A 72,089-nucleotide genomic window follows, 5' to 3' on the forward strand; every position below is an offset into this window, starting at 1 on the left:
AAGAATATGGAGATGTGCCAAGGTCAACATCCAGAAAGGAGAATGTAGACTCATCAAAGAATTGAGTCACTCCCAAACAATAAGGCAACATCATCCACAACAAGGAACGCTCACAAACCACACTACACCTCACAAGGGTGGTTCAATGCAATAGGGAACACAAAAACCCAAGCACGAACTCCAACAAGTACCTAGTAGATTATGAAGACAAGACAACTCTTCCATTATGAATAACATAAGGAGTTAAACTTCTCCAATGGCCATAAATACGATATGTCATGATTGAATTGGCCACTACTCAAAAAGATACTTGGAACATCAATCAGCAACTCCAGAAGCCATAGCTTTCACGTCCAGACTCAGATTGAATCCATTTGAAAGCATCAAAAAGATATAAAAAAAAACTACAACAAGATGGAGCTAAGAGAGACCAAGACCTACGATCTGAGCCACCACTCAAATCAAAACAACAAAGACAAAACCAACAGCCTTGGTCACCAAGACAAGCAATGGACAAAATGTCCAAATCCACACAAGAGAACACATGCCCAAAACAACATAAGACATGGAAAGAAAGGTAATCCACACATTGAAACCATCATTAATTTTCTTTCATAATTTCATTAATTAAACATAATATAAGCACTAATGCATAATGAACTGAAAGATTTCAAGCAAGGGTCCAAGAGTCACCATAAAACAAGTACATATCTTTCAATTTCTTTCAAAATAACATTCCATTTACTCATCTTTTAAACCATCCAATTACATTAACACTTAAAATCTATCAGACACACTAGCATATTCTCCATGATATTATCCCTTGTACGTACTACCAGAGGTTCGAGATGAACATGATAGAGTCACAACACACAACTGGGCAGTAGTAAAACACATCTAGAATGGTCATCATGAAACATAATCAAAAAGCCCAAATGGAAGAATTATCAATTCCAATAATAAGTACCAAAAAGCGCTCATTTCAACAATAAGTCAAATGTGACAACTGTCACAAAGAGAGCGATAGATAAAATTGATGACTACTCCAAGAGAGGAAAATACTAAAAACCAATGCTAGCCCAACAACATGAGGAAAGTACCTCCAGCCAAATAAAATAAGGCATCAAACAAATCACATTACAAGTGATGACTGAGTATAGTCACACAAGAGGGATAAATCACCACACAAGGCTAAGGAATACATCATCCTAGCAATGTTAGAGAACACACTCGCACACATCAAACAATATCCCATCAGTAATCTCATGCATATGCAGAAACACTAATTTCCATGCAATGCAACATTTAAATATTCATCAATTTAATACAAATTTCCATAAGCTTAAGAAACAATCAGATTGGGGACTAAAGTCATTAACCCAAGGATATAATGCAAACCTACTCTTTGCAATGATACACAATAAACACTCATTTTCAATGAAAGGAACCATTTCATCATTATAATCAACAAAATGAAGAATCACAAATAAGATTCATCTATTTACTTACAACAAGGAGAAAGCAAGGAACAATGCACCTAAATCCACAAGGAGAAACAAAAAGAGGCACTCAAAGCCAACACTTGGACACCAATCAGTGGTTCCATCCAAAAGGGGTCACACAAGCAGCCAACCAACCAAGGCACATTGATTCCGCTACCAAACCAAGAAGACTCACTTCCCTCTCCACACACTGCTCTAGTTATATCTACTGGACAAGAAAATCCATCAAGAGTAGATACCAAAGCAGCAAAGATCACAAGTTCTCACCAGGACACTCACACTCAACCAACGCAGCAACAACCACAAGGGCAACATAACATAGAGATCCCAATGTTTGAACATGGGCTCTGATACCAGATGTAATGCCCCGCCCAGAGATCCTTGGAAACAAGGATTCAAATCAAGCCAAGATATTTTTTTTTTACAAGTATGAATGCACATGACAACATCATATAGGGATCACAAAGATCGCAATGGAAGACTTCAACACAATCCCGACAACCAACGAATCTCCAAACGCCACTACCAAACTGACACACACAAACAAAGCCAACAACAACAATGCACATGATGAGGGCTCAAGAAATGACCACTCATCAACAAAACACCAAGCTGGGGTAAAATGCAGAATCTCAAAATTTAGATAAGCCTGAAATCTTGAAGCCCTGAAAATTGGCTAAGTCTGGATTTCTGAAGCCCTGAAATTTCCTAGAATCCATAACTTATCTCCGAGAGGTCTGAAACCTATCTCAAACGATTTGTCGCATATATTAAAATATATCTTAAGTATTAAGAAATTAAATATATGTCAACTTATACTTAAACAATATATTTTAAACCCCAAGAGACTTAAACAGAAACACGAAAACTCGATTTCAAGAGAAATCGACAGAATTCAAAATGCAACAACATAGGCTCGAAGAATGCCCAAAAGGGTATCCAAAACCACTCTCAAAAATTGGATCACGAAGAAAAGTGCCCACTGATAGAATGCGCAGGTTTTTCACAAAAACCGTGCGACACTTTTTACTAAGGGAGGGCGACACTTCTCCCTTACTGCTTGCGACACTTCTCAAGAAGGCGTGTGATACTAGAAAAGTATCGCGCGACATTTCTCATAAAGCCGTGCGTCACTCTTCCAGTGTCATATGACACTTCTCCAGTAATGCGTGCGATACTTTACAGTATCGTACGACATTCTTTCTATGGGCGTGCGATACTTTATCAGTGTCGCACAATGCTGAACAAATGTCGCCCATAGAAACATGAAAACACTCCCAGAAGCAAAAAGGACCAAAATAGAGCAGAGAACCTTCACACCAGGGAGTACCGGATCCACCAAGGCTTGAGGAATGAACACTCGAGTGCAAGAACAAAATAGAAAGAAGAACACCAAACCATCTAAACTACAGCAGCAAAGAACACACTGAAAATAAGCATTGCAGAGAACGAAAGCAACATCGCAATGTACAGAAATGCATCTCAGGAACAAAACAACCAAACTAAGTACGCGGTTCCTCCCAACCGTCAATAGCATCATAAGACCATCGTGGGTCCTAGCCATCCCCCGTGCGTAACATCCCAAGTCATCGACCAGATCGTTGGTACTGTTGTAATAGGGACATCACTACTAAAACATGCACAGAACAACATAAGAAAATCTAACATGCTAGTAGAAAAGCATAAGATAATCCTACAGTAGATAACATCACCTATCACATGCTAAACAACAGTAAGAAACAGATATACTATTAAAGCAAATCACATCATCTAATCATATGCTAAACATTATAATAAGGGAATGCGCCAAATAAAATAACATCATTTAAACATGATATACAAGCATCCCAATGAAAGCATAAATCACAAGAAAGCATACTCCAAAACTCGAAGTACCAAGTGAAGACATTCAACAACGGTCACACTAGGATAAAAGATCATCTCTGTACATCGATCCCTAGCAGTGGTAAAGGTAGCTACGCCTCCCAACCATGTGGCACCCTTAGGTCCACACCCACCATGCTGATGGAGATAATGATCCAACCACAAACACACATAAAGCACAACATCCAAGGCTAACACTCACGCTAGACAATATGATTGTTGAACCAAGAACCTAAGACAATGCAAGGAGTATAGGTCCTGGTCAGACACTCAAAAGGCTACTAAGTAGGGGCTGACATCATGGAGAGTCGCTTGGCATCGACAAGCCCAAGCTCGGATCTGTGTAGCTCAACTCCCTCAATGGAAGGCCAATACACAAAAGTACCATTTTATTATCTTAAGTTTTATTACTAGTCACACATTTTATTTAGTTATCACTTATTTAAAACTTCCTCTGCCAACCCTATGGGACTAAGGTCACCAGGCTGCGAGATAGAAGCCCCCTCCATATGCTACCCTACCCTACCCATGCTCATCCTACGACAAGTGCCCATGGGCATGCATACTCCCATCCCAACCCCATTGATCATAACTTTCGGCAAGTCCACAAAAGATTGGGCCTCGCAAGTCACCCAACCATACGCGTACGTACTCGTGTGTGGCACACCACCATCATGAAGATCATAACACAAGGACAGGAATGAGAACACAATGCAAAGAAAACACCCAACTGAAAGCAACACGGGAAGGACGGATTCTACATGATTCCCAAAGCCAATAAAACCGTACATCATAAAATCACTCAACCAGCCTCAATTCGAGAGTATGGATTCTACACGAATCTCAATGATGTAACAAGACCACAAGTCATGAACTTACTCAACCGGCCTCAATCTGAGAGTATGGATTCTAACGAATCCTAGCGTTCACAAAACAAAAGAAAAGGTCCAAAAGAAACCATAACAGGTGTAAAATCACTCAACCGAACATGTCGGGAGTACGGATGCAACACACATCCCAATGCAACATGCATCCCAATGCAACATAAAAGTGCAAAAGTGGTCTGACTAATATCCAAATGGATCATCAAGGTCCACGACCCACATTGTGCCAAGAAAACTTGAAAAAATGGGGCGGCACACAAAACGAGGTAACAATTTCAAAAATTTAGAAAACTTCAAACTTAAAACCCATTTGGCCTTTGGGTTCAAAAACTCTAAAAATCCAAAAATAAATGAAATTGAACACCGTATGCAAAAATGGCCAACATAACGGCGTAAAATCCCAAACCCTCATCTCAAAAAATAGAGAAATGTTCATACCCGCCCAACCGGGTAGAACTAGCATACAAAAATGGAGGGGAACACTAGTTCTCAGCCTCCAAACAAACGGCTACCAAAAACAAAAGCAGAAACAATAAAATAGGAAAGCCTTACCTCACAGCCAAAAGGGCAAAACGGGAATCTGAACCATAAAATAAATATCTCACAGAAGTAGCTGAAAATCGCGACAATCCAAGGTTTCTCCGAGCTGGATCCAACGAGCCCAACCTCGCGACGATCCCACGCCCGTAGCTCCCACAACGAACAAAATAGTAAATCCTCATGAAGAGGATTTTGGGTTTTACTCTCCAACTTTCCAATTCAAAAGTGAGAAGTCAGGAATTAAATTCCTTTTGGATACTTATTCACTTTTCGGGTGAATAATCGATTAGGGCATTTAACCAGCCAATCTAGTTAAACACCGAATCGACCCAAACGAAAATAGGCTATTCCTATAAATAGGAATTCATCTATGGCAAAGCTGCTAGAAATTAAAATAAATCAATTAAAAAGCCCAAAAATCGAAAAACACATAAATCTCCTTAAACAAATTTTGCGACAATGCGATCCTCTAAATGCACAGACACGCTTACTGGTCTAATCACATAATGCAAATGAGTTCGAATTTAATAATCACCGAAAGGTTTAAATTAAACATTTAATTAAAGATACCTCGACCATATAAGGATGACATTGGTAAAATATGAATGACTGAATCACTAACTCCATGTGCCACTGCCAGGGATATAAATCCTGCACACTAAACAACACGATCAAGTGCAATTGCATTTAATAACATAGCCGAAGCAATAAATGCATTAAATCACCTAATTTAACCATTTATTTAATTATATTAAAATAATCTATTTACATCACTCACGTTCGCAAAAGGCATAGCAACGCAGGAATGAAGTAAATAACCATAGCATTAAATCCATCACATAACAAAATCAGAGGTATGTCCAAATACCAGATAACCAAATAACGTCATAAAACACACTGTCATCTCAAAATGACATCATCATGCAATATGATTAACTGAACAACATAGTAGTCTAAAATCCATGATACTGGAAATCAAAGAGTAACATTTAACCCTCAGGTCATCTCAAATGTAAAACATCACATAAGAACAGATATCTCTCAGATCAAAATAAAAGAAGGTAAATGTCCGCAGCACATAACCAAATAATCCAACAAGAACAATCCATTCTAATTACTTAAGCATCTAATAATGATTGATTACTCTGCATTAAAAAGGCATTTAAAACACATAAGAAAACACAGTCATAAACATGACTAACCACTGCTACAGGACCCCAGTCCAGTGTAGCATGGTAAAAGTACATAGTGCAATCTCTGCACACATCTCAGGGTAATCACGAAACAACCTCATGATACCACATCGATCCTGCTAACCATTGGCACAAACCTCAGTGAACCAAAAATCACGTCATAATCTCATAGATCAGTCAAAAGAATAAACAAAGCAACTGATACAAATAATATAAATCCAAACACCTCGATGATGTAGACCACTCAGGGTCACAATCATGATCCATCACAACAAAAGATCAGTAAGGTTGCATCCATCAGGATGACTTACAGAAGTCAAATGGGAGAGGCACTACAAAAGACATCATCATGACATTGCAATCATAACCCTCGAGCCTCTGGTAGATGTCCTATAACTGATCAACACTAGTCAACCCAAAAAACCCAAAACAGATAGTGGTGAGAGCTAATCATAACCTATTTAATGCTCTATTTTAATCTATCTTACACACTTTCCTACATACTTCTCCATTCCATTTTTATCCCATTTCATTCCATTTTACTATTATAACGTTGCATATAGTTTAATATAATTAAGTAGTATTTCATATTGTTTTGGGATTAAAACATGAAAAATTCATTGTTGATTATGTTTTACTAATCTTTAATATTGCAGCATGCTGATTTGTAACATAGATCTTCCTGTCGCCTATAGATCTTCCTGTAGCTATTTCAGAAATACAAAATTCCATCCACTTTGAAATGTATTTCTTGCTATATCTTATTGCCATTCATTATTTCTTCAACAATTTAAAGCATTACTCCTTTCAAGAGTATTATGTTGAGAAAGAGCCTAACAGGAATAATTACCAACTAAAAATAAGGACAGCCAGTTTTACATCTCCTTTTGCGAACAGATATGGATGAATCTCAAAAATCTAAGATATGGGTATTGTCCGGAACGTGCCCAATTACAATCCCATGTGACAAAATCTTCAAAAAGTGCATGATGGAAAAGTTAGAGGTTATTTTCAAAACATGATTTTTCTATTACGGATTTGGATTTTGATTTTCAAAGTTTGTTTTTGCTACTATTACCAGCTCAACTTCTCCAGCTCAATTGAATTCTTATGTGGACAGAAAATGATCCAACCAAGCATAAAAGGTTATTGCTACAAAGAAGATGAGATAGCATTGTCTCACGTGAAAATCAAGATCACTAAACTCCAAACTATTTTTCCATATTGTTTCAAAACCATATTGGCTAAAGATGATATTGTTATAAACAATAACAAAATGCTACGTAATGTCAGAGCTTGGGCTAAAAGTTCATTTGGGGATTTGTTTAAAGGTAAAGGAGAAGTGGAGGAAAAGCTAAAAAAAATCCAAAGGGCTATTGCAGAAGGGAATAACTCGAAGGAGAATATTCAGGAAGAGGAAAAAATTAGGAGGTGGAAAGAGATCATGCAAAAGGATGAAATTTTCTGAAAACAAAGATCTAGAATCCAATGGCTAGAGGAAGGGGATAAAAATACCTCCTTCTTTCACAGATTTGCTTCTAACCACAAAAGAAGAAAAACTATCTCAAAACTAAGTGATGAAGGAGGAAGGGTATTGAAAGAGCAGGAGGAAATGGGGAAACTTGTGGTTGATCACTTCAGTAAGGCGCTTAAGGAAGATAACTTTGCTGGGAACCAGGTGATCAAGAGAAGTCTGATTAATTCAATCCCAAGGAGTATAAGAGAAGACGAAAATGATTGGATCCTTGGTAAGATCTCAGAAGAGGAAGTGAAAAAGGCAGTGTTCTCAATGAAAGTTTTTAAGGCCCTGGGCCCCAATGGCTTCCCATTTGCTTTCTTTCAGCATTTCTAGGAGGTGATCAAATCAGAAGTTATTTGGGCGATTAGGGATTTTTTCAGAATTGGAAAAATTCTATGGAGCATAAATAAGACCTTTATTGCACTAGTTCCTAAACATTCCAATCCTCTAAATTTGAATGATTTTAGACCTATAAGTCTATGTAATACTATTTACAAGTTCTTTACCAAGGTTTTAGTGAACAGATTAAAGCCTTTCTTGGAAAAAAATATTGGTGGTCCTCAGAAGGGGTTTATGCCAGGAAGACAGATCCTTGATGTGGCTATTTCAACCCATGAGGTTATCCATTCAATGGAAAAGAGCAAGCAACTTGGAATGGCATTCAAGTTAGAAATTTCCAAAGCTTATGATAAGGTCAAGTGGGACTTCCTTCAAGATGTACTAGAAAGAATTAGATTTAACAATAAGATTATAAACCTGATCATGTTGATGGTGAGCTCAGTGCAGTACTCTGTCCTACGAAATGGGTCCCCATGGGGTAACATAATGGCAGGAAAAGGCTTAAGATAGGGTGACCCCCTCTCACCTTACCTTTTTATCATGGTTGTTGAAGTCTTGGGAAGGTCATTCTGTAAATTAGTTGATTCAAGCTGCATTAAAGGTGTGAAACCAGCCACTAATGCAGAAGCTGAGGTTATTCAGCAATTTGTGGATGACACCTTCCTATTTGGAGAATCTTCAATCATGGAGGTTGAAGCCTAGAAAATGATTTTACATAATTATGAAGAAAGCTCAGGGCAACAGGTGAACTACCATAAAAGCAAGATTTATTTCTTTAACATTGATCCTTCACTTCAAAGAAGGATTAGGAAAATCTTGGATTGCCAATCCACTTGCCTCCCAAAAACTTATTTAGGCCTCCCCCTCACTACCAAGGAGGTGTCTAATGAATTTTGGAATTCGATAGTGGAGAGAATTCAAAAGAAGCTTGTAGGGTGGAAAGGGAAGATATTAAGCAATTCTGGAAAACTTCAACTGATTGCTACTGCCCTTCAGGGAATCCCTATTTATTTCTTATCCATATTTAAGATTAATCTTAATATGACAGAGAAAATTGAGAGAATTCAAAGGAATTTCTTGTGGTCAGGGACTGAAGAGAAAAATAAATTGAATCTGGTCAACTGGGAGGAGGTATGTAAATGAAAAGCTAAGGGGGGGCTTGGGATTAGAAGAATGAAAGACCTTAATAAAGCTCTCCTTACAAAAATTGGATAGAGACTGGTAGAAGGAAACACGGGGTGGGGAAAGATTATGAAAGCTAAATATTTGTCTAATACCTCCTTTCGGTGGAACTTGTATAATAATGACCTCCTGAGTGGTTCAAAGATCTGGCAGAACATTATTAGAAATAGAGGACTACTAAGAGAAAGATTGAGGTGGATTATGGGCAATGACTTCAATATAAGGTTTTGGGAAGATAGGTGGATGGAGGAGAAACCACTGGCTTTAAGTAAATATAGTGGTTTAAAGGAACTCCTTAAGGAGGACATAGGGGTTAGAGTGGGAGACTACATTGATCAGGGGAGGAGATGGAAGAAGCTGTTAAAGGAGGATTATCCGCGAGAGATAGGTATTCTCATAGAGGAACTGGAAGAACTAATAAAGGAACAGAGGATCCCAATGCTGCCATAGGAAGATGTATTAGCTTGGGATTTAACTTTGACTGGGAACTTCATTGTCAAATCTGCTTATACCCTAATGTTCAGTAAGGAACTATGCCCAACTACGTGGAGTAAGGTTTGGATCAGTAACCTTATACCTAAGATTAATTTCTTTTGGTGGACGATTCAACATGGAAAAATCCTAACAATAGATAATTTGAAAAAAAAGGGATTCTACATAACAAACTGTTGTTGCCTTTGTAAACAAAAGGAAGAAAGTATTTACCACTTTTTCATTGAATGTCAGTTTGCGGTTGACATTTGGACTAAGGTTTGGGAAAGATTGGGGGTGGTTTTGGTCATGAAAGATAACTTGGGATAGTTTATGGATAATTGGGATTGCCCATTCCATCATCCAAGACTAATCCTCTTATGGAAGTTTATCCCACCATATGTATGCTAGCACATATGGAAAGAAAGGAATAATAGGATATTCAGGGGAGAAAATAGGACAGTTGAAGTGATTTTTGGAGTGATGAACAAACTGTTGAAGGAAAATATAAGAGTAGCTAAATACAAGATGCCAAAGGAGGAACCCAGAAGACTTGAAGGCATTGTGGCTGAGAATTGGGGTTGTCAAGAGGACTTCTTCCTTTTTGATAGCTCTGCTAGGAGAAGGAGACAACATACAATATGGAGAACACCCACCATCATACAGTATAAACTGAATTTTGACGGAGCTGTGAAAGGAGGACAGGGAGTGGCTGGTGGTGTGCTGAGAGATAGGAATGGTGATGTTCTATTGGTTTATGCAAGCCAGGTGGGGATTGGTAGCAATAATGTGGTAGAAGCTATGGCATTATTATGGGGTCTACAACTCTCTAGGGAAAGAAACATTTTAGAGTTAACTATAGAAGGGGACTCCAAACTGGTGATCGATTGGGTAAAGAGGGAGGCAAAATTGGGATGGAAGATTAGAAATATCATCCTGGATATTAAAAATATATTAGAGGAAATGAGAATGGTCCACCTGTAGCATATCTATCGGGAGGGTAATCAAGTGGCAGACGCCGCGGTTGCCATGGGTTTAACTTTAGGGCAATCACATGCTGGGAAAATTTAGTTGATATCAACGAAAATCTAAGGATGTTGATATTCAAGGAAAAAGGTGGTAGAATTCAAAATGATGATCACTAAATTTAAAAGTAAGGCCAATTTTGGCGAGATGGAGAACTTTGTCGCTAAATTTAGCTTTAGCATTTTGGAAATAAGAGACAGATGTGGCCGTACAAATGACAAGTGGAGTAATTACGAATTAAAGAAATTGTCTTTTCGCAATTATGGTAACTCAGGGCAAGCTTCGAATTGCTTCCCAAATGGAAGTACGATAGATATTATGGATTGGGATGTTAGAAATCGACGGGGAGAGAAAATTAGGTTTTTTAATACCCACAAATCTCATAATAAGATGTTATGGGATTCTGGTGCTCATCTTACGTGGGTCTATAATTTTGATCCCTATTCCCCCAAAGGATTAAAGCAAGAGAGTAGCCATAGAGAATTGGAAAGCGATAAATTTTTGATGCATATTTCTAAGGAAGAGAGGCACGATAGTGGTGAAATTAATGTGGGAGGTGATCTAAATCGGTTGGAACCAACGAGACTTGAGAATTTCAAGGATAGGATGGCGACCTGGTATCTCCTAAAGGAAAGGGGTATTTTGCCATATATGATATGTGTTTGGTCTTGATGAATTATCTCACCTTGGAAGGCAGGTTTGGAGTGTGCTATTACTATCATTTTCCCTTGTTGAATCATTTTAGAAATAGGGATTTCATTTTCATTCCATTTTTTCTTGTACATTCGCTTGAGGATGTGATTAAGGATATTAAGGAAAAAAAAAGTAAAGGTCTAAACTTCACCATTATTCATCAGTGGTTAATTTTCTGTCTGTATCAGTTCCACTTAGCTCTATGTCCCCCTAGAGAGGTTGTTGTGGAAAACCCCCACCATAGTAGGATTTCCCCCTCGAGCTCCAATACGAGGACGAAAATCCATGCTCCTAGGCCATCTCCTAGTAAGGATACTAAGAAAAAGAAAAAACTTGACATAGCCATAGAACAAAAGGGGAACAAGAAATTAAAAGTTGATAAGGTGGTTGAGGTTGTAGGAGAGGATTTTGGTGAAGATATTGGGGGAAAAGCAAGAAGAAGATCTAGTAGGCTAGCTCAGTTCCAGGCTAGGGGTAAGCAGAAGTCAATTAGATACCCTGTTGAGGAAATTGAAGAAGATAGCTCTAACAATAACAGTGATAGAAGGGAGGAGGAAAGCATTTCCAACTCTAAAAAGGATGATGGTAATGAGGAAGGGGAAAAAAGTTTCAATTCTGGGAACATTTTGATAGATGACACTCAAACTCAAGTGTTAGACGACAAAGAAAGGAATACTGAGACAACCCATGTTTCAGTTAGCTTCTCACTTAAACCCATTACTTTTTGTGATGAGATGAGAAAAAAGGATAATTCTCCTATTACCATTTCTTCCCTTGTTAAGGAAAATTTGAAGATTTCTTCTAACCCACGGGTGCTATAGGATAAACCAAACGGATGGAAAATGAAGGAGGTTGCTGCTAAGAAGGTCGAGGAGCATAAAGAAGAGACGGTGACGGTGGAGGAGCATTACAAAAACTTGGAGGAAAGAGTCAAAGCTTTGGAGGAGGGGTTTTTCACCTTCTCCAAGTTTGGACTTAAAGTTACTCATGCTGCTGTGACTACCCTCCAATTGCTGGCATAGGTGAACAAGGAAGCTAGCTTGGACATGGAGGACAATAAATCACTCTTTAAGTTCCTTGCTGATGACTGGGCCCAAATTCTTCTTCATGCAAGAGGAAAAGGAAAAAAAGAAATCTAAGTCTTTTTTTAAATTTCTGTTTAGTTATGGGGTCCATGGATCCAAAGACTTTATATACTGTTATGACAGTTATAGTTTTGCTGGTTATCAGCTGTAATTATGATTTAGGCTTGGGTGCCTCGTTGGACTTTGGTTAGTTGTTTGGGTTCCTTTCTAGTTCTTGCTCTCTAGTTTTAGGTTCTTGTCTCTGACTGTTGGTTCTCTTGTTCTTTTTGTCCGGTTTTGTTACTGGTTGGTAATGTGCTGGTTACCAACCTTTTGACTGTTAAGGGCCGACCCCCTTGCTTTTGGTCACTTTTAATTTCAAAAACAAAATGCTACGTATTCTGCGCTTACCTGCATGAATCAGGTGGATAGAATACACACCATTTGCTCTATATTTGTATGCTGTTATGACTAAATTGTTTTCAAAACCATACCTTGAAACGGTGGAAGGTATACCATTCAATAATATTTCCAAATAAAAATGGCAGGAAAAAGGAACGTAACATGTGGATACCAACATTATTGCATTTTTGTTGTTGTAACAAAGTTTCCTATAAATCGACAGCCAACAAATAAGGAATTACGTGGGTCATTCTTGTGAACAGTTTGTTTGATATAAGAAAGAAAGAAACAGTCTATTTTTATGCAAGGATGATAGTATATAATGTAAGCTTTGGGAAGCAGATTTTAATATATATATCTTTCCATAGAAGAAACTGTTGTATAACCGAACCTTCATCCTGAAATATAAATTTTATATCTGCATGATCACGAAGTTGTAAAACCAAATCTTTTCTTCATCACCAAGAAGTTGAGGAGGAAGGGCCCACTACTCAGAATGCTGGTGATTTCTGTAATTAAGTTTGGTGTGTTTAATTTATGTATTATTTAGGAATTTGATGTTTTTAATATAGATGTTCATATTTGTATATGTTTAGTAATGTTCAGATTAGTTGATTTAGAGTTGAGTTTATTATTTCTATAAAGATTTATGTTATTGTTATCTCCTTCATAAATTATTGTTTTTCTTATTTTATGGATTAATGTTTATTTCTGTCTCTAATGTTCCTGTCGCCAAGAAGTGACAGTTCCTGTCACTGGAATTTATTTGGCTTTTCCATAGATTCAATTTCATGTTTTGTAGATGCATTCATAATTTCTCATATCACAAGTTGCACCCCTTGATAGCATACTGCTCGGACACCTTTTGCAAGCTTATGCTCTTAGATTGACACGTATACACCAGCCTAACTTCGTCATAAAATTGTTAATTTTTTTGTTATTATTTGCCTTAGTGTTGTTCTATCAGATAGCATAGAGAAAACACAATGCAAGAACATGTTTTGGTTTGCTAAAATTACATAGTTGAATAAAATATGGAGGTCTCAGTTTTTATTTGCAAATATATATTTCAAATGTATAAGGTTCTTTGTTTAATTTACAAGTCAATCCCTCTATCCCCTTGATTATGATATAGAACAATTCCTTAAGTAGTCAAAAGATAATTATTTACTTTGTTTTACTTAAATCAATGTTATTAATGATTAGATAAAACTTCCTTATCTCTAAGAAGTGTTCCCCCTTATTCAAATTATTAGGATAAGGCTTATCAACTTTCAATCAAATCAATTAAAACTTCGTTGTGTAACCTAATTATCAATTTAATTTAATTAATTCTAGCATTAATTATATTAATTAATAATTACATTACTATGTTAACAAGTCAATGGATAACAATCGATTAATAATCAATAATTTCTTAAACAAACTATTTTCTAATCCATTAATATTCAAATTAATAACTTGTTAATAAATGCTTAACAAGTTAAATTTAAAAAAAGTTAGTAATAAATCTACAATACTAGATTCATTATTTTTAATGAATTTAATATCTCTTTTCAATTTAATAATAATTGACAAATTATTATTAAATCGATAATTCATATTTAGCAATTATCAACATGAAAATAACATATAACATTTTTAAAGTAACAAATGTTAAAGTCAATTAATGGAGATATATATATATATATATATATATATATATATATATATATATATATATATATAAATAAAATTATTAAATCACATATTTAATATATTTAAAACCTATACATACATACACACACACACACACACACACACACACACACACACACACACACACACACACACACACACACACACACACACACACACACACACATATATAAAACTTTATATCATATAAAATAAAGTAATTATAACCTTGCAAGCGATTTTAAATCGCTGCGAGCAATGTCAGAAGAGTCGTGTGGCTGATAATGCGACTATCACCCTTTTATAATAAGGGACATACAACCAAAACAGCCATGCAATACAATAGACGTGTGGCAGTCTTAAGTACTCGCCCCCATCACAGGTCCTCTGCGCTTACGTGGAATAGGGCAAGTACGCTACCAGGGATTAAGGAAATGGGGGTGCAGTAATATTAAGGAACCCACCCCATTCACGGGTACTCTGCGATGTGCAGGTACTTGCGGTACCATGCATAAATGAAGTCGCCCAAGTATAGGGTCATGGGGGGGGGTACAATTCGTCCCACCTCCAGTACATATTGCAATTTTTTTTTAATAAAATAAAATACAGTCACCCGACCCTATTTTAATATAATCTTTTTTAATATTGATAATACAAACAATAGAATTCAGAGTTTATATATATATATATATATAGAGAGAGAGAGAGAGATATCAGACATAGTTTTGAAGGATTTGTGAAAATTATTCAAAAGAAGGAATATAGTATATCCTCTTTGAGCTATCTACTCTTTCTGAAAAGATTTACCCACATCATTTAACTCTAGCCCATTAATTTTCTTCGGATCTACACATGTAGGGTTTCTCATATGGAAAATTTAGACATCCATGACAAAATTGCACGCATCTAAGATATTCAACACATGAAATCCTCAGAAAGCATTTAGGGGACATGAAGAAGACAGGAACTGCAAGAAGTGAAATATCACATGCAAAAATCACAAGTGTCTACCTGGACACTGGTGCTAATTCACTTCTCTTCAGAATTCGCAGAGCAAGCTCTTTCCTTCTCCAACATTTTTGGGTCCTCCAAACACGCTCCTTAAGCTTCTAGGAGTGCCTGAACATAAAGAACTCTCAGGAAGCACCTAGAATGTCTCTAGAAACAACCAGAAGGTGTTGACAACTAAGCATGAGTCTTTTCCAACCTTCTAGATGGGTCACAAGGTTGTAGACACCATGTGCTTAATTGTGCGCTAACTTCTGTGTTGTTGACATATGTGAAATCAAGAGGTGCGTTTACTCCTAGGAAAGCTTATAACTTTTATTTTAATTCTTTTATTACTTTTATTATTATTATTTATTTATTATTATTATTATTATTAATTTTAATTTCTTTTATTTAATTCTTTTTTCTCAATTAATTTCCATTTAATTAATTAAAATCAAAATATTAAAAGATCATGATATTATATTAATTTTTCCCAAATAATTAAATTATTAATTAAATCTTTTAATTTTAGACTTAATTAATAGAAAATTCTCCATAGACCTCCAAGATAAAATATGAAAACCCATCATACAACAATCCATACAAAATCAGTCTAAAAGGCTAAAAATCATGAATTATGTCATTCGACACATTAGGAAGGTAAAATATCTCAGATACTTGTCCTACCTCACTAAGACAAATGGTTTAAGGGTTTAGGATTTGGACTTGAGGATTTATCTCCCCTCTCTTACAATTGAGATAGTGCGATAGGGTATGCTCATCCTGGCAATTCAGGGAAGTCAATACTCGGTACCTGCAACCTGCATAAAATCCATGCATGTACATACAATATATATATATGCTAAGCTAAATAGGCAATGGAAAGAAGTGGTGCATCATGTAGATCCCAACTAACAGGTGACTATGACTCCCTTCCTTAACCACATTAGAAACGCCATACATAAGAAACAAACATGCACACCATACACATGCAAGTATGGGGTTAGTATCCATAAGAAAATACATGTAATAATAAACCATCTAACTAATCATCATCAATAACTGAAATAATGTAATAAGCATTATGCATACATAAAATGTAGAGTCTAAGTAATCTCATCATACATCAATTGAATCCATAGCACAATATTTGATAGTCTTAAAATAATGCTACTAACCATCAACATAAAACTAGTCTAACATAGTTTGACAATGATAATAGAAATGCGACCTAGGGGCAGGCACTACATCCTCCCCCCTTAGAATTAGGCTTACTCCTGGAAGCCTACATGAATGATAATACTAAAGAACTCACTATGTGGGTCCCATTGAACCCTTTCCCTCCTGTAGGGGAATATGATTCCACTGGTGACACTACAACACACTTAGAGCAATATGATTCTAGTTTAATGATAAACCAAAACCCATATTGATCCAACATTCATTTTTTTAACAACTACTAAAATAGATCCCCTAATACATTCTAAACAAGAGCAACATAATGCTCAAAAAGATAATCAAAGGCATACTACCTTAAAACATAGATAAAAGATACATATTTTGAAACAGAATAAGTTTCAATTTTCAGTTTTGCCTATGTTTAGGTTTAAATAAAATTTTCAGTTTTGAAAGCTAAGTGTTGCTTATGCAAGTAACAGTTTAAGTTCTGATTTAGTTCACCTAGTTTCAAGTTTGAAGAGATACACATAATAGTTCAAAGTCCTAGTTTGTTCCAAAATACCCAGAGCTCCCAATGTAGAAACTCAGGCTCTGATACCAAATGTAATGCCCTGCCAAGGGATCCAAAGAATTAACCTAAAGTTTCACCAAATTTGGTAACATTTTTTTTTTTTTGAACATGAAAGTAACACCATTCATAACATAGTAGCGAAAGCAACATCAACATCCAATTGAAAGTAACCATGAACATACATACATAACTGGTTACATTATTAAGGATCCCTTAACCTTGAATTACATCTAAATCAACTATTAATGATTCTATCTAATACAACATTCACATGAAATAACAACAAAAAGTCCAACGTTCTTAAATTACATTTTTGATTGCTCAATCATCCATTGTACATGCCACAGGGTATGAAAGGCTTAAAAGAATATACATGATACATCATCATAAAAGATATATACATCCATCATAATAGAGAACCATAAATCACAAACATAGCTAACTAAGTGTACGGTTCCTCCCAACCGTTAATAGCATCATTAGACCATTGTGGGCCCTAGCCATCCCTTTGTGCATAACATTCCAAATCATCGAAGAGATCATCAATTATTAATATAGTAGGAATGTTACTCCTAAACCATACCACATCATATGTAGAAAAGAAATCTAACATGCAAAATAAAGCATAAGATAACGTTATCTAACATATGCAAATCATCAATGTAAGGATACATGTCCACCATCATAATCCATGAATAGAATGAAGATAGATGCCAACAAGGAATACATCAGCCACGATGTCTCAAATGAATCTCAAATAATAAGAGTGGAAAAGCACTACCACCCGATCGGGTGGAACCTAAATGGTCCACTCCCACCGCACTGAGGAGATAATCTCAAGTCCCAAACAAGTTATCAAACCACATAGCACAAATACTCTCTTAGTCCAGGAATCCTAAAAGTATACTAACTCAAAAGTTCCAACACAAATCAACATCTAATCCCAGAGGCACACCAAGACATGTAGAAAATCTACTATGCAAGCGGGAAAGTGTCATTGCATAGATCACGCTAGAGTTACCCTAGTAGTCCCTCAATAGACCCCCACCCCCTAGTGATTCCTGTGCGGCCACTAGTATCATCTCATACTGACGAGGCATACTACAAAATGCAAGGTCACAACCAAGCATTCTCTCTACTCCCATCCTAGTCTGTACTAGCACTCGAGGCATGGGCAAGAACAAACATTTATCTTTTTAGGTTCATTAAGTCAGTATTAGGCGTGAATGTTTTCGCTTATTTAAACAACTTACAATGAGTTACCCTGGCAACCTCTTAGAGCCCTAGCCCCCATTGCAAGCCACTTCTCAACACTACAAGTAGATAACCTACCATAAGCTCATGGAATCATAAATCATAAAATCACCACAGTCCTATACAAGCGACTGGAAAAATACCAAAAGATAATCCACAATAAGAGCATCAAGCCTCCATGAGCAAAAGAAAAGCATCCATAGATAATCATGACCACAATAGTTCTCTATTGGCAACTGAAGGTATCATTGATAATCACAATAATTATTGGTTCTTAACAAGCAACCAAAAAGTATCTCAAAGTAATACTGATCGAAGACTCCAAAATGGTTGAGTCAAAACATGTCACAACATGACATCATCAAGAAATAAATCAACACTCCAGTCCCATCATGGCGACTGGAAAGTAATCCAAGGATAACTGATTGATGACTCAAAAATGGTTAAGTCAAGTGTCTCAGATACATATAACTCAACTTCACTCAAGAAGACTGATGAGCAATAACAATCAGTAAATACAAACATCTCATAGAGCATACCATCACATTACCATGGTTGGGTTTATAAAGAATCGAGATCAAAAGACATCATCATGAAATCGTAATCATAACCCCCAAGCCTCTGGTAGACGTCCTATAATTGGTCAACACTAGTAACCGAAAAAACCCAAAATAGATAGCATAGAGAAAACACAATGCAAGTACATTTTTTGGTTTGCTAAAATTACATAGTTGAATAAAGTATGGAGGTCTCAGTTTTTGTTTGCAAATATATATTTCAAATGTATAAGGTTCTTCGTTTAATCTATAAGTCAACCCCTCTATCCCCTTGATTATGATATATTATAATTCCTTAAGTAGTCAAAAGATAATTATTTACTTATTAAATCATTTACTTTGTTTTACTTAAATCAATGTTATTAATGATTAGATAAAACTTCCTTATCTCTAAGAAGTGTTCCCCCTTATTCAAATTATTAGGATAAGGCTTATCAACTTTCAATCAAATCAATTAAAACTTCATTGTATAACCTAATTATCAATTAAATTTAATTAATTCTAGCATTAATTAAATTAATTAATAATTACATAACTATGTTAACAAGTCAATTGATAACAATCGATTAATAATCAATAATTTCTTAAATCAACTATTTTCTAATCCATTAATATTCAAATTAATAACTTGTTAATAAATACTTAACAAGTTAAATTTTTTTAAAAATATATTAATAAATCTACAATACTAGATTCATTATTTTTAATGAATTTAATATCTCTTTTCGATTTAACAATAATTGACAAATTATTATTAAATCGATAATTCATATTTAGCAATTATCAACATGAAAATAACATATAACATTTTTAAAGTAACAAATCTTAAAGTCAATTAATGGACATACATACATACATACATACATACATACATACATATATATATATATATATAATTATTAAATCACATATTTAATATATTTAAAACCTATATATACATATACATATACATATACATATACATATACATATACATATACATATACATATACATATACATATACATATACATATACATATACATATACATATACATATACATATACATATACATATATATATATATATATATATATAAATAAAACTTTATAACATATAAAATAAAGTAATTATAACCTTGCAAGCGATTTTCAATCACTGCGTGCAATGTCAGAAGATTCGTGCGGATGATAATGCGATTTTTGCCCTTTTATAAGAAGGGACATACACCCAGAACCACCATGCAGTACAATAGACATGCGGCAGTCTTAAGTACCCACCCCCATCGTAGGTTCTTCGTGCTTACGTGGAACAGGGCAAGTACGCTGTCGGGGATAAAGGAAATGGGGGTGCAGTAATATTAAGGAACCCACCCCATTCGTGGGTACTCTACGATGTGCAGGTACTTGCTGTACCATGCATAAATGAAGTCGCCCAAGTACGGGGTCATGGGGGGGTGCAATTCGTCCCACCTCCAGTACATATTGCAATTTTTTTTTTTAATAAATAAAATATAGTCGCCTGACCCTATTTTAATATAATATTTTTTAATATTGATAATACAAACAATAGAATTCAGAGTATATATATATATATTAGACATAGTTTTGAAGGATTTGTGAAAATTATTAAAAGAAGGAATATAGTATATCCTCCTTTAACTATCTACTCTTTCTGAAAAGATTTACTCGCATCATTTAACTCTAGCCCATTAATTTTTTCTGGATCTACACATGTAGGGTTTCTCATACCGAAAATTTAGACATCCATGACAAAATTGCATGCATATAAGATATTCAACACATGAAATCCTTAGAAAGCATTTAGGGGACACGAAGAAGATAGGAACTGCAAGAAGAAAAATATCACATGCAAAAATCACAAGTGTCTACCTGGACACTGATGCTAATTCACTTCTCCTCAGAATCTGCAGAGCAAGCTCCTTCCTTCTCCAATGTTCCTGGGTCCTCCAAACATGCTCCTTAAGCTTCTAGGAGTGCTTGAATATAAAGAACTCTCAAGAAGCACCTAAAATGTCTCTAGAAACAACCAAAAGGTGTTGACATGAGTCTTTTCCAACCTTCTAGATGGGTCACAAGGTTGTAGACACCATGTGCTTAATTGTGCACTAACTTCTGTGTTGTTGACATATGTGAAATCAAGAGGTGTGTTTACTCTTAGGCAAGCTTATAACTTTTATTTTAATTCTTTTATTACTTTTATTATTATTATTTATTTATTATTTTATTATTATTTTATTATGATTATTATTATTATTATTAATTTTAATTTCTTTTATTTAATTCTTTTTTCTCAATTAATTTCCATTTAATTAATTAAAATCAAAATATCAAAAGATCATGATATTATATTAATTTTTTTCAAATAATTAAATTATTAATTAAATCTTTTAATTTTAGACTTAATTAATAGAAAATTCACCATAGACCTCCAAGATAAAATATGAAAACCCATCATACAACAATCCATACAAAATCAGTCTAAAGGGTTAAAAATCACAAATTATGTCATCCAACACATTCAGAAGGTAAAATATCTTGGATACTTGTCCTACCTCACTAGGACAAATGGTTTAAGGGTCTAGGATTTGGACTTGAGAATTTATCTCTCGTCTCTTACCATTGAGATAGTGTGATAGGGTATGCTCATCCTGGTAATTCAGGGAAGTCAATACCCGGTACCTGCAACCTACATAAAATCCATGCATGTACATACTATATATATATATATGTATATGCTAAGCTAAATAGGCAATGGCAAGAAGTGGTGCATCGTGTAGATCCTGACTAGCAGGTGACTATGACTCCCTTCCTTAACCACATTAGAAATGCCATACATAAGAAACAAACACACACACCATACACATGCAAGTATGTGGTTAGTATCCATAAGAAAACACATGTAATAATAAACCATCTAACTAATCATCATCAATAACTAAAATAATGTAATAAGCATTATGCATACATGAAATATAGAGTTTAAGTAATCTCATCATACATCAACTGAATCTATAGCACAATATCTGATAGTCTTGAAACAATGCTACTAACCATCAACATAAAACTAGTCTAACATAGTTCGACAATGATAACAAAAATGCGACCTAGGGGCAGGCACTACAGTATCTTAGCATTGCTAGAGCATGTGGGAGATTGTTAGTATGATCATATGTTGTATTCATGGAAACATTTCTCATTGATGTCAACATATTGGTTATTTTGTGAAGACTGACAAAGTAGCAGACAATGTTTGAGATTGTATGGTTCGAGGATTAAAGATGAGGTCAAGTGTAGTTGAGGACATGTTCTACTAATTTTGTGATTCAGAGAACATATAGAAAGTCAAAGATTGGTGACATTTATTCAAGATTTACAAAAGACAGTATACAGACAAAGTTCCTGAGAAGTGGTTTTTGGTAATCATATTATATCTCCTAACAGAGATAGAATCTGGTTGAGCACGATTAGATAAAGGTAGAAGACATCACGATGATGATGTGAGTGAGTGTGCAAAGTCTAAGGTTGCTTGTGTGAAAACTTGTGAAGATTGTGAGCTGACAATGTTATGTAATTATAAAAAGATGTAATGTAACATCTACTATTTTATCTTAATGAGGTCCTATTGTAATTGTAAATTGGGAAAGCCTCAAGACTGACTCATTAAATTAATTTGAGGACTTTGTATAAAGGATTTTTTCCCTTATGATTAAAAGGTGTAATGTATTAATTTAAGAAAGTGAATTTTAAGTGTAAATTACATGTAAGTGATCTAAGTGATTTGTATAATGTGAGTTTGGAGCTCTAGTATTGAGATCTAAGAAGTATTTGGTGAAACAAAGGCACAATGAATGAGTAAAGTGATTATATTTGGCAAAGAGTGCTAGTGGAAAATTGATCATTTGGTATTATATTGAGAGGAATAATATAGAGGCTAGTTGGACAACGAGTTCAGTGGTCTTTCCCCTAAAGCTATTTGGATAGTGGGTCCTTCTTCCTTCCACAACTCCTAACGAGGTTGGAACAACTCCTAATGGGGTTGGAATCTCCTCATAGGGATTCATAGTCTCATAATAGGAACTGATATGTACTAAATGTATTTCATTGGCTCTTAACATATTCCATCCTCTTGCAATGAATTTATATATTAGTACATCATTTTGTGGGTACCATCCCCACCAGTGTTTTCCCTTTGATCAAGGGTTCCCTAGTTAACAAATTTGGTGTTATTGTGTATGGTTATTTTCTTGTGGTTATTGCACTTGCTAATTATATGTTTTAGATTTAATAAGGATAGCAAAAGTTGTTTTGATTGCATAACTGATTCATCCCCCTCTTAGTTATCTTGGTGGACTTTACTTTCTAACATAATTGGCCTTGGAAAGAGATAAATCCTAAGGATGAAACCTTGGTGTAGGTAAATCATCTTTTTACCACTACAATTGGCATATTCAATAACTTCCTTGACAAAGTTTTAAAGAGAATCCAATAAATATAACAAGAATAAAATTAGGTTATGGTTACGAAAGTGGTTCAACAGAGACATGTGGGAAAATTAATATACCTTGAACCTATATTTGAGTGTAAAATACTTTATTATCATTAAACATATGTGGTCCCATTACTTAGGTAATCTTTCATGATCAAAACCCCCCATGGTGTTTGATTGATGAGCTTCATTTTCATGGAAGAACCAATTTAGGCTCTTCAAGACTACAAAAGACCCATCTTCTTCCATTTTCTCTTTTTTGTGGAAATACCCTTTACCTTTTTATGACACCTTCCTTGACTTTGAAGTAGATTCTTCCCATCAAAAACCTATGATCAACCCAATAAGTTGCGAACTGGGTGATAAATTTTCATATTCATGACCAATCATATTAAAAATGTATTGAGCCACCCCCTTCTTTACAAATATGCTAAATAGTGGCATTATTTTTTAATTCCTCAATGGTTATTTGGATCAATCTTGACTATGTCACCTCTCATGGTGTCAATATCAAAAGTAGTTACTCTCTAGTATTCAAAAAGCCCCAAATTGTCTTTCATGTAAAAAATGAAAGGAAATGCCCAAAATAAATTTGAGTACTAGTGAAATTATGATTTTTTGTGCCCTCAAGAACATCATATCTTTCATGACCTCCTACACATATGGATGGACACTTCCCAAACTTGAATTACAATTTTCCTAGATTAACCTACAAAGATTAAAAGATATTTCAAAATCCTTTCTAACTTTCCAAATATAATGTCATCCCATTGTTAATTAAAAACTTATTTTCATCATAAATGACCCCTTTAATAATGTCACATTAGAGTTTGACATAGAAAATTCCAAGGTCTCAAAATTTCTACCCTTAAATTCATAGACATAATATTCAAATTTTCAAGCCCTTCACTTATGGTTGTTATTTTATCCTTTGCATAGTAATATAACTTCCCCTATTGCATCACATACTTATGCCAATTAATATCCCCAACAATATTGAATTTTGATTCCCATTTACACTATATTGGATAACTCGCCCCTCCTGTCTACAATATAAGTCTCTTCACATGGTGTGGGAGGAGACCAACCTTCCTCTAATATCTACCTCCCTCTAAAGATAGGCTAATACCAATCATGGAATCAACCACACTATTGCCTTCCTCGAAGATATGATTTATAGTAGAAGAGTGGAGACTTAGAAAAGTATCCAAATATATTCCATAAATCCTTCCATTGACCAACTTGATTTACTAGTGTGTCCATTTAGGTTTCCAAAGAAATTCAACAACCAACTCTCCATTGAAATCTTTGATCACCCACCAACTGAAAACATTAAGTTTGTACCACTAAAATTAAGCTTGTACCGCCCCATAGAAGAAGGCTTCCACTTTTTCTTTTCCTTGCTAATTTCTTAGAATTATAAAATTGAGCATAAACTCATTGGGAAGTTTGAATTTTTGGCAATTTAATTTCCCTAATGAGTAGGAGTGTAGCTAGGTTACTTATGAGTAATAACTGATAGATTATTTGTCTACAGTTTATTCATATGTTTAAAGACACCTTACACTATATTTTTAGCCTTCCTAAATATTTGGCTGTTCCTTTCTTTCCATAGACTCTAGCAGACATGCGAGAGTAATTGTCACCATAAGTTCCTAATAAGCAGGCTATGGGTAGGGTTCTTTCAACTAAGAATGAATTGTTGAATGCCAATGTTTTAAAGACTCATGGAAGATCAATCTTTTCCATTATAGTCTACCACATTTGACTAGAAATATGAAAATTGTATAGCATTAAATGAGATATCATTCAGATCTACAACTAAAATTTATTATAACAATTGAATCAGTAAACTAAAATAAGAAAATATTGATTATATAATTAAACTCGACTCCAAAGAAATATATTTAATAAAATAATATTATCAATAAAATAGTTTAGAACTCATCTACAATAAGTATAGTTATAATCTTCTATGTGATATCTATAATATCAATAAAATACATTTAAGTATCTTTATGAAACTACTTTTGTTTTTGTTAAAAAAAAGTGTGCTTTGATTATTACTTCTGAATTGTTAAATTCTAATAGTAATCTAAAACTTAATTAAATTATGAAGGTCTTAGATTAAAACATATCCTTGAACTAAATTATATAGGCTATTTGTATTGGCAAGACCTATTGAGGCATTTATTTCCTTATAGCAAAAAAAAGGAAAACCAACTAAAATCTAGCTAAAAACATTTTTTTAACAAAAGGTTGTAGAAAAAGTTACCTCATCTTTAGCAACCACCTCTATAAAGGAACTCTTACTAAAGTTTAGTTTAAACATGAATGTAGGGAAGGATGTCTAACACTAAAAAAAAATTATGGTTACTAAAATTGTTTAAGTCAGTCTATGAAACATAATTCTTTCCAAACTTTGGGAATGCTAGGCAACATATTTTGTAAACATGATATTGAATTTATACTTTGAAAAATAAAGGTAACATCAATGGTCGCTCAAAGTGATGGAACCAACTCTATTCAAAGTGGATTTGATGCACTAGCTAATGTGGGCCAATCTAAAACCCCTCAACAATCTTAGACCATTAAGATCAAATTTACACAGCTGAATTATTTCAAACAAACAATTCAATGAGAAATTAAAACATCATTGATTAAAACTTAAGATTTTGAAAGTTTAGCCTCAACACAAGACAATTTTTGTTAAAATATGTGTTCTTAATGTTATTTTAATAGCTCCTTATTGTACTTATCATAGGCAATGTGCTATTGCATTAACTTTGTTCGATTAAATTAGTTTTGGCCAATTATAAATAATTATTTTCTTAGATAATTGAAACATGTCTAAAGTTATATAATTTATTTACAACTTTAATATATTATACAAATTATATGATTGGGTGAATCAATATTGTGTTATAGGAGCCCTTTTTTAGAGGGTTCTCCATATTGCATTTTTTTGGCCAATTTCCACTATAAACAATCAAAATAGCTTTATTACGAACATTTAACAACTTTGAAAATGCTACATTTCTAAATTTAAATTTTAAAACATTAACTATCTCACAATCTAAAAACTATTTTCTAATATATGAACTCCTTACTACAATCTAACAAATATTACACTTCAAATTAAATTTAGATTTTAAAATTAAAATAAACAATCAATTAGTTTTTTATAATATTTAAATAAAATTCAATAATTTATGTGAGTAAATAATCAACTTAAAAATATTCATTTAAAAACTAACATAAAAGTAAGGGAAAAAAGTGTTCACAAGTCAAGTTTGATCTAAAGCTAAAATTTCTAAAATGTCATCTATACAATTACCAAAGCATAAAATTTAATAAAAAAAAAAAATCAAGAAAAAATAATCAAGCCAAAAACTTTTAACTATCAAGTAGTTCCTAAACTAAATTTGAAAGAAGTCAAAGATAAAGTTCGGGTTGACCCATCCATTTATTCATCTAAAAAAATATAGAGTCAAATGTTTGCTATACATAGTCATTAAATTAACTTGACCTCCTAAATAATAATTTTTCAAGAATCACAACTTACTCTTATTTTCCCCATACACCTAAAATATAATTTATCTAGAATCACTATTGAAGTTGATGAAAGATCAACCCCACAGCTATGAAGAATCATCTGCATGGAAACACCTGTCACAAAAAGAGATGAGCAAAGCTATGGAGGCTAGAATTTGCAAATTCATAATAGAGACATTCTTCATGAGAAAAAAGATAAATTGCTATTACTCAAAAAGTGAATTAATGTTATTACATAGAGACCAATTCTTATAAAGGAGATCAAAACCCTAAAAGGTAAAACTTAGGTGGAATGATAATAATTAATTATTATATGTCTAAAGTTTAGCTTAAGTAAAATATAGTTAATAGGAAGACACCTTATTACTCTAACACCCCCCCTTAATATAAACTTAGGGAGTAACTAAAAACCTAGAAACTACTACTAAAATTAGATTTGGGTACCTCATCAGGCCTTGCTGTTGGGACCCAAATCTACTTTTAGTAGTAGTTTCTAGGTTTTTAGCTACTCCCTTATTTTTTTTTAGGGTGAGGGGGCGGGGAGGGCATGTTAGAGTAATAAGGTATTTTCATATTACCTCTATTTTACTTAAGCTAAACTTTAGGCATATAAAAATTAATTATTTCTATTAATTATTATCATGCAACCTAGGTTTTACCTTTGTAATAACATTAATTCATTTCTGATTAACAAAAATTCTCTTTTTGCTCATCGAGAATGTCTCCTCTATGGATCTATGAATTCCAACCTACACAACTTTTACTCCTCTCTTTATGTGATAGGTGTTTGCATGTAGGTGATTCTTGGGAGTTGTGGGGTTGATCTTTCATCAATCCCAATGTATAAAATTTTACATGAAAAGGAAAATAAAATAAAGAAAGTAAATATTAAGATAAAAACTCTTCACCATAAATTAAACTCTTAGAAAGCCATATTCTTAGAGGTGGGGTTGACCCATCCAACTATTACTCTATTATGCAACAAAATATAGGCCAAATATTGATTATATGTAAATATAATAGTTATGATTGATCCATCCATCTATCCATTATAGAATACAATAAAACCCTAATTATATATATATATATAATACCAAGACTAATCATTAGCAAGGCGCCTATTTTTCATTAAATCCCAATTTTTTTTTCTCAATTGAAACACCTCAAGAATGATTACTCTCGACGTGTGTGTGTGTGTGTGTGTGTGTGTGTGTGTGTGTGTGTGTGTGTGTGTGTGTGTGTGTGTGTGTGTGTGTGTGTGTGTGTGTGTGTGTATGTGTGTGTGTGTGTGTGTAGTTTTGATAAAGTAAGTATCAAATTATTTAATTAATTTTTAATATAGGTAAATAATGTTATTATTAAATTACTCTTCAACATTTTAATTTTTAATTCCATATATGTTATTTCATTTGCATAGCTTTAATTTATAAGAAATTTTAGGGATAAGGTTTACAATTAGATTGGTTTAGGGGTAGGGTCAAGGTTAGAGTTAAGACTTAGGTTATGGCTTAAATTATGGTGAGTTTTAGAATTCTCTATCGCCCCCTTCTCTCTATCTCCTCTCTCTCCTCCCCCTTTCCCTCTCTCTCTAGTTACGACCCTCTAATCATCCCCCCCTCTCTTCCTTCTATATCTAGATATGCCCCCTAATAACCCCGCATACCCCCCCCCCCCCCCCCCCCCCCCCCCCTCTCTCTCTCTCTCACACACACACACACACACTCTCTCTCTCTCTCTCTCACCACTTTCTACTCTCTCTAGAACATGCCCTGTAATACCCCTCTATCCCTTTCAACACCCCCACTCTCCCCCCCCCCCCCCCCCCCCTCTCTCTCTCCCCTTCCCTCCCTCCCTCCTTTACACTCGATTTCTCTCTATTAAAAACTCTCTTTATATATGCCCCCTATTTCAATTGTCAAATGCAATAATTAAATTGTATAGTATCAAAAACTCAATATCATTTACTACGACTATAAGGGCTAGTACAACCACTATGTGGCACTTATTTTTGTTAAAATGTGTGCTCTTAATATTTTTTTAAATAGTGTACCTTGATACAAAATTCTTTAAAGCAAATTATTATTTATTGACTTATTTAATCTCTTTAAATATTTAATTTTTTAACTTAATTTCTAATATCATACTTTGTATTTCTGGAACAAATATTTCAATTGAAAATATTTCTATTTTTATTATTATATCTTCTACGATAAAACAAATATCAAAATAGATTTATTTCTTAAATTTAATTTTCATAATTTTATCATAAATTTATGTAATCTGATTAATTAAATAATAGAATTAAGAAAACAAAGAATGAGCATAATAATTTAAGCATTGAAAAGGCTAATTGAATAATGAAAATTAAATAAAAATATAATTAAATATTTAATAGAGTTTTTAAATTATAAGTGCAAGATTTATAAATGAGATTAAAATTTAATTAAAAATATGTAAAGCGAATATGAACAAGAGGTTTGGGAGAGCTTGAGTCCCTACCTTTTGCAAGGGTCGAGCAACAAATTGATGTCAAGATTCCTAAGAAACATGTCACAAGTTTGAAGATGGATATCATACATGCAAAATTTAATTAGAGAGCTTTGTTGTAATGTTTGTAGCTCTCTATGTTGATCACGATGGGCCAGATTAGGGATATTTTGGTTAACAATGATGTATTTATATTCAGATTGAAGCAAGCCAATAAGACAAGCTTCTTACTCAAAAATTCTATAAAATTTAATATTTGAAGTAAAAGAAGTTGAAATTTATATTATCTTAGCTTAGTTTACTTCAAAAGGTATTAATTCTTGTAGATCAATATTTCATCTTGTACACGACAATGCTTGGAGTTGCATACATAAGGTATGAAGATTAAGTTCAAACTGGGTTAACTAGTTATTAAGACCATCGCTAATAACTTCTCCTCAATCTATGTATTGCTTTTTTGTAGTTATTGTATTGATAAAAAAGAACATCTAATTCAAAAAAATACTCAGTACTCTCATTTCTAACTAGCCTATTAAGGACAACCATATCTAAAATATCTTCGATGAAGCATGTTCTATGAAGTATTTTTGGCAATTGTGGTTGATCTTTTCTCAGTGTTTCCAACCAACTTTGGGCTGTGCTATTTAAGCACTTATGTTTGATCTCATCAAAGTAGACTTTCACACTCTCCCTAGAGATATTTATGAGCTAATATCTTGTTGGTAATCTGAATGAGATGGAAATAGACATGGGATCAAGCCTCACCATTGTGTTACCTTGAGTGTCTTGATTTCCCTATTGTTTAGATATTATAGGCTTTCATACATTTTGGAAATTTCAACCATTGAGCTACTAATGGATGGCCAATAGTGCATACTAGCCCACTATCAAGTATTAGTTGAACCAAAAAATTTCTACTTTCTTTGTTTATTTCTTTCTGAAAATCCACAATATCAACATGTCCTTATTTTATATTTGGCAATTATAGAAGTGTGAGAGTTGTGATACAATTGGAGTCTCACCTAAGCCTAATGCAAAAATGAATTAAGACTAAAAGGAAATATACTTTAATGACTTTGATAAAATGTTAGGTGTATACAATTTATTAAATATTAAAAAAATTAAAAAAGTAAGAATGTTAAAAAAAATTCACATAGATGCAGTGTGGATGAGGAACCCAAGAGGTTGAATATTATAATAAATATTGTGAATATTATAATAAATATTGATATGTATATTTAACAAATATTTCGTAAGGAAATAAATATCAATTTTATAAAATATAATTTTATTAAGATTAGTAAAATTTCATAAATTCATATTAGAAAAATAATCATTCTTTAATTTTTTAAATTAAATAATCGATTGATCAAAAAAAGGATAAGTACAAAATTAGAACAGGGGAGGCAAGCCTCAACCACCAAGTTCAACCATCAAGTTCAACTGAAAACCATAGATAGCTAACTTGCACAATATGTAACAGTTTTATGAGAATACAAAAAAGAAAGAGAGGAACTAATCTAGAATATCATCATGGTCTTCAATCTAGGCAATCCAACCATGTTCTCCTTCCATCAAAACCACTTTCTTCCTCTCAAGAATATGAGCAAAGAAATCCAATCTGTCAGCAAAAGGGCCTCTAGTATCCCTTATTTCCTTAAGCAATCACTTAAGGTCTTCCTCGAAAGCAACTTGATCATCAACAATGCTGGCCCATTCCAACACATGTTTCATTTCGTGCCCATCATGTAGGAACCTTTTTAGCTTATCTTTCTCAAGTTTCATAATGTAGCACACCTGTGGAACAATCTTAAATCATATGAGTTTCAATTGAGACAAAGTAAGGGATCTACCAATGTCTTGGAATTTGTCCTCATTCCTATATTTCCAGATAAACCAAAGAATGTGAGAGGAGAGAATATTCCAAAAGAAATTACCATCCTTTTTGAGACCAAAAATGTATCCAAGAATAATATCCATAACAGAGACATGATCAGTAATAATTAATCCAAATTTTTTCCAAATAATCCTAGCAAACTGACAAGTAAAGAAAACATGTCTTAAACTTTCAGGAGTCCTGCATATAGAACAAGAGTTAGCATCACCAATTTGATTCTTATAGGAAGTCTATCAAGAAGAAGCTACCACTTAAAATGCAATATCTTGGGAGGAATAGGAGATTTCCAGAATCTGTCAAGAATTTTTTGCCATTCAAGAAAATCTAAATTCATATACCAAATGGAATTCAAATGTGAAAGAATGGAGTTATCTTTATTAAGAACTTTATAAATATCCTTAGCTTTGATATTATGCAGGAGGGAACCATCGTCCCAGCGAAAGGATAAGAATCTATGGGAATCCACATCACATCTACGAGGCAGATTGAATGGGCTACATGCATTAGAAATCAAATTATAAGTATGCTTGTGGAAGTCAGGAAGATTAAACTTAAGTCTAACATCCTGCCAATTGGCAAGATTATCATTTTCCAAAATATCAATGAAACTCTTAATATCAAGACTCTTCCAATACTTAGCAGAACACCCTTGAGTCAGGGCAAGAGGTTTTCCATTTTGCTTCAAATTCCACTAGATGGAACATTCACCATGAATTGAGTTATTGCTATCAAAATTAGAATTATAAATAAAGCCCCTCACAAGCTCTCAAGCCTTCCAGATAGACTTAAAGACTAGGGGACCTTGGACAGAGATGAAGAACATCCCTGCAATGAGATTAGCAAAAGGAAGATTCTTCCAATACTTAGCCTACTTAGGGAAGCCAGATTGAATATTATGTCTCAAAAGAATTTTCCAAGGCTCCTGTCCATCAAGGGCCTGAAAAATCCATTTAGCAGTAAGAGAGACCCCTTGAACCCTAAGGTCTTTGAGGCCTAATCCACCTAACCTCTTATCAATGTGACACCAACTCCATCTAACAACATGCTTTTTCCTATTCCTTTACCACCAAACCATAGGAAACTCCTAATGGCCTTCTAAATTTCAAAAAGTTGGTAATTGCTAAACATCCAAACTGAGGAATAATAGATACTATAAGAAGATAATTTTTTTTGGAAAACTTGCACTCTACCAGTGAGGGAAAGAACCCTATTATCCCACTTGTAGAGCTTTTTGAAAATTCTATCCTTAACCCAAATCCACATGTCTTTGAGTGAAGGGGAGATGGAAAAAGGAACTCCCAAATATCTAACAATCTTGTTAGGTCCACCCCATGAATAACCAATCAGGAGGTTCCTCGATCCAACCAAGCATAACATATTTGGACTTGGATATGTCATTCTTTAATTTAAATTTAAGTATCTTAAAAATAGATACACTACAACAAACATCAACCTATAGAATTATAAGAGAATATATAATGTCTAATCTATGAATGTGATTAAAAATAATTAATTTTTCCTATGTCAGAAACACAAAATAATTTCTTTTTGGTTTTTTTTTATTGGCTGCACAAAAAATATTTTGAATTTTTGAAAAGAAAAAAGAAAAAAAAACCCACTAGCAAAAATATAAGGAACCAATTAAAAATAAGAAAAAATCTTAAAAAAAAAAAAAGTAAATTGTAGAACATTACAAATATAATTAATATTTTTATAATGCACACAAACTAATTGTAGGAAATGAGGTGAAAACATAAGTCTCCACCTACAAACAAGAGCTCTATTGGAGTATCAAGTAGAAGGTAAAAAATCTTAACATTTATTTTTGCTATAAAACTTTGGGTTTTAGGATCCTTGTAAAACCCGTTTTACCTAATCAAAAATAAATCTTAACATTTAGGATTTGATATTTGACATTATATTATAATTACAAGTTTTGTTTTCAATTTTGTATTCAATTTTATATTATGGAAAAAAAATGGGGCTACATTAATTAAAAACTAAAATTAAATGTTATCTCCCATCCTCTTTGTAGTAGATATTATTTAATAAATCATAAAAGCAATTATAGGCTCAAAATGAATGAGCAATTTATATTGCAGAATATACAATGTGTAGAGCACATTAAAAAAAGAAGTTATATTTGAAAATGAAAGTTGTGCTTCTATATGGACAAGGAATGCTAATTAATGGGATGTAAATATAAGACAAAAAGAAAAATAATTATCTGATTAGTGATTATAAAACCTCTTACAATTTTCCTCTCTAAAACATTAACTAATTTCTTCATTAGAAAAACAAAATAAAAAATTCAAATTAAAAGGACTTGCAACAAAAGAATCATATTTTCTGGAAAAATCAAATAGACTATTGCAACACGGTCTATTTGAACAAACTAGTATTTTTGAGCTTAAAAAAATTTAAAAGATAAATACAACTATGAGGTATATTTCTTTCTAACAGTTCAATATTTCATTTTAAATATATATAAATTACTGACCACAGAAGATCAATGTCTCATTAGATATCACTCATTCCAAGCATCAAATTATAAACATAAATCTCAAAACAATCAATTTAAAAAATAGGTAGATATCCAAAAAGAAATTTTAGTAAATCTATATTGTAATATATAGAAAAAGAGGTAAATATAAACCTTGACTTTCAAAGTATGTAGAAAATCATTATTTTATTCTTCCCAGGGAAAAAAGGAATTGAACTTTGTATACCTTTAATATATACAATAGTCTATTTTGTAGAAGGGGGGCATGTTTTACCCATTCCACCATTAAAAATATTACATATCTTATAGAAAGAAATCTATGAAATAATAAATAAATGGAGACAAAAATAAAGGGATCTAAGTTTTGTGCGATAAGGATGACATTTTGAACACTTTCTAAAGGCATTAAAACTTAATTATACGAGTGAATAAAATAAGGACAAGACCTATTACAAGTTTGGTACAAACTCAGAACAAATTTTCTATAGCTGAACGAGTTTTGGAGTTTGGATATGTGGAAAACTAAAGCCTGAAATGCCTAACCAGTATAAAGAGTTGAGGAGACTTGATATTTGTTTAAATACCCATAAATCTAAAGTTATAGACAAAAAAAATTCCAACAAATGACACATGATAATTATAGCTAGTACAAACCTAGCACTATATTTCTATAGCCAAATGAGTTTCGGAGTTTGGGTATGTGGAAACTAGAATTCAAGATGATCAATTGGAATAAAGAGTTGAGGAAACTTGATACCTACCTAAATGAGTAACTAAATGCTAAATATATAATTAAATATTTCTAATTCAAGAAAAAATAAATCTAAGCTTGCAGGGGAAAACATTCCAACAAATGACACATGATAACGACTGCATAAATTCTTGACTCTCATCTTCCAATTCTTCAAAGCTGTTGAACATTTACTAATAAATTTGTTCACAAAGGCTGAAAGTGAATGTACACAAAATTTTAAAAAATAAATTTTGTTACTTTTAGGGGGTGGGAATGAATACTTCTTTAATAAAATCTTCAAGCAAAATGGAACAATTATTTTATACAATTTTTAGAACAATAATGAGAAAGATCATAACAACACCAAAAACAACATTCATCATATTTTTCTTCCATTGGAAAGGTTTTTTTTCAGCACAGGGAAGTAGAACTGGAGGATCATGGAGTACCTATTGAAAGTGTTAATCAATTAATTCATTAAAAAACCCTCTACCTCCATGGCTGACAACAAATAACTAGAAATCTCCATGTCAATTTTCAAGTAAAACACGTGTCTCCACATAATAACAACACAAACTATGTAAAAGACAAAGACAATTGGTCACAATCAAAACATAAATTGCCATTATTGGATTCATCACTCAGTGTTCTTGTTTAGACTCCTAAAATTAATACATTTTTAAATAAAACTCTATCAAACCAATAGGAAAATTTGGAGGAGTCAATCAGAAAATAGCAAAATAAATTAGTTTATAGAAATGTTGATACATAACTTATAATGATGGGCACGGTTTTCAAACAAAAAACAAATGGAAAAATTCTTGATGATTCTTGTTTCTATAGTTGTTTATGATCTTGATAGTATTGTTAATATTTTTGTTAGTATTATCAATGTAAAAAGAAAATAAATTTATAGAAAAAAAAGAAACTATGAAAAAGACAACAAACGATAAAAAAGGGCAATGTAAAGAAAGATCATAGGTATCTAGCGAATTTAAAACAACTATTTGCTTTCTAAAATAGACTAATATGCCTAGGAAGGCATATTGAAAAATTAAAACTCTTTTCTTTTTAGATTGTAATTTATGACTGATTTCTTATATTAGGAGGAGATAAAAAAAAATGTGGAGCCTGCAATGCATTGAAAAAGTAAAGAATAAATAAATAAAAATTAAAAGAAGCAAACACACATAAAGCATAGATGAAAAAAATTTAAAAAACACATAACCACATAGCCTTCAAATCATAATGTTGTTTGAAATCACATGCAACATTGATTAATAAAGCTTTATTTGTTTAAAGTGAGGCCTACTTGAATCAAAACAAAATTAATTCAACAAGTACTTCTAAAGATTAAAGTGAGAAACTACTTGTCCATCATTTTCAGTTGATCAACACAGATGACATGCCCTACCTAATTTAAGGGTCTCTAGATCCACATCCGATTTGGCTATTTTTTTGTAATAAAAAGTGAGCATGCATGCAAAATATCAGACAAGTTAGTTAATATAAAGATGTCATCTATCAAAAGATTTCCATATGTGTAGTGTTCAACAAATGTTCACATGTTCTCAAATAAATTTTCCCATTTTTTGTAGCAAGAAAATAAAAATACCACTAGGGAGATCATCACTTGCCAATCAAAAAATAAAAAATAAATTATAAAATTTCACTTTTATAAAATATTTTCTACATAGTATAGAATAAAAGGACTAGACACAATTTCCAAGAAATGAACTAATACATAAAAACAATAAAAAAAAAAATAGTCTCCGCCTATTTATAGGCCTACCTATTATAGGTAGGACTAACAATTGATCTTTATCGTTGTACTTGTAATAATCTAACCTTTGATACAACTAGAAATATAGTAAGAATTTATATCATTCAATTCAAATGAATAGACAATGTTGGAAATTTTTGTGAGTTACATTACCAATTAATAAAATACATGTATTCTCTTCATCCATTAATAAAATACATGTATTCTCTCCATCCATTATGAACATGATAAACCAAAAGTGTTGATTAAACAAAGGGCATGACTATATTTGTTCTACCAAGTTAATGCTATCTCCATTTATGATCCTTCAATTCCATGTGCTCCAACTATTTTTATTTACTTCTGAATTTAAGACCTTGAATCTCCTCTTTTGAATAACTTGATTCCTTATATATTTTATATCACCTAATTTTGTAACTTAGCAGTTTTCAGCATTGTTGCAGTTTTGTCTCATTTCTAACAAACAACTAAGACACACTCTCTATATCATCTGCTAATTACTTTCAATTGAATTTTTTAAAGCCTTTTTAATAAATTGATTTCTTCCATACCCTGTAATTGATCCATTCTTACAAACAAGCTACAAGCCTTTTATGTCTTTAATCGATTGATTCAGATGTAATGTCTATGATGCAATATGTCAATAAGATTATTTTGAACTAATCTTCATTTCAATAGTTTTTCTTTAATAATTGTCTACATGCTAATTTAGCATTGTCAAATTTTGCAAACTTTTTAACAAGTCCAATGCATGCATACCTTATAGTTACGACACTCCACAGATTCATATCTTATTGAGGCATTTTATCAAACAATCACTATGTTGTATCTTAATGTATGATGTTTAAGGGTTGCCAAGGAGGAGTATGGGGGTAGAGAAAAATATTTACAATGACCTCACAAAATTATTTGAGATATTTGGTAAATTTATGCAAGCTGATTTGGTAAATTTTGGAGTTGGTGCTTAATGAAATATTTTGTTGAACAATTCACCTGTTGGCTATGACTGCTTCATACTATCGACATCTTTTATTTAAGTAGAGCAATAAAAGTGAATATGATTCCAACACCTGGCTTATCATTGCCTGAATGTGTTCCTCTCACGTAGCAATTAATGGACGATAAGTACTGTAAACACAAAATGCCAAATTATACCAAGGTTGTTAGATTCTAAAAGTGTAATGTGACATGTAATGGTTGCTCTAGCTTGCAATGTGTTTTTGTGGTTGAAATTTTATGCATGAAACTAGACTTCACCACATTCCAATTGCCCAAACAAATTTACAAAGGCCACTATTATCTATATTAAATGTCTCTAAGATTAACTTCCATACTAGGAGATTATGCAACAAGGCTATGAATTCATTTCGTGCATTATTCTATTGATTTTTTAAAGTGTATTTCCTTCGGCCATTCTATCAAATAGTTTGGTATTATGCCTATCTTTTCATTACTATTTCATACCAAGAGGCGACATCACTTTAAAGCACTTTCTCAAATAATTTGTAAACTTGTCTTCATTTTCACTACATTTTTTTAAAACATAGCTTTTGTAGTTTTGTTAATATCACAACCCATTTTTCAGTGACCAATTTTATTAGTTAATTTTTTTTTTAATGGACCATAACTATTACAACTAATTAGTTAGTTACAAGTTGATGATGAGAAATTTTTAAACATGGGAAATGATAGACCACTATTTTTGTGTTGGGGGAAGTAATGGATTGAAAGCTAAAAGAATTCATAAAGAACACCTTAAGAGAAACTAGAAGAAAAGAAGAAAATGGACCAATACTATTGAGGGTTTTTGGTGGATCAAAATATGGTTGAAACTGGATGTGCATCTACCCTCATACCTATTTCCCATTGTTGCTTGACAACTAAGCTTTATGTTTGCATGAAGTGAGCCAAATGGAAGAGGAAGTAGTACATTTGAGTACAAAAGCATCTTAATCTCCATTTCATTTTAGGTCAATTATTTTATCATTGTGGAGTGTGTATACACCAAAAATGGAGGCTCACTTAAGGGGCTGCAACCAAATTTGTGAAGAAGGGCATCAACAACATGGGGTTGAATTGGAGGGATGTTATTGAATTGAGGGTGAGCATCTGTAGCAAGGGACAAAGCTATAGGCATTGGGAACTTTCGTAACTCTTATACTAGGTTCTCCTTTTTCTAAATTTTCTTTCATCGTACTTCATTTTGAAATGGAAGAAGTCCTTAATGTTATTGGAGTACTATTTTTTTGGTTGCTGTATATACATCTTAGCAATATAAGGTACCAAGTGTATGTTGTGATAATTACTTAAGACCAATAGGCTTAGCAATGGATGTTATTTTTCCAATACCTTTTCCAAAAGGGAAAAAGATTGGCTACACAAGCCCAAGGTCTTTGCATGAGTGTATCTTGCTCAAATTTTTCTCACACCAGTAAGGTGACACTTTGAAGCACTTTCTCAAATAATTTGAGAACTTTTCTTCATTTTTGCTACATTTTTTTAAACATAGCTTTTGCAACTTTGTTAATGTCACAACCCATTTTAGTCACCAATTTTATCGATTAATATTATTGTTATTATTATTTTTAGCCAGGGTTTTAAAAAATATTTTTTTGGACCATAAGTATTAAAATTAATTAGTTACAAGTTGATGATGAGAAACTGTTACACATGGGAAATGATAGACCATTATTTTGGTGGTTGGGGGGGAGAGTAATAGATTCAAAGCTAAAATAATTCATAAAGAGAACCTTTAGAGAAATTGGAAGAAAAGAAGAAAATGGACCAATACTATTGGGGGTTTTTGGTGGCTCAAAATATGGTTGGGACTGGATGTGCATCTGCCCTCATACCTATTTCCGATTGTTTCTTGACAACTAAGTTTTATGTTTGCATGAAGTGAGCCAAATGGAAGAGAAAGTAGTAGATCTGAGTACAAAAGCATCTTAATCTCTATTTCATTCTAGGTTAGTTATTTTATCATTGTAGAGTGTGTATAAACCAAGAATGGAGGCTCATTGAAGGGGGTGGCAACTAAATTTGGGAAGAAAGGCATCAACAACAAGGGGTTGAATTGGAGGGCCATTGTAGAATTGGGTTTTTTTTTTAACTTATTAAACAAAGGAAAGCGAGAGGAAAGGCATCAAAAGCAGAGAAACTGTGAGCATCTGTAGCAAGGGAAGGAGTTGTAGGCATTGGGAACTTCCATAACTCTTATACTAGGTTCTCCTTGTTCTAAATTATCTTTCATCTTATTTCATTTTGAAATGGAAGAAATCCTCAATGTTATTGGAGTACTATTTTTTGGTTGCTATATATACATCTTGGCAATATAGGGTACCATGTGTATGTTGTGATAATTACCTAAGACCAATAGGCTCAGTGATGGATGCTATTTTTCCAATACCTTTGTCAAAAGGGAAACAAACTGGTCACACAAGCCCTAGCTCCTTACATGTATCTTGCTCAAATTTTTCTCATACCAATAAGGTACCGATGCAATATAACATCTTGAAACTTAGAATTCTTAACGACTTCCATTTGGCAATCTTGAAACACCATGAGACTCACTTGTATCTATGATGGGCCTCTCGATGTTTATGTAGGACAAATGAGTAAACCATCAATAAGATATGGTGTTTGTCAATGGTCTAAAACTGACCACCCAACAAGATTTCTTTGGAAAATATGAAGTAACTAGAGCTATAGTAAGGAAGAACAACAAAACCATAATAGAGTCTTTCCTAAGAAATATATTTTTCTTTGCCCCTTGCATGTTTATATGTTGCCAAGACATAACTAGATAGGAAGAACCTTGAATACGTGCCTAGCCATGTGAACTACTAACCTTAGAGGGATTAGGTTGCTATTAAATAGCCTTACTTAAATTGGATCATTCTAATTTATATAGAATTGTTCATCAATGTAAAGGAAAACTGTACATTACACTCTAAAAGTACAATTTAACATAGAACTCTTGATTTTCAACAAGTTTTGATGTATACTAACCTTCAATATTAAGACCATATGACAAGAGTTGGGATATGAGTAGGTTCTATATTTTTTTCAGATTGATTAGAGTTGAAAATTACTTATATAAAATATTAGACCAAAGTACAAAAATTGGAACTAAAATAAGAACAATGATAAAATGAGATCAAATACAAATGATCATAAGAAAAGTAATATCTATCCTGTCAGGTACACTATTGTAATGACATTCATCTTATATGTAGGTTATTTAAAGAGCATTCTGATTTAGTATTGCATTGGATTCTTTTAACATTGAATTCTTTAATGGTGAACTAACCATTTCCGTCACTAGAGAATGGGCTTTATAAATATTTATGCTTAGATATTTTGAAACATGTTTTTGGACCTTTGATTTTTGTCCTTAGAACATGGCTTCAAGATTTTCATGTTGTTTTACTTGTTTAGAATTGTGTTGCTTTAGTTTTTTGGGGAAAAAAATGTCTATTTAACTATCAAACATGAACCTATTGGTTTCACAATTAGGATCTTAAAGAAAAGCTTGAGTAAATTTAGCATTCTAGAGTATTTTATTTTTGGGGGCATTGATTTTCTGCTTTGAAAGACAATGAGGAACACTCAATAAAAGCCACTAGTAAATTGAAGAAAAAGTGCATGGAAAATACTACTAACATCTCACATTAGGTAACCAAAATGCCTTTCCAAAAGAAGAGACACATTCTGTAATCATGAGTTAAAAATGAATGACTGTTTAAATACATTTCAAAGCAAAAGTTAGCAAAAATGTAGAATTATCATGTCTTAATTGAAGCATGAGCAAGTATGATCAATATTTATCTGGTAGTAAGAGTGGAACATCAAATTAGTGACACAAAAGAAATAAGTGTTTATGAACTATTCTTATGATTCTTATAAATGACTCAAAGAGCTTGTGTTCTTAGATAGGTTATGAAGCCTGTGTCAACTTGGACAATAAGTTCAAACATATTGGTGCCATGGTAATTGGTTTGTGTTTTTTTATAGAATATTTCATTTTATCTCTCATATATGTACACATATACGTAATTTTTTAAATTTAATGATAATTAAAAGTTAATGTTGACTAGTTAATATCCACAAGACTTTGACTCTCTTGACTTCCACATTTAATGGAGATTGCTAATGTGGCATTATCTTTACAGGGGCAACTTTTACATATGGTATTAGAGCTCTTGGTTCCACACTCAGGCCTTGAGTTCACTATGCTAGACACACAACTATAAGTAAACTAGCTTAATTTATTTTACATGAGTTGATGACATGGGTTGCATGTTGTGTCTCCTAATTATGATTATGTATGATAGAGAAGGATACGATACTCCTTATGTATGTCACGATTTTGAGTTGACATTGCATTCTTTTAAAGATTGTCAAAATGGATTTTTTCTATAATGATTGGTAATCCATGTACTTAAAATGGATATGATTATATTTTGAGTGAAACTTATGTGAATGTATAATATTAAAACTATTGAGTTATACTTGAAGCACTTATTCTTGCATGTGTGATGCAAGAAGGATGTGAATTTCTATTATCAGTTGAAATAGTCAAATGATGGTTAACTTTTGCACTAGTTTAAGAGTGCCCAAAAATTCAAAACATGGCTTGTGATAGTAATAAAAATATGCTTTATATTGTGCAAATGACATGTGAGATACATGTGGTGTGAGAATTTTGATGCTAGATTTAGGAAATTCTTGGAATAACCTAGCATGATATGTAGGAAGAACATTAATTTTGTTTGAAAAAGTATTGCATGTTGCAATATGTATTTAGAAATGTGCGATTATCAAGATAAATTGCATGTGATGTATGTGAAGTTTGGTTACATTTTGAGTGGTCCTTGGATGCAATGTGTCATTAAACATCTATTCCCTCTTGGTGACTAGTGAGAGTCAATGTGTTTTATGTGAATTGGGTTTTCATTTGATTATGTTCAATTTTCATGAATTTTGATATGATTAGGGGCTAGCTTGAAAAATCTTGTAACCACCTAGCCACCAATTTCTTATGTGACCTATCTACTGTGACTCTTATTCAATTTTATTTTATTGGTTTTGTGCCTCCTTCTTGGACTTTGATTTGAGAATTGTAAATCTTTATTTCAAGATTTCTTTGATCTTGAGGTGGCTAGGGTGTGTACTTTTATGATGCTAGTCTTGTATTTTGAAGTGATGTCATCTATCATGTTCAATGTGGAGCAATGATGGGATGTATAAGGGAGTATATTTTGAAGAACATCCACTCTTCATTTTGCATTTTTATTAGTTTTATTATTTTAATTTTGAAAAGCTTACCTTCCAGTATGGGTGCCAAATGTGGACCAGTGAGGGGTAGAAGTGATGCTTTCCTTTTTCACTCTACCTGCCAGTATAATGTTGGTACTAAAAAAATGCTTTGGCCAAAGCTATGTGCATATGTTTATTTGATATGCTTGCCCATGTTTTATCTCCCTACCAAATCCATGGTTAGGGATACTTGGACATATGTGCAAAGCAGTATGTTTCATGGTTGTAATAGACACCTCCTTCTTTTTGCGTTGTTGGGCATTGTTAGGTTGGGAATTCTACGTGTTAGGTAGGATCCCAAAGAAAGTACATGTTGTATTGTGTGGGCATTGCCAGATTGGGAATTCTACATGTTAGGTAGGATCCCAAGGAAGTGCATTTTGTATTATTTGGGCATTGCAAGGTTGAGCATTCTATGTGTTAGGTAGAATCCCAAGGAAGTGTAAGGCTTCATGGTTGGGCATGAAAACACCTCAACCATTTTATGTGACAATTGAGTGGCGTGGAGGCCATACATCACAACTTGTGCTTATATTTTGGCTAAGAACACTATGGTGACGAGATGGGCTTGAAGGCCTAGGTCACAAAAATGATAAAAATTAGGTTTACTAATCCTTGTAGGCGATTGGTGAGCATACCTAGATGATTTACTTAATGGTGCAGACCATGTGGTAGATGGTATTGCACTTGTATGACATGCTTATTATCTCATGTTTGATGTGTAGGTCAATATTTTTTATAATGCTCATAGAGGTATGAAAATTTAGATTATACTTGATGTATTTATTAAATCATGCATTTTGATGGATGGATGTCATGTAGGTTAGCATCGTTGGATAATGTCATGTATTAAATTCTCAAATGGATCATTATTTGTTAATCCTTTATTATGGTTAATTAAATAATTTTTGACTATTCAAACTAGGGTTTTTCTTGATTATTTCCCTATCCCTTGCAATTGATGATGTGGCAATTATTTAGTAGGACATGGTTCTTACATACGATAAAATAAATTTTGACATATAGGTTAACTTCTTCAGTATATTCATTTATGACATATTCATGTGATGATATATTGTGTTTGACAATTTGGTTGATAATAGGCTTATGAAATGTTATTATTATTGTACCTATCATTTCTACATGTAAGTTGGATTCTAGAAATAAGTTACATAATTGATTGAAAGATATTTTATCTACTTGTTGACCCAATTATGTGTAGTCAAATTTTGACTGACCTGACCTAACTTTTTGGCCTATGTGGAAAGTGTAGCCTATGTGGAAAGTGTATGGAAATGAAATCTCCCTATGAGAATGCAAAAGGGTATGTATAGATCCTTCTTTGATTTATTTTTGGAAATATATTGTATTGGTGTTACGTATATGTGATGATCCACCATATATGTGACTTCTACCATATAGAAAGTTGTTGACTCATTTTATCTAGTCAACTTGGTCAATGAACGATGATAGATTATTTGGTCATCTTGAGTTGTCTATTTTGGACTCCTAGTTGATATGTCGTTCAACATAGACTTGGTCATTACATATTCAACTTAGACCTTTAGTCAATATGTCTGGTTGGGATTTGGTTTTATTACCTATTGATGCAGAACTTTGGGTCAATGTTGCTTGATACATTTGACTATGTGGCTTTGATATCATCCATTTTCTTATCTTATTTATTAGATGTATATCATTAATTCTAAGCTATATGATGCATTATGATGTAATTACATTGTATGTCAACTTCTGCAAGCATTTGTATGCATAATGATGATCAAATGTTGATGAGTACATTGATGAATTTATATGTGGATATTTATATTTTATGATGATTTAAATGCTGATGAATTATATCTAATGTGATTGCATTACTTGATTGTGTTTCATGGACATTGACTTATTGATGTGGATACTTACTCACTTAGCAAGAACCACATGTTAGATGGTATATACGATATGTATTGTTGATTAATTTTGTTACTCCTGATCAAGGTGTGAATAAAGATGAGTTTAAAGGAAAGTATTGACTCCTGATATTTATATTAAATACTTATGCTTTTGAGCTATTGATGCTAGGAGTGAGCTAAAATTATTGTGAGTGTATATGTATAAGTGTGGCAAGAAGGGAATATGAAGTACCTACTAGTGGGGTCAAATCCATGTGATGCCAAGGTATGGTAAGTAAGCACATGCATGTGTGTGATATCATGTGATTTGAAGGTAATATCCTACTTAGTTTGAGAATCATTGAAATAAGGAAATATTTGATTTTCTATTTCATTGAATAATTGATTTGAATTATGATTTATGATGGATTGATATTTGGTGTTGTTCCTATGAATGAACAGAGAGAATGACACATCATAAGAAAGGGGGAATATTGTTGATGAGAGGTAGTCTAACCTTGTATAACTATAGAATGGTTATGGAATTCACACACTCACACATAGAAAATGTTCTTGAAATTATTACTTATACATGTGTGTATAATTTTCCCTTTAATTATGTTGCATCAATATGTGTAGTAGTGTCTTTGAAAATTTGTGTGCTAACTTTATTAGAATGTAAGTTAGATTATGGTCTTGTTATTGTGAAATTATAGGACATGAATGCAATTTATATATCATAACATCAAGGATGATGCCTTTTCCAAGGGGGAAAGCATGTCACAACCCATTTTTCAGTCACCAATTTTATCAGTCAATATTATTGTTATTATTATTTTTAGCTAGGTTGTTTTTGTCTAAAAAATCAATTTTATGGACCATAACTATTAAAAATAATTAGTTAGTTACAAGTTGATGATGAGAAATTGTTAAACATGGGAAACGATAGACCACTATTTTGGTGGGTGGGTGGGAGGGGGGAGGGAAGTAAGGAATTTGAAGCTAAAAGAATTCATAAAGAACACCTTTAGAGAAACTTGAAGAAAACAAGAAAATGTACCAATACTTTTGGGGGTTTCTGATGGATCAAAATATGGCTAGAATTGGATGTGCATCTCCCCTCATACCTATTTCCCATTGTTTCTTTGCAGCTGAGCTTTGCATTTGCATGAATTGAGCCAAATGGAAGAGGATGTAGTAGATATGAGTGCAAAATAATCTTAATCTTCATTTCATTCTAGGTCAGTTATTTTATCATTGCGAAGTGTGTATAAACCAAAAAAGGAGGCTCACCAAAGGGGGCGATGACTGAATTTGGGAAGAAGGGCATTGACAACAAGGGGTTGAATTGGAGGGTAATTATAGAATTGAGGGTTTTAACTTATTAAATAAAGGAAAATAGGAGGAAGGGCATTGAAAGCTAAGGAAGTGCTAGCATCTACAATAAGGGAAGGAGTTGTAGGTATTGGGAACTTCCATATCTCTCATACGAGGTTCTCCTTTTTCTAAATTGTCTTTCATCTTACTTCATTTTGAAATGGAAGGAGTCCTCAATGTTATTAGAGTACTATTATTTTGTTTGCTGTATATACAACTTGGCAATATAGGGTACCAAGTGTATGTTTTGATAACTGCCAGAGACCAGTAGGCTTAGCAATGGACGTTATTTTTTCAATACCTTTTCCAAAAGGGAAAAAGACTGGCCACACAAGCCCTAGGTCCTTGCATGAGTGTATCTTGCTCAGATTTTTCTCATACTAGTAAGGTACTGATGCAATATAATATCTTGAAACTCAGGATGCTTAGCGAATTCCATTTGGGAAACTTGAAATACTATGAGAGTCACTTGTATCTATAATGTGCCTCTTGATGTTTTTGTGAGACAAATGGGTAAACGATCAATAAGATATGGCATTTGTCAATGGTCTAAAACTGACCACACAACAGGGTTTTTTTTTGGAAAATATGAAGTAACCGGAGCTATAGTAAGGAAGAACAACAAAACTATAGTAGATTCTTTCCTAACAAATATGTCTTTCTTTTCCTTTTTCATTTTTATATACCATCAAGACATAACCAGATAGGTAGAAACTTGAATACGTGCCTAGCTATGTGAACTACCAACCTTAGAGGTATTAGGTTGCTATTAAATAGCATTACTTAAATAAGATCATTCTAATTTACATAGAATTGTTCATCAATGTAAAGGAAAACTTTACATTACACTCTAAAAGTATAATTTAACATAGAACTCTTGACTGTCAACAAGTTCTATTGTATACTAACCTTCGATATTAAGACCATTTAGCAAGCATTGGGATATGAGTAGGTTATATATATATATATATATATATATATATATATATTTCCAATTGATTAGAGCTGAAAATTAGTTATATAAAAGAATATATTGGAGTACAAAAATTAGAACTAAAATAAGACCAATGATCAAATGAGATTAAATACAAATGATGTTCCAATGTAAAACAATGATAAAATACAAATGATCACAAGAAAACTAATATCCATCCTTTTGGGTAAACAATTGTAATAAAATTCATCTTATATGTAGGTTATTTAAAAGAACATTCAGATTTAGTGTTGCATTGGATCCTTTTAACATTGAATTCTTTGATGGTGAACTAACCATTTCTGTCACTAGAGAATGGGCTTTATAAATATTCCCGCTCAGATATTTTGAAATGTGTTTTTGGACCTTTGATTTTTGTCCTTAGAACATGGCTTCAAGCTTTTCATGTTGTTTTTCTTTTTTAGAATTGTGTTTCTTTAGTTTTGTGGTGAAAAAAGTGTCTATTAAACTGTCAAACATTAGTCTATTGGTCTCACAGTCAAGACCTTAAAGGAAAATTTTGGATTAAATTTAGCAATATTCTAGAGTATTTAATTTCTAGGGCATTAATTTTTCTACTTTGAAAGACAATGAGGAACACTCAATAAAAACCATCAATAAATTGGAGAAAAAGTGCATGGAAAATGCTACTAACATCTCACATTGGGTAACCAAAATACCTTTATGAAAAAAGAGCTACATCATGTACTCATGAGTTAAAAATGAATGACTATACAACTAAATACATTTCAAAGAAAAAGTTAGCAAAAATGTAGAATTATCATGTCTTGATTGAAGCATGAGAAAGTATGATCGATATTTAGCTAGTATTAAAAGTAGAACATCAAAGTAGTGACACAGAAGCAATATGTAATGAACCTGGATTAATGTAAATTTTTAATATATTAAATTTAAAATCTCTAAAAAGTATTTCAATCAAATTGTATAAGTTAAGACAAATATTATTTTAATATGTTAATATGTTGTTACTACTTTGAAATGTTTCAAATATTATTTTAATCATTTTTCTATTCCTTATGAACAAACATAACCTTAAATGTATTATTAGTTCACAATACATTAATACATAAACCCTATTAATATTATAAATGTTATTTAATTCCATAAACCTAAACCTAAGTATTTAAACATTTTCTAATTCAAAGAAACCCTAATTATTATTTATTATCATATTGGAACTTATACATAATTATCAAGATTTACTATGTACATATGCCCAAGCTAAAAATAATCTAATACTAATCGATGCACATAGGGAAACTAAAATATAACCAAGTTACATTGAATAGACACGATGCAATATGGTGACTTCCGAATAGCATATTAATACCCGTCTTAGGGTTAGGGAAAAAGGGGGAGAAATACGAATGAAGGGATCACATCAAGGAGCATAATCAATATTTCACATTTAGAGAAGCAGGAATGATATATTAAAACCAACGTTGAATACATAATAGAATATTTCACATTCTGTGAATGGACGTGGGATATATATAATGACTACAAGACATCACGTTGTAATCTGATTCACAAGACCATGTTGACAGGGCAGTACATCTGCAATTTGGATACAAGTACTATTACAATTTCCTCCTGTATGTCTCAAATAGCCAATTGTCTAAAGTTTGAAGGTATTGACATAAAATTTAGTTGTGTCTTATCACAATAATGGTAATGAATACAATTCTATTCAGGGGAATTACGAAATTCCTATCTCATGCCCCGACATAGATTGGTTGGGCTTTCAGATGAAAGGATTATTACGTGCTTGCCATATTATTACATTATGAATTCATAAGTGTTATCGCATGCATATTAAAATGGATATTATAAATAACAAGAAGTACTCAATGTTTAAAACATTTGCAATACTTGTTCAAATTATCATATTTTACATTATATATATATATATATATATATATATATATATATATATATATATATGCGTGATAATAAAAGTTCAAATGGATATTGATACATAAAGTAATAATAAATATTGTATCAAAGGATATTAATACAATAAACTTACATATATAGAAATCTGAATAACATCAGGATATACTTTGAATTATAATGTAGAAGGCTGTACCTTCACCTAAATTATGAAATCCTAAGATAAGGAGTTGGTGGGGGGAAAGGCAGAGTAATTTGGAGGACTTTTTGAATACGCTTGAACCTTGTTTCACGCATCCTTTGCACCATCATTCTACCATCTCAGAATGATCATAATCAGGATGAAAGATGACCTGACACTATGAGGAGAAATATTCCTTGAAAATCAATAAATTAATGATAATTCTCAAACTCCTCACATAACTAATAGAAGAAGGGATCTTAGGTTGTTTGTTTAAAAATTTGATGATTTCCTAATTTATACCTAAATTGAATATCAGGTTAAAATTTTGAAAAAGGGGTTATCACAATTGGTATCAGAGCTTGATCCTGCCATCTTGAAAATATAGTAAATGACAAGAGAAGCAAAAATGAGTGAGCAATTATCTAATGAAATTAGAAATGTTATGGAACAAAGAAACCAAACCTTAGTAGAGAAAATAGAAAGATCAAATCAAGCACTTCTTCAAGCTCTGCAAAACATGGGAAATTCGATAAACAATCTTAAAAATAATAATTCTGTCGGAAGGGACATAAGTTCAAACCATTCAAAAAATAATGGAGCTTCACCACCTCAAGTACCCAAACCTACCTTTTTACCCAGGGAAGGGTCCTGAATGGAAGAAGAGGGACATACAACCAATACTACTATCGAGAATGCCAGAGCTTATGCCAACCTTGAACCAAAAATCAGAGAGTTAATATCATTTAGAGAATTTTGTGAAGCCAATAGACATGAAACACATAAGAGAGAAAGAAGCCTTCAAAACCAAGACTTTAGAAGTAAATTAAATAAAGTGACACTTCCAAATTTTGATGGGTCAGAAAAATTCACTGCACATGCCTGGTTACAAAAATTAAACACCTATTTGACCCTTAGTCCAATGACAGAAGAAGATGCACTCCAATTTGCAATCCTCCACCTAGAAGGAACATCACATGATTAGTGGCAACATGGTCTTATTACTCAAGGGCACCAAAATATTACCTCCTATGAAGAATTCTCTCAGAAACTAATTAAGAGATTTGATAGAAAGCATCCTCAAGAAAACTTTAAGAAATTAACTCAAATAAGACAGCAAGGAACAATAGAGGATTATATTAAGGAATTCCAAAAGATCTCGGTCCAGGTCATAGGAGTAGATGATGAACACTCTACTTACTTGTTCATAGAAGGATTGAGAGATTACTAAAAGGTCTAGTAAGTGCCTTGAAACCTTCATCTCTAGATGATGCCTTTGAAATAGCACTGAGATTGGAAGTTTCAAATACAAATAACAAATCCTAGAATAAACCTAATACAAAAAATCACAAAAATAATAAATTCCACAAAAAGTTCATCCCTACAAAGGATCAAGAAGACCTTAAGAAGAAAAATTTATGCTTTAAATGCCAAAAGCCATGGGAACCAGGCCATAACTGTAGCGAAAAAAGAAACACTTGTCACCACTGTGGAATAGATTGGGTACCAGGACATAGATGTGAAAAAAGAGGTTGCATCCAAAGAATAGAAGAAGACCTAGAGGAAGAAGAGGTCAACAAAATGGAAAAATGTGACCAAGGTAATGGAGAAGAGGGAGAAGAATATGGAGTGATATCTACTATGACTCAACCCTCTAAAAATCGAGTCTTGAGAATTAGATGCACTCTTAATGGACAAAAAGTTATTGCATTAGTTGATAGTGGAGCATCCCATAACTACATTGATGGAAAACTTGTCAACAAAATGAAATTAAAAACTGAGAATTTTAAAGGTTTCACTACTGTTCAAGCCACGAGATCATTAGTGCAATGTACAAAGGTAATTCCACAATAGGAAATCACTTTGAGGAGGAAACACACCATCAAAGAAGATTGACATGTGGTTCCACTGGATTTAGATATAATTCTAGGAGGTCCATGGATATTTTCTTTGGGATGTTTTAGGTTTGACCTTCCAAACTTAAAAATCCACTTTGAGCACAAGGGTGAAGAAATAACATTGGAAGGAATACCTAATGGTTTGGCAAAATTGGTCTCATGTTAAATAATAGAAAGAACACTGCCGCATGGTCGAGGAGAGTGGGTTGCACAATGTTTGGTATTGAATAAATCCACACCTCAGGAATCAACTATCCATATAGATATTGAACCTATCCTTAAAAAACATGGGAGGGTATTTGAAGAAATTCCACCAGGATTGCCAACCAAAACAAGATTTGAACACATTATAGAATTGGAAAGGGATGCTAAGCCAGTGATCACCACCCCTTACCGACATCCTCAAAAGTATAAAGATGAAATTGAAAAGGCCATCCAAGAACTCTTAGCCATAGGGCATATTCAACCCAGTTCTAGTCCTTTTGCATCCCCAGTAGTACTAGTGAAAAAGAAAGATGGGACAATGAGAATGTGTATAGATTATCGGGCACTAAATAAGAAAACTATAAAAAATTGGTATCCCATTCCCAAGGTGGATGAACTTATAGATGAACTTCATGGAGCAATATATTTTTCCAAAATTGATTTACGATCAGGATACCATCAAATTAGAATGAGGGAGGAGGATGTCCCCAAGACAAAATTTTGATGCCATTATGGACATTTTGAATTTCTAGTTCTACCTTTTGGCCTCACTAATGCTCCGGCCACCTTCCAGTCATGTATGAATCATATCTTCTGGAAACAACTCAAGAAATTCCTCCTTATCTTCTTTGATGACTTTCTCATCTATAGCAAGTCATGGGGAGAACACCTTCAACATATTGAAGAAATACTAAGCATACTAGAGTCTGAATCACTATTTGCAAAGGCATCAAAATGTGAATTTGGATTAGAAGAGATTCTCTATCTCAGGTACAAAATTAGTGCCAAAGGTGTAAGCATGGATGAGGAAAAAATTAAAGCAATTAAGGAATGGCAAAAACCCAAAACCCTAACACAACTCAAAGGATTCTTGGGATTGTGTAGCTATTACAGGTGGTTTGTGAAAAATTTCTCCAAGTTAGCAACTCCTTTAACAGATTTGACAAAAAAAGGAAATTTTAGATGGAATGAAGCAGCACAAAGGGCTTTTGAAGAATTAAAAGAGAAAATGAGTTCTTGCCCAGTCTTAGCGGTCCCTAATTTTTCACAACCCTTTGAATTACAGTGTGATGCTTCTAGTGAAGGGATTGAGGCTGTACTTATGCAGAACAAACACCCTATTGCTTTCGAAAGTAGGAAACTAACAAAAATTGAATGACACTATTCAATTTATGATAAGGAAATGTTGGCTATCATGCACACATTGGCAAAATTCTGACAGTACCTAGTATGTAGAAGATTCAACATTAAAACAGACCATAATAGTTTGAGATTCTTCATGAATCAAAAGGACCTTAATGATCACCAACAAAAGTGGGTAAGTAAAATCCAAGCATATAATTTTGATATTGACTATGTTAAAGGAACTCACAATGTGGTAGCAGATGCCTTATCTAGGAAAGGTCAATTGAACACCCTTACTAGCATCACAGGTGATTGGAAAAATGAAATTACTGCGAAATATGCTAAGGATCCTAGGACTAAGGAAATCATGGAAGGAAATGTAACTAATGATGAAATCAAAATAATTGAAGAACTCATACTATATAGGGGAAGAATATTACTTGCAGCAAATTCCAAAGTTAAAGGTAAGGTTATGAGAGAATATCATGACAACCCTCTATCTAAACACATTGGATTCTACAAAACCTATAGGAAAATAAGGGAAAGATACTCATGGAAAGGCCAAAAGAAAGATGTTATAAAACATGTTTAGAAGTGTATAATATGCCAGAAAAATAAAGTTGAGCATGATTATCCAGCTGGGTTATTACAACCATTACCTATTCCAGAACAAAAATGGGAGAGCATTTCTATGGATTTCATTACAGGCTTACCTAAAGCGCAAGACAACGACTCCATCATGGTAGTAGTAGATAGGTTAACCAAACATGCACATTTCTTTCCCATATCCATACATTTAAAGGCACCACAGATAGCAGAATTATTCTTTAAAGAAATTTTTAGATTACATGGGTTACCAAAGAATATCATTAGTAACAGAGATAGTAAATTTCTCAGCTTATTCTGGAAGGAACTTTTTACATTAGCAGGAACGAAATTAACTCCCAGTACCAACTATCACCCCCAAACAAATGGACAAATTGAAATTGTTAACAAATGGATAGAAGGATATCTCAGAAACTATGTAACCGGACAACAAAATTCATGGATCAAATGGTTGTACTTGGGAGAATATTGTTATAATAATACTCATCACATGTCAATTGGAATGAGTCCATTTAAAGCATTATATGGATATGATGCTACTATATTTGGAGACCTAATCAATAAAGAAAGCAGAGTCCCTGAAGCCAAAGATTTCATTCAGCAAAGTATTGACATCATGAAGACTCTCAAAGATAACCTCCACCATGCTCAAAATCAATAGAGGATATATGCTAACCAGAAGCAAATTGATAGGTCATTCCAAATTGGAGATCTAGTATTCTTGAGATTACAACCCTATAAACAATCTTCTATCAAAATCAATGGAGCAGAAAAACTAAAGCCACATTTCTATGGACCATACAAGATCCTAAGAAGGATAGGAGAGGTAGCATATGAAATAGAATTGCCTAAAAATAGCAAGATCCATAATTTCTTCCATGTATCTAGGCTTAAAAAGGTTCCTGGGAAACATATAGTCCCATGTGGTGATCTTCCATCATTAGATAGTGAAGGGAAGTTGATATTGGAGCCTGAGATTATTCTTGATAGACATGAACGAAGATTAAGAAATCAGACTATTCCAGAGTACTTAGTAAAATGAAAAAATCTTCCCAGGGAAGATGCTTTGTGGGTTGGAGAAGAAATCCTTTCTCAATCAGCTTTTCTTGGGGACAAGCAAAATCAGGAAGGGGGGACTGTAATGAACCTGGATTAATGTAAATTTTTAATATATTAAATTTAAAATCTCTAAAAAGTATTTCAATCAAATTGTATAAGTTAAGACAAATATTATTTTAATATGTTAATATGTTGTTACCACTTTGAAATGTTTCAAATATTATTTTAATCATTTTTCTATTCCTTGTGAACAAACATAACATTAAATGTATTATTAGTTCACAATACATTAATACATAAACCCTATTAATATTATAAATGTTATTTAATTCCATAAACCTAAACCTAACATAAGTATTTAAACATCTTCTAATTCAAAAAAACCCTAATTATTAATTATTATCATATTGGAACTTATACATAATTATCAAGATTTACTATGTACATATGCCCAAGCTAAAAATAATCTAATACTAATCGATGCACATAGGGAAACTAAAATATAACCAAGTTACATTGAATAGACATGACGCAATATGGTGACTGTCGAATAGCATATTAATACTCGTCTTAGGGTTAGAGCAAAAGGGGGAGAAATACGAATGAAGGGATCACATCAAGCAGCATAATCAATATTTCACATTCAGAGAAGAAGGAATGATATAATAAAACCAACGTTGAATACGTAATAGAATATTTCACATTCTGTGAATGGATGCGAGATATATATAATTACTTTAAGACATCATGTTGTAATACGATTCGCAAGACCACGCTGATAGGGTAGTACATCTGCAATCCAGATATAGGTACTATTACAATTTCCTCCTATACGTCTCAAATAGCCAATTGTCTAAAGTTTGAAGGTATTGACATAAAATTTAGTTGTGTCTTATCACAATAATGTTAATGAATACAATGCTATTAAGGGGAATTACAAAATTCCTGTCTCATGCCCCAACATAGATTGGTTGGCTTTCACATGAAAGGATTATTATGTGCTTGCCATATTATTACATTATGAATTCATAAGTGTTATCGCATGCATATTAAAATGGATATTATATATAACAAGAAGTACTCAATGTTATTAAAACATTTGCAATACTTGTTCAGATTATCATATTTTACATTGTATATATATATGCGTGATAATCAAAGTTCAAATGGATATTGATACATAAAGTAATAATAAATATTGTATCAAAGGATATTAATACAATAAACTTATATATATAGAAATTTGAATAACATCAGGATATACTTTGAATTATAGTGTAGAAGGTTGTACCTTCACCTGAATTATGAAATCCTGAAATAGGGAGTTGGTGGGGGGAAAGTCAGAGTAATTTGGAGGACTTGTCGGATACACTTGGACCTTGTTTCATGCATCCTCTGCACCATCATTCTACTGTCTCAGAATGATCATAATCAAGATGAAATATGACTTAACACTATGAGGAGAAATATTCCTTGAAAATCAATAAATTAATGATAATTCTCAAACTCCTCACATAACTAATAGAAGAAAGGATCTTAGGTTGTTTGTTTGAAAATTTGATGATTTCCTAATTTATACCTAAATTGAATATTAGGTTAAAATTTTGAAAAAGGGGTCATCACACAATAAGTGTTTATGAACTATTCTTATGATTCTTAGAGATGACTCAAAGAACTTGTGTTCTTAGAAAGGTTATGGAGCCTCTATTATCTTGGACAATAAGTTTAGAACAAATTGGTACTATGGTAACTGGTTTGTGTTTTGTTTTAGAATATTTCATTTTATCTCTCGTATATGTACATATATATGTAATTCTTTAAATTTAATGACAATTAAAAGTTAACATTGACTAGTCAATATTCACAGGACTTTTACTCTCTTGAGTTCCACATTTTATGAAGATTGCTGATGTGGCATTGTCTTTAGAGGGACAATCTTTACAGTTAAACCATTGGTCTTTCTAGCCAATGAATTCAACCCATGAAACCCAACTATCTCAAGACATTCAACTGATTGGAGAAGACAAAAATCTTCTGGCAAACCTCAATAGGAGATTCGTCACCTCTGAAGTAAATCGGTCATAGATTCTTTAGAAATCTCATTGAACTTTTAAATCTCTCAAAATGTGGGGTATGAGTGATGTCTAACTCTATGAAATCCTCTATAGATAAACAAAAAATAAAATTTATGACAAAATCTATACCAGATATGTTGAACGCAAGGTACTGTAATGAAAGATTTATTACTCCACATAACTGAACATAAAAATAGAGCCAAAAATAGAGTGCTCAAGAAGAGCACCTTCTATTCCCATTTAACTAGGGCTAATCCAGCTTAAAGGGATAATTTTCAATAATAAAAAAAAATGAAACATTTATTAAAGATATAATGGATAATGTTGTCCTTTTCTACTTCTAGTTTGCTTGCTTTGTTTATGCTAGAGATGGATGACATACGTTTCATTCTCTAGGTACAATAACTTGGTAATATTTGATTCAAAACTTGTAATCACTATTGGCCAATTTGTGCCTACCTCAATCATATTCACTTCACCACTACTGGCCCTCTTTTGACTGCCCAAGCCACCACCTGCATGGTAACTTGATCATCATAACTAGTTCTAGAGACTTCCAGACCTCGTTTTAGATCAAGTTTGGACAGATTTATTTATTCTAATTTTTATTGTCAATAAATTAATATTACCAATTAAAAAATATAACTATTTTTGAACTTTAGAAATGAACCAAATTTGACTATAAAATTTAATTGTGTGTAGCAGGTGTGAACATTAGTTCCCTGCCTATAGGCATGAACTAAAAATAGGTACAAGTGCATAAATAAGACAAGTGCCATGTAGTGACATGTACATGCTATTACAGTCATAGTTAATATAATGAGTTTTTAATATAATCATAGTTAATAATAATAATTTTTTGATAAAATATAATTTAACTATTGAATTTCACAATTAATGTGTTTAAATTTAAATAATATTGGTAAATACACTCAAAATTATATTTACTAGTAATATAAATAAACAAAGTAAATGTTAAAAAGAATTTTGAAAAGATTTATTATTGTTCATAAATATTATCTTTCTTATTATTAATTTTGAAATATTTTAAAGCTCACTAATACAATAAATAAAATTATATTTATAATATTCAAAATATTATTTTGTTTAACAAATTATATTAAATATCATCATAAATACATAAAAAATTATTAAAAACTTGAAATTATATTTAATTTTTAATGAATATTAAATTTATTTTGTTTGTAATCAAGAAATTAACAAGTTTTACATTTGTATCTTAAAATCATGCCTAAAAGAAATGAATATGGTGGATGGACCGCAGTCTATAAGACCATATTGATTGAACCAATCATAATGAGATTTTTTTAAAACTTTAGAAATAATCAAATGAGGAAGAAATACTTACTTGTGATTGGTTTGTTTGTGCAAAAGTATTGAATAATTGAATAGAGGTGAATGCAATAGTATTTGCATACAATAAGTACAATTTTATAAAATAGTCTCTCTCAATTCAAATTTCCACAATATTGATTAATTATTTTAAATTTGTAACGCTCTGCTCAGGAACCCAAGAGAAATAAACCTAACATGTTACAATGTTTACTGAACTATATTTAAAAAAAAGGTTTAAACAATATCAAGATAACATTAATGCGAAAGCAATATAATCATGCACATCAAATACACATTTGCAATTATAGATATAGTTTCAATTCCTCAAGGGTTCCTTTACGTTGAGTCACATTTAATAATTTTAAATTAATTAGTTTAAGTTTCAAGTACAATGTCTCCTGAACAAAATAGATACATAATAACATAAGCAAAGCATAAGTATAACTAATACAATGAAAGTACATCCAATAAATAACATCCACTGCACATGTCACAGGGTATGTGAGAATAGATACAATACATCAGAATACATGATAACATATATACATCCATTGAAAAGAAGTTTCTAAGATAAGAAATAAGAATGATAAAGGTACATCTTCTGCAACAAATATCCATCAATTGGCAATATGAGAGGGAAAACCCAAATGGTAAGAAGACACTACTTCCCGACCACATGGTTACCTAGTCAGGCTTCCACTCCCATCATTTAGGGAAGATAATGAATGATCCACACATGGTTAATCAAACATAAAACATTCCTAGGCATGGAATTCCTAATAGCCAACACTACCTCAAAGGTAACACATACTACTCAAGAAGATAAGATAATCCAAAAGAAAGAACACTCAATCCAATACCAACACCACATAACCAAACATCATACATGAACCAAGTATAAATTGAATACCAAGATCATAAGATAAAGTCAATGAATGATAATCACCTCAAGTCAAAAGCCACATGTCAAAAGTACATCATCCATGAATCACCAATCATCAACAATGAAAGTAAGTAGCCACAATAAACACATCCAATAATAAGTACACCACCAAAGGTACACAAAATCTATAGAAGAGACTTAGGCTACATACTAGGGAGTGTCATCACATGGCTACTTGAGTTACCCTGAATTGTTCTCTCAATAGACCCCGGACCCTCAAGCGTTGAGTTACCCTGGACTGGTTACTCTGAACCCCAAACCTTCAACATAACACATGTGGAACTAGAAACCCCTCTCAAGAAGATGAGGCAACCAGTTATACTATCATCCCATTCCCATCCTAAGTCTATACAAGCACTCAAGGCAAGGGTGGATCAAATATCTCTAATTTATCTTTTTAATGTGTTTTCCCCCCAAATATTAGTTAATAGATTATCACTTATTACATAACTTACAATAGGTTACCCTGGCATTGACCACTTTGGGTCCTGAACCCCTACTACAAGCCACTCCCAAAGACATGTACCTAGACAACCTCTCCTAAGAACATAACACACAGTTGTGTCCCATACCACAACACCCATAATGATCAAACGTGGTTCCTTAACAGGCAACCTGAAGATAAGCTAGTATTCCAACCAAGTACACATAAATGTTCCACAAAGTAAACCCCATAAATAAAATTTCAATTTGAATCACAAGACATATCATGACATCCAGCCACATAAATGGTATAAAAGGAATCTCACAAAACCTCTGGTGTACAACCTAAACTGGTCAATATCTAATCACTCCAAAATCCAAAAGCATAGATAGTACAAACAAACAATATAGTTCATAGTTGGGTTTGATTTGAGAATACCCAATAGAGTCAAAAATGAAGTTTTAATTTACGTTTCAATGAACGTTTTAAGTGTATAAGATTCTTAGTTTATCACACCCAATAACCCATTCGTTTATTCGATTCAACTATATAAAGTTTTCCTCATTATTAAAGTCAATCAGCCTAAAAAAAAGTCTTATAATTCACCCTTACAACTAACCCCCTTTTGTTTAAAAAGAATTTGAAAAGTTACACCTATTTGTTTTAGGTCAATTTTCCCAAAAGAATCAAGGAGTATTAATTTACTCAAATTATTAAACATTACCTATTGATTTCCAACTAAAAATAATTTCACAATTTATTAAGGTCATTATTGTCGATAATTTAAATAAGTTCATTACTTAATTCAAATATCTTTCTTTTATTAATTAACCTTAGTTAAATAAGACTTTAACTAAATTAATTAATACATACATATTTTTAAACAAAAACCATTTTAATATTATTTAATTATTTATTTACTAAATAATATTAATGAAAATACTTATTAATTAATTATAAAAAATTCTAAATTTTAATAAAGTTTATTAATAAAATTTATTAATTAAAATTTGCTAAATTTAAATATAATTATAAAATAACTTTATTAATAATTATATTAATACCAAATTAAAAAAATATTTATAAAAATTATTATTAAAATCTTAAAAAAAAAAACTAAAAAAAAAAAGTACATGCGTGATTAAAGGCCCGCCGACTTGGTACCTGTGACAGCAGGGTACCCTGCTGCGTGCAGCAGCAGTACAACTGCTGCCTACGACAGTAGAGGTACCGGTTGTCGCGGCCAATAAAAGCTGCCGATAGGTACGAGGGGGCTAAAATATATTTATTTATTTTTAATAAAAATTTCCTTTTTTAATAAATATCGCCCATAACTTTTAAAATGTCTTTCCTTTCTTTTAAACAAAATTAATTTATTTTATATTAATTTCATAATTAATAAAAATAAAATAACACAATTTTTTTATAATATTTTTTTATAAACAAGTGCTATGTTAACCTGATAGGAGGAATACAGGCAATCGTTCGAATTTTCCCATGTTAGAATTTTTTTTTCTTTCAAACCCTACGTGATTTAATTAATTTCCTCTATGATTTTCTTCTGTAAATATAAATAAGAATCAAATTTATTCCCACATATATGAGAAAATAAATAGAATGTCAAACAAGATTTAAGCACCAAATCAAACACGGACCAAACAGATCTTTTCCAATTGAAAATATATTCTTAGAATTTCAAAACCCTACCTGGTACTGATGCTAAACTCTGATAGCTAGATGAAAATTCCTAAGCAAAATCCTTCAAGCCACAAAAAATTCCCTTCTTTTCCAAACCCTTCGAGTTGCTCTCCAAAACCTATGTGTTCCCTAAAACTTGTGTGTGCAATAACGACCTGAAAACCCTCTAAAATAAAATCTAATTACCTTTTAGGGTTTCTGACTCCACAACTCTAAAATTATAATTATTTTATTTAATTATTTCCTTCATGCACAATTAGTTTTCTTTTTAAATTAAAATATTATTTTATTATTCCTTTCATGCACGTCAAATGAATTATTAAATTACTTTATTTAATTTTTCCACTTGACTTCACTTTTATTTAATTTATTAACTTTTAGATCTCATGCACACTTTATTAAAATATCTTTATTAAGTTCACACATTTTATCTTTTTAATTAATTTCCTATATTTTAATCTCATGCATGCATCATGCGAACTTAAAACTTAAAACTTTTTCATAATTTAATATCATTCTCCTTTTTTATATATTTTCGAAACTTAATTGATTAAATATTTATCAACTTAAATAATAATAATATTTAACATTTATTTAAAAATGAACTCTAAATATATTATTACTAAATTAAATAAATATTATCACGTTCTGAAATATTCTTATATCTTTTATCTTCGAATTTGATTCTTTTTATTTAATTAATTAATCAAATATAATTAAATATTAAAATGTCATAATAATTTTCCATTAAATTAAATCATTAAGTTAATCCTTTAATTAGACTTAATTAATAGAAAATTCATCAAAGACTCATAAAACAACATACGCACAAAAGACACGGGTTTTAAAATGGTAGACAGTCTGTTACGAGTCCTTCTTGCAGGACAAGTATTTTAGGCTATGGCTAGGATTGAACCTGATCATTATCTTCCCATTCTCACCATCTGAGTATTTGTAATTCGGCATGCTCATCTTGGCAATTCAGGGAAGTCGATGCCCAGTACTTACATCCTGCATGAAAGACGAGCATGTACATGTATATAATATATATATATCTAAACTAAACAAGCAATGCCAGGGAGTGGTTCATCATGTAGGTCCTAACTAGCAAGTGACTACGACTCCCTCCCTTAACCACATCAAACACATCAAACAGAAAGATAAAACAAACACGCGCACCATACACATGCAAGTATGGGGTAAGTATCATAAAAATCACAAATCTAACATCAAATGCTTAAGTATAATAATGTATCTCTATCAATGCAACATAATAATCATTAAAGGCATCACGTTAACATTGTTATGAAAGAAACCACATTTACTAACTACAAATCATCAAGACATCATTAACAACACATGAAATGAAATCAACTAAACAATTATAACTGATATATTTGTAATCCAAATCATGAATTAATATCATAATATTGTAAATCCAGTATCTCTAAAACTAATCAATGCATAAAATCAGCCTAAAAGAATTTGACAATCAAAACATAAAAGCAAACTATGGGTGGGCATTACAAAATTTGTCAATTTATTATTCTAAATGTTTTGATTCCATCATAAATATAGTAAGGATAGATTTAAAATATATAAATTTAGACATAAATTATTAAGAATAATTTTAATTTTAATATTTGATTATTACAAATAGTCTTATTTTAAAATCATTAGAATTATGGTTAGGATTAGGTTTATGATATGGTGATTAGTATAATTAGGATATAAGTAAAGATAGATTTATTAACAATAGAGTTCAATTAGTCTTTAGAGTGAAGCTCTTAGAGATATATATTATCAATTTGGATTAGGATCTACAATTAGAACTAAGATTAAATTAAAGTTATAAGAAAAACATTTGAGTTAAGATAAGAGATTTATTAGAGTTGGTGTTAGTATTATATTAAGATTCAATTTGGATTATATTTAACTTTAGATTAAAGTTAAAGAGAAGCTTAAGATTTGAGATTGGAATAAGGTTAGAATTAAGAATAAATTATTCTAAAATAAAATAAAATATTAATTATTTTTATTTTTATTTTTGTAATTATATTATATAATTTTAATATAAATATATATAATTATATTTTAACATATTTATAATTTTAAATTATTGTTGCAAAATATTTTAGAAAATAAATCGTAAAAGCTAAAATATAATTATTTAAAATTAATAATTATAAAAAAAAATAAATAAATTTTAAAAATCTATGAATGATAATAGTGATTTTAGATTTTAAAAAGAAACAATTAAATAATTTTTCTAACAACTATTTATAAAATATTATATCTATTTTTTTTATTAGAATTGTAAGACACTAAAAGAGATGAGATAACTATTCTAATAAGACAATCATCACCACAAACTAATGGTAATAACTACTCTAATAACTATCATGTGTCACTTGACATTTAATTTCATTTTAACAACTAAATTCTTATGCTCTAACCAAAAACATAAGTCATAAATCTTTTTACTTTGTTTCTTAAAAAATCTTGAAGAATAGAATTGATTTCAAACACAATAAAGAAAAAATCAAAATTGCAAAGCACTTGGACACAAGGGGCTTCAAACACATTCTTTTGACATGATACAATCATTAGATGCCTTAAAAATGTACATTTCTAAATGGCAACAATATATTTTCCATTTTAACTACAAATTCCATCTTGATTAAGTAAAATTCAAATTTGTCCTAAATCTTTGTTTTAGCAACCCAATTTTGCTAATAAAAATATAATCTTTTTTAGATTAAGGCAAAAACAACTTTTGAAGGGACCCTAAACCCTTTACAAAAAACTAGAGATAAACATTAAGCACTACCAGGTTTTACAAGGACCTAAAACCTGAAGAAAAGACAAAACCAACACAAAAAACCAGGTTTTACAGGGACCTAAAACCACAAGTTTAAACCAAATAAAAGTGACTAGGTTTTACAAGGACCTAGAACCTAGAGTTTTACACAAGTTGGAAAACAAAAAACAAAATCAGTAAAACCACACGAACTAGCAACCAACACACTAGCACCTACAACAACACTTTGATGATATTCGCCACCTCTTTACCCACTTCTGTAGTACTCTGGATAATTTCAATTGAAGCTAAAGCAGGAGCCTCAAGAGCCTTAGTGACATTTTTCCTCATGCTCTGCCTAGTTCTCTTACTAGGTCCTCCCAGATTCCCCATCCCAACATTACTTGGAGACATTATCTCCTTGTTGCTCTTCTTGCCCAGACTGGCCGCCACTGCACACAAACTAGATGTAAGCTATTCCATTCTTTGCCCACTTTCCTTTATTAAGCAATAGAGTAAAAATTTAATCTTATCAATACATAAAAAAATATTTTAATGTTTGAATTTTTTAACTTGACTAATTGTAAGTTAGTGCAAGACAATCTCTTCTTGATAAATATTCATTAATTTTAATATTTTTTAAAAAAGAAATGCTATAGATTTTTGTAGAGGTTAATTTTTAATTTTTTTTATAATACATCTTTTTTTAAAAAAGGAAAAAGTGGGCTAGCCATTGGACATATTTATTAATAAAACTAGTTCAAAAAACTTAACCAGGAAAGAACCAGAAAAAAAACCTAGAATCATCGCTTATATACGAATTTACATAAAGATATTTGTTGATATTTACAATAGATATTATATCGACAAAATCGAAGCTCATAAACTATACCATTTTCTAAATTCTACCCATATGAGCCACTTCAAAAACCTCAAGATATTACAACATTAGAGGTAATCGAATCAGACCAAAAATATTAACATTCAACCTATAGTAATTATTCCAACAATTAGAAATGGATCAATGGGAGCAATCTTAATCACTTATGACTGTACAAGTACATCTCCCACAACTTGAGCCTTACTATTACATCCTTTGCTAGTTCTTTTTTAGGACACAGATTTAATAGCCTCTCTCTTTGAATTGGGAATAGAGGATACCATTGCTTTTCCTCGCTCTTGTTGCAAGTTTAGGTTTCCTTTCACGTTTGTTTCTATGGATTCCCAGGCTGAACTATCCTGGCTAGGTCTAACAGATCTAGACTTGGTTCCATTAACAACTACACCATTGCATTGGATTTTCTCTTTCTTGTGAACCTTTAGACCAACTGACATTTTTCTTACATCTTATCATATTGAAAAAAATAAATTATTGATTTTAATTTTAATCAATATTTATCTTATTGTTAAACTTTAAATGAATTTAGAAGGAATTATAATATAATATAGTATTTTTTCAAGCTAATATTTGAATTATATCACCTCAATGAATTTTTAAATTTATTTCACATTACTTTTAATTTCAAAAATTAAAAAGAAATTTATATTCATTATTTTTGATATAAAAGCAACCAAAACTAGGGGACTGACTCGAAACAATAGTGGTGTAACTACTAGCAAGAACCAATAGAAAACCAAGTAACCCTCAATGATTTACATTAAAAAAAATATTAAAGTAAAGGTACTAGAGTTCATGTTCTTAAAACTAACAAAGTTTAACATATTAACAAAAGGCATGTAGGTGGTCAACGCATCATACCACCCACAACACAAACCCAAGTTCCACAGAAAAGCCAAAACTTTCTAAATTAGATGGAAAAAAATTACTGACATATAACAAAAAAATACCAGGCACTGGAAAGAACACTAACTAGCATCTTTCTTCTTTCCTTTCCCAACCAATAGAAGCTTAGCCTAGTCCTCTGCAACGAAACTGTATAGCAGTTGTAGACGCCCAAAAATTGGCAAAGACCTAAAACAACACAATTTCGATCAAATGATGCAAAATTAAGGATAAAATCAGAGAAAATTGACAAACTTTCAAATCAATCATTACATTAGGTCATTAATCAATCAAATCAAAGGACCTAAATCAACTTTAAAAAGGGGAAAAACAATTCATAAATTATAAAATGAAATAAACAAGGGAAAAGGGAAAAGACAAAAAGTTGAAAATAAACGGAACATTTATTAAATCAATAAATCTATTTATCCTCACAAAAGTGAAAATCCTCCTTTTACATTTAAAAGAATTGAAAAAATTCTCATATTTTCCTCACAAATTAAGTCTGTTGGACTCTTCCTCTTGGTAGCTTATGAGATATTTATAGTTTCACCATTACCCGTAGTCAAAAGTGAAACCCTGATTCTTACCCCAATCCCTTCTAAAATCATATAAATAGGAAAAGAATTCAAGAGCAAAGGGACCCAAGTTTTAGGCATTTGCACTATAGGTACATTTTGAGTTATCATCTTTTAGCATCGTCATTATAGCAAGTTCACATCATTTTGATAGCATTTTAGCATTCTTTTCATATTATTTAGCATCATTTAACACATGTTTAGCTTATTACATATTCATTTAATAGCATTCTAGGTTTGTTACATGCATATAATCTGCATTCTCACATAGATCTTGCATACATATTTGTAGATATACATTCATAACATACTCCCATTCTAGAACTGTCACTAAGATGCTAGTCTGAGAGAAATCTTAGAGGTTGTAGTTAGGGAAACATGAGATGTTCATAGAGTCTTTGTTTGCCAATGATTTCTTGGGTTTAAATTTGTTTGTTGTCATGATATTTGCACTCTATTCTAAGGTCTCATGAATATGTGAATTCATCATCTACAAATTGGTGCCCATTGTGGGGCTTCATGTTAAAGCCCCTCTATTCTTCAAGTTTTCTCGCTAATCTTTTTATTTTATTTTAGATCTGTGTTTTTATCTGGATTTTGGTGTAGATCTGATTGGTTCTAGGTTTTGCAATGTTTTGGAAGCATTATAACATCAACAAAAAACTCTTAAAGACATTCCTGAGTTCATGAAGGTCGAATCTACAAGTTTTCTAATGCTATAACGCTTCTAAACCTTGTTTTAATGCTTCCAAATAGTCTTTTAATGAATTTATAGCTTTTTATAGTGCATTTAAAAGAATTTGTAGCACATTTCAAGCATTCTGTAACACATTTAAAGTTTTCTATAGGGCATCTACCCCTTTCTATAGCACATTTACTATTTTAAATAGCGCATCTAATACATTCTATAATGCAAATATTTATTCCTATAGTGCATTTGATCAAAGTCATAAATTGCTGAATCTAACTTACAAATTTGATTATTGGTTTCTTATAGGTCTCTTCCAAGCTAATGAGAACTTTTAGGTCATTGACAATGCACGGTAGGAATGAAGACCCTCATAAATGTGTCTAGCCTTTATTAGCATCAAACTAGGTGAGTGGACCTCGACCCTTTTTCAATTTAAAGTGTGGTATTTCTAAATTTGAAACCTAGTTTAATAGAAATATTTGATCTCGCTGACCTAGATGAGAGTAGGGCTAAGTTGTCAGCTCTTTTGAGTTGATTAGAATGCTAGACCTTTTGTAAAGATTAGTTACAATCAAATGGAAAAGAACCAACACATAGCTTAACTAGAAGCCCCTTGTCTTTTGTAGTTAAAGGGCTTGTAATTAAACAACTATATATGTCATGTTTGGGAGGTTGGGACAGTAGGGATATGCTCTCACTCTTCTAGAGTGATCAAATTCCCAAACCTATTTTTGATTTTCGCTTTCCTGCTTTCTACTAGGTAGGTTTAGTCAACCATAGAAAGGCTACCTCCCAAGATTTGCCCTAGTAGGACTGACAAGAGGAAACACCTTCCAATCTTGCATTCCTAACTGAATGCAAGCCAACTGTGTTCAGAATATAGCCTTCCTCTAGTAGTCCTACAAGAGATTGTGCCAAATCTCCTTAGCATTGGTGGGAAGTGTTGGCTCCTAATTTAATAGTTTTGAAAATGACCAAGAAACTAGACAAATGCATCTAAGACTAGCAATTTCCTATGATAGATACACCTGACTGCAGTCTTGGGCCAACTATAAGGCATAACTCCTTCTTCCCTTTAGGCTCTGCAAGACCTAGGCGAGTTAACCTTGAGGTTCTGAGATATGGTACTAGTGCATTTAAAACATAAATTTGAACCTATTAATAGCAGATGAAAACCCCTTATATCTCCTAATAAGTCATGAAATGACATAGATCTACAATAGCTAGATGCATATCTATGAAATTCATAAGTTGAGTGCGGGTTAATTCCTTTAAGTCCACTACAAGACATGAAAAACTAAAATTATTTGAATAAAAGATTTTAAATTCAACAAAATCCCTAATATGTAGCAGCATGAACAAGTGATCCTGTAAATGATCAGTGCCTTATCTATTGGGCAATTCTATGAATTAATCACATACATATAGATATCTGAGACTTATTTGTATCTTTAGATATATGATCTATCCATTCACCTTGTAAATAGACATCCATGTTCAATTTGAATCTCATTCTTACATGATATCCTTCTCAATAAACTTGCAACCCTGTTGATTCCCTGAAGCATTTACATAACTCCTTAAGTCACAAGCAACAATGAAATAACATACAACCTTAAGGGATTGCAACTATGACCTAAGCTCTTTTTTCAAAAATCACAAAACATTGAAAATTCACTGAGACTGGAGACGATAATCAGAATGAAACTAATGAAATTATTGCTCCTTTGTATTAATTTCCTTGAAATAATACATTTAAATGCATGAAATCAAGACATGAAAACACCTAATATATTAGAACTAGCTGTATTATCTTTCCTACTATTGTTCACACAAGAGAAATTGCTGAAAGAATTAGTGTCTTAGTATTGGGAATGCATCAAGAACTGGATCCAAAATTTGGTATCACAGTAATGAGCAAATTTTCTCCAAAGAACTGGAACCAACTGGTTTCTCAGTGACAAAAACTAGAACCCTTACAATGAGGAAAAGAAAAGAGGATATAGGAGAAGATTTCATTCCTGGATTTGATCTGAACATGACATTTGTCCACTTGGAAAACCTTCTCAACAGGTTAAAACAACTCTCTGATTTCTCTCCTCAACTGGTGAATCAAATCTTCATCATGAGGCCTCTACAAGCACAAAATATCTCAAATATCTGATTTAACAAGTAACTGATTTCATGCCTAATCTTTTACCCATGGTAAAAATGAGAATCAGTTAAAAATGACTTCTAAAAGCCAAGAAAACCATTTAGAATCGATTTTCTTCACATCCAAACTTCACCAAGCCTTCATATCTGCCTTTTATCTGATCCTAATGCTTCATGCTGAATTTTGCTCATTCCATTGAGAATGCCCTAAAAATTACAAAACTGCTTACAGACTGAACCTTTGAATTGCTCTGCAAAAATTGATCCCAAAAATAGAAAATTTAGCTTCTCTCATTTCCAATAGTATATTGAAGTGCCTAATTCGGACAAAAAATGCCCCTATTATGACCATTTGAATTTCAGGCTCCTGGACTGCATCAGATCATTAAAATTCAAAAATTATATAGTCAAAACTATATAAACTTTTTAAATGTATTCACATTCTTCATTTGAACAAATTATGCGTTGAAGTCTAAATTTGATTTTATCTTTATTTATTCTTTATTCTCTACTCATCTTGCCACATGTCAATTCTTGATTTGCCCTGACCTCCTTTTGAAATATTTTTAATTAATTAATATTTTAATATTAATTAATTTCCTTAATCCCCCCCCCGCCATACCATCAGAGGCCTTTGAATTCTTCTTTACGTTCATACGCACCATGAATATTTTATTTCTCTCGTAGCATTGGGACCCTTCCTCATCTCCATTTCCACTTCTACGGTTTCAATGAGATGTAACATCGAGAACTTTGAAAATTTCTCTTACGTCCACATGGGCATGAGTTTCCTTTATGCTCATATGCGTCGGGCGTAACATCGAACCCCTTTAAAGTTTGATTCACGCTCTCACGCTCACTCCATTTTCGTAAGAGCGAAGACTTTTGAGATTTGCCTCACGTTCTCCCACTAAACACTGCCCTTTACACTCTTACGACCTTGAACGTAGCACTGAAGAACTTCAAAATTTGCCTCCTGCTCCTACGAAAAACCTTTCATAGTCGTAACACCAGAAAAGGTTGAAAATTGCTTCCTGAGCATCCATTGAAGACTTTCCCGTAACATCGGGAAGCCTTAGAAATGTGCCTCTGAACTTATGTTGGGCATGAGATTGTGAAGCTTTTCAAATCTCTTTCTCATCATACGCTTAAGCCAAGCATTTTGTGGGTCAAAATATATTGGAGTTCGGACCCCACAGCCATGACAGGCGTGCCCCTTCCACATGCACTTGCTTCAATAAGTCGCTGTCTTATTATAACACGGCTTTGGTGTCCTCTTCTATTTAAACACCGAAATATGTCACCCACAACCAATGTGGGATAAACTGATTTAACCCCTGTTCTGCTCTTGCTCACGACATGGAGCGCCTACTATTCAAACTTCTTTATTAGCATGAATGCTTCCTTTTAAAGCGTTTGAGAACTTTTCACTAGTTGCGGCTTCTTATTTGGACTGCCCTTATTTGGCTGTGTGAGCCCTGTTTTATCTGATACCTTGACACATTGCCTAGAGTCTTCTAAGTTTGCCGCTGCTTCATTCATTTGGACTGCGGCTTTCTTGACTTCAATATGCGTGTCAATCTTTCTTAACCATGCATGATCTGCTGGCATCCCTACTTGGATGCGTAGAGGTCTTAAAAACATGGCATGATTTCCATTAACCGGCTGTTCTCTTTGCCATTGGACAATGTTTCTATTCTTTGCTTTGACTGCCGCTGGTTTGCTTTGATTGCGTGCTCTGCCTTCAAAATGAATGGGCATGTCTTTTCTTTGGAGGCATTGACTGGAGTCCCTTTTATCCGTGGCTTGGATTGCCATTTCTATTTGCATTGCTTGTGGCTTCTTTGTGTCATATCTTCCTTTTAAAACTGTGGGTTTTTCTTTATAGCTACTCTATTTTTACGTGTTGCAATGTGGAGGCCATTTTCCCTTCAAGCCATGGGAGCTTTTGTTTGTGATTTCATCTCTTCGTTTGACTTCGTTGAATCTTCTATTGTTCAAGCTGCATGCTTGCTTCTGATTGCTAGCTGCTTCATGTGCCTTGAGTATCTTTTATGGCTGCCCTGCTTCCTCTTTTGTGTGGCTTTGATGCCTTAGTTAGCAGAGAGTCGGCTAAAGTTGGTAGAAGCTTCTACTTTGTGAATATTGACAAAAAATTAGCTCATAGTTGGCACACAAAGATAATAAAAATAAATTTGATTTCTTCAAGACATTGATTGACATCAAGAGACAATGAACAAAGATCCGATTTCTCCACATAAAGAAAAAAGTATACATAGGTGGTAGCCAACACTGCTGTCCAGGCCAGGTGGCTCCATTTGATGTGCCTTAGCAACTTTATGTTGAGTCTTCAACTCTTCACAATGTTCAGGTCTTGCAAAAATGTGCAATCTTCCTTAAAGTTGGCTGATTATAAGGAATATTATTTGTATCATCAATAGAAATGAGACAATGGATCTTTTGGAGTAGTTAGTCGGACCCCAAAGTGGGTCCGAATAAAAAAATTTTCATTTCCGGATAACTAAACTAGCAAACTGATCTATTGATCGTCTTGAACTGATTTAAAATCAAGTTTGATCACTGAACCCTCAATCAAAACTCATTTTATCACTTTCTGCAACTAGTCAAATTTTACGCCAGGAGGCCTATTGACTGCCTTTAAAAACTGATCCAAACAACTGACCAGGCTCTGAAATCTGGCACATTGATTTTCTGTTCTTTTCACCCTATCATATCTCATCTCATGAAAAATTCCTAGTCAAAATATTTCTGCCATCAAAGTTGCCTTCTCAAAATTATCTGCAAGTAAACAAGTCAAAAAACAACAAAATGGGTTTGGATTTGGCCTCAAAGACTGGGCAAACTGACACTTGAGGATCTAAAATTTGGGGCATTAGTTTATTGTCACGAGGAGAGTATGGATCTGTGATTTGGGCTCATGACGAATAACAGGGCGCAAATGGCAATCAGTCAAAGTGGGATACTTTCACCCTATCATATCTCATCTCATGAAAAATTCCCAGTCAAAATATCTCTGCCATCAAAGTTGCCTTCTTAGAATTACCTGCAAGTAAACAAGTCAAAAAACAACAAATTGGGTTCGGATTTGGCCTCAAAAACTAGGCAAACTGACACTTGAGGATTTAAAATTTGGGGCATTAGTTTACTTTCATGAGGAGAGTATGGATCTGTGATTTGGGCTCATGAAAAATAACAGGGCGCAAATGGAAATCAGTGAAAGTGGGCTACTCAGAATTACCGACTGGAAACAATGTCAGAAAAGTGATTTTTGCAAATGGAATGGACTTGGGAAAGTGTGCAAACGAATTTGTCATGACTTGCAAACTGACACACTTAAAGAATTTTTGGAGGAAAACATAGTGGTACAATCCATTGAATCTTACCAATCATAGATTAGGAGATATGACATCATGAACAGGGGTCCCGACAAATCTGCAAATGCTAACATCAGTAAAAAGATAAAAATAGTGTTTGGAATTGCATTTGAAAACTTATCAAATGGATTTTTCATAAGCTAAAACTTGAAACATAAAAAGTGTTTGACCTCTAAAATGCAACGCAAAAGGAATTTTAGCATTTTGGTCAACTGGTCAAAAGTTGTAACTTGTCAAACAGGGCTTCCTAAAATTATGTGCAATGTGCATCA

The sequence above is a fragment of the Cupressus sempervirens genome, chromosome 2 (genome assembly GCF_028749045.1).
Source record: "Cupressus sempervirens isolate cs-2001-9-10 chromosome 2, ASM2874904v1, whole genome shotgun sequence".
Classification (NCBI taxonomy): Eukaryota; Viridiplantae; Streptophyta; class Pinopsida; order Cupressales; family Cupressaceae; genus Cupressus; species Cupressus sempervirens.